This window comes from Sinohyriopsis cumingii, chromosome 6 (genome assembly GCF_028554795.1).
Source record: "Sinohyriopsis cumingii isolate HCF-2022 chromosome 6, ASM2855479v2, whole genome shotgun sequence".
NCBI classification, from domain to species: domain Eukaryota; kingdom Metazoa; phylum Mollusca; class Bivalvia; order Unionida; family Unionidae; genus Sinohyriopsis; species Sinohyriopsis cumingii.
In genome coordinates, this window is record NC_142966.1 from 138,166,007 (window position 1) to 138,238,095 (window position 72,089).

At 34.9% G+C, this 72,089-nt stretch overlaps 1 protein-coding gene across 1 annotated transcript; it reads left to right on the forward strand.

Moving 5' to 3' along the window:
* Positions 1 to 6,889: 6,889 nt before the first annotated feature.
* On the forward strand, positions 6,890 to 57,411 carry LOC149798086 (gamma-aminobutyric acid receptor subunit beta-like). Its single transcript, XM_089960837.1, has 9 exons — positions 6,890 to 6,909; positions 8,890 to 8,984; positions 41,160 to 41,227; positions 47,428 to 47,651; positions 50,989 to 51,071; positions 52,322 to 52,459; positions 53,683 to 53,835; positions 54,773 to 55,014; positions 55,917 to 57,411. Exons 1-9 carry the CDS (start codon positions 6,890 to 6,892, stop codon positions 56,325 to 56,327), a joined length of 1,434 nt encoding a protein of 477 aa, XP_089816963.1. The 3' UTR covers positions 56,328 to 57,411.
* Positions 57,412 to 72,089: the final 14,678 nt, after the last annotated feature.

A 72,089-nucleotide genomic window follows, 5' to 3' on the forward strand; every position in this document is an offset into this window, starting at 1 on the left:
CAATTGAAACTCTTTGAGGTTAATTCTGTTTCATCTTAGTCATTCCTACTTCATTTTTGTTCACTCCGTCTAAATATTTCGATTTCCTTGAGTACTATTTTGTACAATGGTAGCATACCTATCTTCAAAACATGTAAATGCACAGACAAAATGAAAAGGATAGTCAAGTTTGGACGGGTATTTTGAGGAATAAGATTGACATCAGTTCGCCTCCCAACCAACTTGGATGATTTTATCGAGATTTTGTTGTCTAGATCTCTCATTGCTCCAAAAATAAAATGCAAGACGTCATTCAAATCTTTACTTTATTTACCTAATGGGAACCATATCTCTCCACGAGCCAAGACTTTATTACATTGTACGAGATGCGGCCTTCTCAAGAGGAGAGCAAAACTGTAATTGAACGCACAATTTCTATGATGAAGATGTGATAGGCAAAGAAACCAATTTTTGCTTCGGCATGGTGGCTTGGAAAACTTACATGGTGTGTAGACGTCTCGATCTTTTTCTCCTATCTGCATAAACTCAACTATCTGCACGAATCACTTTCAGCACACGGCGTTTGGCAAACTGACCTTTTGCGACTGATTCGAATCAAATATTCAGTATCTAAAGACAGCCGGTGCATTACAAAGGATGAATGCAAATTTTACGGTGTCCATTGTATGTTTTTCAGACGTTTCGTTTTGTACACCCCTTTTCTTCCTTCCCTTCCCCCAGATAAAAGGTCACGAGGGAATACCTCCAGGAAAACAATGCGTATTAGTTATTGGCCTTGTAGCTTTTCGAGACGCACAACGAATATAACCAGAACATAATAGTTGTTTAATTACTGACTTGTCAATTATTCAGTTTAAGAAACATTTTCCCAACAATAAACACCGCAATCAAACAAATAATCAATTATCTCGAATAATTTATAATACTGGGGATGGTAACTCTGGCATTTGGTTAATAACGTTACAGATCCCTTTGAAAGTGTTAGTTTTCTAGAAATATCAGACGCCGTACTGATGAACGCAAGATTAATCCAGTAACTCGATCAGTGATTCCAAATTACTATTAGGAAGCAATACAATATGACAATATGTTTTCTATATCAAGCGGTCACACATCTGGATCGTGTTAATCCCATCAAGCTAAAGAAAATGAAGAATGAATAATGGCTTATTACATAACAAATGTTCAAACAGAAATAAAGAGATCAAATGCTTTTGCTCGCCAAACTGTATTCAACGTGAACGTGTTATCACGGAAGGCAATACATTTCGGAACACTCTCGAATACATCTGACGCCTGAACGAGCCCCCCTTCCCCTTACTAACAACATGTAACTACTGGGCCAGAAACCCCACCGTAGCTTGCTAATAATACCTGACAACTGGACCAACCATCCTGCATCTTACTAACAACATCGGACTACTGGACTACTTTTAGCATCGGGTTACTGGACCAACCACCCTCCATCTTACTAACAACATCAGACTACATAATCAACCACCCTTGACCTTTCTAACAACATCATGCTACTGGACCAACAACCCTCCATCTTACTAACATTTGACTACTGGACTGACCACCCTCCATCTTACTAACATTTGACTACTGGACTGACCACCCTCCATCTTAGTAACACTAAGGCATAGCCACACATGCGAAATAACCAAAACCATCAAAAACGCTAAAAGCACTTCAAGGTTGAATATATATGGCAACGCAAAAATGTTTTTGTTTTGCTATTCAGATAAATGACAACTTTACTCACAAGAAACATTATTTGGTGGGTTTTCCGGGCACTTTGACTAATTATTGGCTATAGCATGCCAATTAAATTGGAGCTAAATGTCTTCAACAAGGACATACCTAGATAGGTGATCAGGACTAGCCTGTACAAGACAGAAACGCAGAGAGTGTAAAATAATCATCTGTAATCCTAACTCTCTTCGAAGAGATGAAATTGTTCAGGGTATCATCATTAATAGAGATCTTGAGCTGGATTCAGTTTTGACATTTGTTTCCATTCGAGAAAAGCGTCAATGCGGATAATCTAAGTTGTCTTATGTCCTGCTATGAAAACGGGATACGCTACATAGTTTTTCCCTTAACAATGTGTCAAGGCTCGGTTCACTTCAATTGTAACTTCTCTTAACTCTCCTTTTCTATAATTAATTTTAGTACTACAACACCAAGAACTGACAAAGGACATAGGTGACTTACATTTCCGCATTACAGTGTCTAAATTCTAGAATTCTGTAAGCTACCCACATCTCTTTCTATTTTCTGACACCAAATGTGAGAGATTTATAGGGGTTTCCTACAGGTTGCAATCAGTGAAACTGATTTTTGGTTCTTTCTGTACTTCTGTGTATTGTCCTAACGGGTTTGAAAATGTGATGGATGTCAGTATATTGTTTGCCAGGTTTTTCAGTAATGTGTGTGTCCACGATCTTTAGTTATTAATCGAGAGATGAAACAACCTCTCTGTCGATTGACTAGAAGGTATGTTAGACCCATTATCAATAATTGTCTTCGGTTAACGATGCAATAGGTCGTAGGTGCTTACTCTTAATGTAATATGGAGATGCAATTGTTTTATTTGACTTCCATTTGTCATTTTGATAGCTGGACTTTGTAACTGTGAAGTGTTTAGGTCACGAACAAATCTATGATAATTCAAGCTAACATCAGAATCTCGTCCACCACAAAAGTGATAGCGTTATTATGAGATGTAGCCAATCCCCAGATCGCATTGACCTAATTTACGCATAGAAATCTTCATCTTTTATCACAGAAGGCTGTTCGTGCTCTTCACTGGCAAGGGACATTTCCTCATTTTCTGCCACCAAGGGACAATTCCTTCTTGGAAAATGATACCTTAATAACACTGATGCATTATCATAAAGTAAGAATAAGTTTTTAATTTAAATATTATAAGGAACTGGTTTTAGGTTAACTCTAAAAAAGAACGATAAGGACGATACTGATGACGACTAATATAATAACATAAAACATAACCCCAGAAACAGGTCTGTAGTTTTATGCAATCCATGTTTAGTGCCTCTTTCAACAATAATATTACTACTTAGTATGATATATTCACTTTTATACATGTACAATATTTAAGAACTATACATATACATATAATGATCCCCAGATGGGTCAATGTCGGTTACAATCGTAAAGTGCACCCATCATTGAATAAGAATTTTAAAATGGCCAACAAAGAGTACCATCACATGTTTGTACGAAACATTTCAAGTCCAATTCGTGCTTTAGAACAAAATATTGCATGGGTTTGAAAATTTTGTGCATATGCAACTTTAAAGAAATGTCAAAAAACAACAAACAATAAAACTATATTTTTGAACTAATATTATTAAAATTGTTTGCTCTAAGCTTCCTTTTGGAATAGCGCATAAAACTTTAAAATCGATATTTGAAACGTTCCATATTAAGTTAATACCTTGATTATTGACCAGTTTCTTCGTAAATTCAAATGCCATTTCGAAATGGACGGATTGATGTTAGACAGTGCTCCACTGACTTTTTTGTATCCTATTAAATAGTTATCAAGATAATGCATTATAAGGCTTCAAAGCCATCTGCCTGTGCTATGCACTCTGTATTGTTATAGTGTACATATCTTGTAATATAAATATTTATTTTGATTGTAACAAAGACTGTTTGGAATTCATTAGGAACATTCTATATTATGATGGCTTGCTTCTGATTGTAACAAAAATCAGGAACATGTGTCATCTAATTTTGCTCTGGATTGGAACTGTTCACATTACACCACGCTACTGATGATGAAAAGCTATGTTCTTTGTATTCGTTGACTTGTGTCCATTCTGCGTCAAATTGGTCACATAATTCTCATCACGTTTGAGATCAATCAGTTGTTCCGACGTCTGCCTTTTGGAATACGGAATCTATTTAGAACATCTAGGGATATCCTTTCGTGGCTCAAATGGCCCACATCAGTCAGCATACTTGTGAGAGATCCAATTATAATAACATTTACCATCAAATGTTCTATTGGCTTCCTTATCTGACAGCGAGAACAATCTGTGTCGCAGGCCATACTTATTTTCATTTTCTTTTCAGAAAGAAATCGATACCTAACCCTGTTTACAATTCTGAATATTAGTTAACTTAAAACTTGAGTGTTCTACTAATAGCGTCAGTGAGATATGACTTTTCTTGTTATATCAAGAATAAAATAAAGTTCTGTTCTTAGAAGAGAGAAGGTAGAATGAAACAAAACAGAGACATAAATAATTTGTCAAGACACAGAACAAATGATAGCAATATCTTATTTTTAGTCAACTCAAAGCGCTATTTTCGAATAGAGACTAAATGTACGACAAACACGACATGCTTCACCCTCAAGTTTGCTTATTTATTCCCGCCAAAATGTAAAGATGAATGAAAAACTAATGTGCTGCTCTTTTAATATACATGTAAGAAAACTCTTCGTTAAGGCATCTGAAAGTCAAAAATAGTGACAAAAACGCAAATAAATATTCGACAATGACTTGTTAAGATACATAGAATGCAAGTTCATATCTCCCGTGAAATATCTAAACATGGGTTTGAATGTTTACCTTTTTTAAATAGGTAATTAGTCTTTCTGACGTGTTTAGTTTCCTGGCAGTTCTTTCTATTCTGCTATTTACCTCGATCAAGTACCTGCTACGATAGACAAACGCAGTTTTCAGCGCCACACTCGAGTAGCTAATAAACAATCCCATTCACTGTATGAAAAGTTGCCTTTACAAATATTTAATTTATACATAAATACAAGTAAAGATGGAAAATGTATCAGTATCACCTTTACAATATCTTTACATAACAAAAATATGAAAGTTCATCTTTAGTCACTGTAAAGACTAAAAAATCATTTGAGTTGTCTTTACAAAAATAAAAGGCATTGAAACTTTGGCTATACAGATATTAAATCCACACTAAACTGCAAGCTTTTTGCCACATGCTTACATACTTTAAATAGTTTGTTCACTTGGCTTCATTTAACTTATGGACAGATGGTTTAGTTAGGTCTACCAAAGAGATGTGTTTAACATGACATTTCCAGTAAAGCTGCAATAACTCCAGATAAAAGTGAAAACTGATAACAATAGCAAATGATCAATAGTTTTAAAAATGTATTGCAATCATTACATCAAAATGTACAGTCAACATCAGCTCCACAATCGACTAGCCAATACACAATCCCTCTGGCGTAGCCAATACACACTCCAACTGGAGTAGCCAATACACACTCCAACTGGATTAGCCAACACACAAACTCTCTGGATTAGACAATACGCACTCCAAATGGAGTACCTAATACAAAATCCCACTGGAGTAGACAATACATAATCCAGCTGGAGTAGTCAGTACACAATCCCATCGGAGTAACCAAATACATAATCCCACTGGAGTAACCGAAACACAATCCCATTGGAGTAACCAATACGCAATCCCACTCTAGTAGCCAATATACAATCTTTTCTCCATACATGATTTACTAACCAAGACAGAGATTAATCGTGACACTAAGTACAACTTGATTGGAATCAGCGGCCTACACTTGAAGTCATTAACCTTTAGTTGGATTTGTTTTCGAACAGAAGTAAAAACAATGAAGCGGTATCTATCAAACCCAATGGTGTATTTGATAATGGGGTTTCTTTGGTAAAAATGAAGACAAAGTTTAGGATTGAATTAAATGTTCAAGAACATATTAGTGAACTTACTTCAAACAATGATATGATATATTAATTGATACTAAGTACCTCATAGGCTGTACTTTGAAAATTCAACATAAGTATTCATATTGAATGTATTGCAGCTACATTAGAGTAGTATGATTAAATGAGTTATTTTGTCAGGCGTGATGCGATACATCTTTGCATCAATTTAAACCATTGTGTAGACTTTGTTCTTTTGTCAGTTGAAAAGCTTATACAAGTGTATGTGGGTTTGTGTGGGTTCTTTTAAACTTTACTTTCTTAAGGTCCAGACTACAAGTATAACATTCTTTACTCTCTTAATCCTTTGTAAATTTTCATAATATCATTTTCATGGACTTAAAGATGAAGGAGTTTTATATATTGTTATCAAATAGTAGATATTATTCAGTTCCGGGAATTAATCATTGTGAGGACACATTTAAATAACAACTCTCTATTCATCAGTTGAGCGACAGAAATAAATAATTAAATGAATACATGAATAAATAAATGAAGACAAATGATTAACGCTTTTAAATGTTTGTTTAATTTTGTAGTCTTATACAGTATAGAACTGATATTTTTGACGAAATCACATTTTTAACATCAAGAAAGTCTTGTTAAAAATAAAAGGAAACATACTACAAGATGTGTTGTCAAATTTCCCCAAATTATTGTATGAAAGAAAATATATGCTGTCTTTCATCTTTGCAACCTTATTTTTCTTTCGGAATACTGGAGGTATTTCCCTCGTGCCATAAATGTGTTGCTATAAAAAGGCAATGCCTCACGAGGAATAAATTGATTGGAATTGCGATGTTGGTACAATCCCATAAAACTATATGAGAAAGCGGAGCTATAACTAACGATAAATTCAGCGAACACCGCTATTGATTGCCAAACTGGTATATGAGTACGAGATTGAATTGATTCCGCTCACAACAGTTCTCTGGGCTCTTTACTTGGATTGTTGTTTTGTTTGCAGCTAAGGCACGCATGCTCAGCGATGATATCGAGATTCAGTGGCAATAAATGCCAAGGGGGAAGGATTTCTTTTTCTTGTTAGTGTTCTTCTACATGTGGAAATCTGTACCTACCCAATGCCTTGATAGCCGCTCATGGCACCGGTTTACCACGTGTGGCCAATTGTTACTATGTTACTCACTCTTATGAGGTAGGTGGATACATAGTTTTTTTAATTATCTGTAACTTGTTTGAACAAATGACGTATCTGATTGAAGTTTTATCGATTGATGACTGACTGAAAACAGTTGACTCAAATCCAAACAAGGTCTCAACATCTCTTTTCCTTGTAATAATTTATAAACATCAAATCTCTTGCTCCTCACGTTTAACGTCACGTGGCCTATTTGCTAGTAATGTCCATTTCCTTTCATGTTTATATTCATCCATCCGATTGTTTTTAATAGTGTATATGTAGAAATTTCTTTATCTTGTCGAGAGTTAGATCGACGTAGTTGGTTCAAATGCAGCACTTTGATATATTTCCAACTTAATACCAATTTTTATTTTTTATTTTGCTAGACAGCAATTTCTGCATTCAGTGTTTATTGCTGTTTAATTTCATGAGACATAAATTTTGACGATTTTTTTTTCTAATCAACCAAGAGATAGATTCATGTCCATTTCTCTCACACATGATTATCATACTTAAAATTATTGCGTGGTATAATATTGCCGATTTTGCAGTTGTGCTACGGAGGAGAAATATTGTTTCTCAGATAGCTTTGGACCAAAAGTAAATGTACCTTCCGATAATGTTCATTATTTAATGACATACTTACAATATTATTCAGACATAATTCATGTGCCAGACACAACTAATTTGCCAGACATAATTATTTCATTACATGCATAATAAAGGATGCAGTCATCTTGATAACGCGTAATTCCATAGCAAAATTATTTTCCCACCACAACTCATCCTAAACATTTCATCAAACACGGGACAATTAAATTATATAGATATAAAAACTGATTCTAAGAAACATATTTAGATATATACATCTCATTTAAATACAGACTTGCCTCCCACCCGTCCACCTAAATGTGAGTACTTTGTCTTGAAGCATTTAATTGGCTGTATTGTATTATTGTATCGTATTGTTCCAATACAGCTGGACCATGTTCTTTGACCTTTTATTATAGACGATATTGATTTTTAGGGGTGTAATATACGCAAGTAAAAGTTATGAAATAGAAAGATAGGTTTACACGTTGACATCGTGAATATATAGCTTTGAATAATGAAAAGTTGTTTTGCATTCATTTGTTACCGGATAAGTTACAACCCATTCAACTACTGCAAGCACCGTTTATTACAGATCCTTCATCGGCCATAGCGTGCAATTGTATCTGATGCTTTTACAGTAAATAGTGGAACATAGTAGCAAGCACAAGAGTATTATCATCGTGGTAATCTTTGTAGTATGAGCCATTGATTCCGGCATTGTTGTTTTCTTTTGCCTTGTGATTGCCTCCTGTGCTGTTATTTCCTCCTGCATTCAGGTGACAAAAGAGAGATTCTATGAAAAACATTTCTATGAACAATAACCACGATTTTGATTACGTATTTCATATACAGATAGAAAAATAAACTGTCTGTTCAGAAAGAAAAATAAATCATATACAACAACAAAATTTGGTTAAGTATACGCAAAATTAAACAACGCGCTAACGTTCCCGATTTAAAAAGAAATTAAAGTGGGCATGTTTCAGCACTTTTCCGCTGCAGGAAAATGCATGTCCATCAATTCATGATTTTGTTTTAGCATCGATATTTGCGAGCCACAAATACACCGTGCATGTGTTGTTAATCCATAATTTTGACATTCGTTCATCACAAGATCTTGCTATTGAAATGCCGCGATTATCTAAAATGTTTGTTTTATGCGCTGTATAATAAATTAAAAAATAACAACTTGCGATTTTTCAAGTCAACTTCTTTTGTTTTCACCGTACAAATCCATAGTCACTTTATATACCTGGCCCACATAAACCCAAAACACTATCCTGTCAAAACAGGACATGTTTTCAGATGGACAAGCTATTGCAATAATATTTTTTGCTAGACATGCTTTTCTTAGATATTCTGAGATACATTTCCCTCGCTTTTTGTTATTTTTTTATGCAGAGCGGAAGAATATCCTTCAAGATTCGAAAATGCCTCGGCTGCCATCGACAGACTTCTTCAAGGTTACGATATAAGATTGAGGCCCAACTTTGCAGGTAGGTTAGACCTATATAACACATACATAACCTATTATGTAAATAGGGCCATTTTGTAACTTATATAACGCCTACGTAATGTATTATATAAATAGTAACATTATACAAACTATACAAGGACTACATACTGTAATATGTAAATAAGACCATTATATAAACTATATGACGCCGATATAACGTATTATGCTAATAGCACGCCTACGAAACGTATTAGAGGAACAGGACCATTATATAAACCGGCAAAGTATGGTACGCATGTCAACAGTGGCACGCCAGACTCATTGGAAAGGCACGTGTAACCGATTGTAGTGTTGTATTGTATGTACTAGAAACGAGAATTAGATTAACGGGACGAATTTTACTTAGTACACAGCACTTTACAAATGAGTGGACATGGCAGATGAATTCTAAACGGATGCCGAACCCTAAATTATGAAACAACTACGTAAAGCATTATGTAAATAGTACCAGGACCATTCTACATTTTTGAAATTTACGCAGGGTTATATTGCTGAGAATGATCACGAATATCGTGACAATGTCAGCGATCTTTTCAGAGCATCTCGATCATAGCAGTGATCCCTTACGTCTGCGACATGTATTTACATTGTAATTATCCATAATTGTCGATCATAGCAGTGATCCCTTATGTCTGCGACAGGTATTGACATTGTAATTATACATAATTGTCGATCATAACAGTGATCCCTTATGTCTGCGACATGTATTGACATTGTAATTATCCATAATTGTCGATCATAGCAGTGATCCCTTATGTCTGCGACAGGTATTGACATTGTAATTATACATAATTGTCGATCATAGCAGTGATCCCTTATGTCTGCGACAGGTATTGACATTGTAATTATCCATAATTGTCGATCTTAGCAGTGATCCCTTATGTCTGCGACAGGTATTGACATTGTAATTATCCATAATTGTCGAGTATTGTACTAGTGCTAGAAATAATATACCCGCAATTGTAAATATATACAATTAAGCAGAACATTCTACATATTTTTTAGAATGATGTTTCAGTTTCTTGCTTGCGCTGTTAGCATTTTATTTACATGAAAATTATTTTGAACCATTTCCAAATATTTATACAAATTATCCAAATATGACTAATTTTGGAATTGATGCTTGGTTTTCACCGTAAATGATACAAAAGATCAACTGTGATAGCAAGAATGATGAATGGTTGTGGTATCCTTAGGCAACATGAGGATATAAAGAAATGTCATGCCTTGATTTATTGAATTTTTAGGACAGGATGGTCTTTTTCTCCACAACTTTATCAAATCTCTAAACAGCTGGTGTTAAATCATTAGTTATTTCATTGTGTGGATTTATATCTTCTTTTAAACTGACAGCTCAGATAGATTTCTATTTACGAGTGCATGTGATCAATGTTTGGAGAAAGAAACACTAATCTATCCACGGAAAGTCCTTAAAATGACCTTTAACATGGATGACATAACAGAAAACCTTTGCGGAAAATGCATTATCCTAAACTCGTCTCAGAACGTTTGCTAATAAGTTTGTTGTGCTGCATAAAAGTTGGATTCTAAAAGCGACAAAATTTACATACTTTGAAAACTACTGACATCAATTGGAAAAATAATTATGTATAGCAACATCACGGGTACTATTTTCTGCTCGATGTATGCATTGTAGCGGTTATTTAACGTAAATATGTTGATTTAGAATCGATATTTTCTACGACTACTCTGAAACGTTTGCACAAGGTCTCACACTTGGCAAACAGACAGAGAATAGAGGAGTTGAGTGTTAGATTATACAAACAAATTATCTAATGATGGGATGCTTTCTTGCCTATTACACATGTACAACCTTTTACCGTTTATTGTTTCATGGTTATGTACAATACGATTGCACTTACACTGTTTCAATAAATGAATAACATAACTGTTTTGTGTCACTAAGGTCTCTGTAATTTCTGTTCGATTGTCATCTTCACTGCCATTAACTGACATGAGAACGATGCTTTTACAACGATTTAATGGTAACAAAATATGTCAAAGCCTAATGTATTTCGTAATGTAAATGCTAAGCAATATAGAATCTATGTCGCGTTTTGGACCGAGACAAGGAAAGACCAGTCAAGGTTTTCTTCCCCACGAGACTTGCCGCGGGGGGGGGAGACATATAATGTAACCCTGCGACTGGGATTTCCATGTCTCGGTCCAAAACCCAACGTATATTCCTTTTCTCACCCAGTAATTTCCTTTAAAGTAAAAAAGAAATTCTCACTTGTGCAATATAGTTCACGCGCAAATATTTACATGGGGTCCATTAATACAAATATGTTAATAAGGACTGTGTCGCGACCGTGTCATTTTGCGTGAGCCAAATAAAATAACAACATAAAACGTTGCTTAGTATTGAGGTATTATCACATTTAATATATGGATGTTATATGAAATTAACAATAAATAGCTAATATTTATTACCACAAAAATGTTTCATTTTCATCAGTTCCAATTTAGAAAATTATATTGCAAATAATGGATCGATACTTGGCCCACACCTCTGTTGTAGTGTATAGGCTATTATTATAACGAAAAGTTAAATGTAGCGTGAGTGTCCATGCTTGGGTTATTCACGGGTAATTAGTGATCTGTGTCACTATCGTATATAACTCTCCTTTTTGTTTGGATGAGTTGAAACTGTTTGTGACATACTTGTGTTGTGCTAAATATTGATTTTAAAATTATCCCCATGTATCAAAGACCATCCAAATATTGACCCATGTGCGAAACTTTCAAGTTCACGGATTCTTTGAAAACTTATTTTTCTGTCTTGGAAATATGGCAAGTGCTACAGTTAAATGTACTTATGGATTAATGTGTTGCGGAATAAACGATTCCTTCTGGCTGGTAAGTGCATTATTTGTCATTAAATAGTGTAGGTATATTTTTGATTCAACTGGGGCACAATGGATATGCTTAACAAAATAGAATAAAGCATGTTTGACATAACACATTTCTGGCTGTTACTAAGTTTTATGCAGTTGTTAAGAGAGCTGGGATGCTATGACGTGTATGTGTCTATAGTCTGTGTGATGGATCAGTGTTTTTGCTCATAGTTCATTTGACACAGAATTGAGAATTTTATCCTATCTGTAGCACAGTCAATTTTCAGGGCAGCGTCATTAAATGTATCTAACAATATATAATTTGTTTCACACGAAGTATTTAAAACTAGTTAGGTAGCTTTAGCTACATTTAATGACCCTGACCTGAAAAGGTACTGAGGTAGGCCTGCATTAAATTTGAACATGCCGTGTGTAACGAACTAGCATAATCCCTAATACCTAAAAGCTCGACATCGTGTGCATGTGTTTCTCTCGCTATCTCGAAATGTTTTTGTATGGTGTGTTCTCAAAGATGGATTGACCTTAAGTTACTATGTTTTCGTAATATCTTTGTTGTTGGTGTTGTTGTTGTTGATTTCAGAACAACTTCATCATGCACAACAGAAGACAACAAGGGTTTCTTTTTGTAAGTAGTTCTGAGCGCGTGGACACCTTGACTGAGACGACTGGTCTGAGATGACTAGACTGAGATAAGAAAAGTAAGGCTTGCAAAACAGTTAGATTTTTCTGTCCCTTGGGTGAGAAAATAATATCTCAATATTTATGTCCAGACTGTTTTAGAAGCATAATATTTATCCGAAACTAATGACTATTGTAACTGCAATATCTAGACCTGGTGATTTCTCAAAAGTAAACGAATTTTGTATTCCTGAATGATAACATTCAAAACCATCACATCAGTGCCGTTCAGCAGCAATAACCAGAAAAATGTGAAAAGTTTCCAAACGTTTCGAGCTAAACAAGCTCTTTGTCAGGAGAAGAAACAACTTGATATCTACAAAGGAAATACTATATAAAACGCCAAAATAAATTCATGCCTCCTACATACTTGGATAACAAAGCGTACGGTAAACACGACTTGCAAAATGACTTGCCTGGCTGTGTCTGGTTACCTTATTTGACAGGTTTTGTGCGGATAATAGACGGGATATAATTAATATCATAAATAGACTTATTAATTTATTCAAATCCACTGTTCAAGTGTAGGTTCCAAGACAATGATTACTTTAGAATTTAGAATTTTCAATTAATGTTGTAAATGAATGATTAATCTTAAATTACAACACATCTGTAAATTTGGATCGATGGATTCCCAGAGACTGATGTAAAACAGGAATAAATTATTTGTTTACCAAACCCCTATTAATTCACATTTTCAGATGACCAATAACGTAAATTTATGTTAATAACTCCAACGTGAAATTGAAATCTAATTGCACCCAAGACCGATCATGAATTAAAATGCTCATATTGTTTGCTAATAGAATCATGGACACAAATTTGTTATGTAAATATTTTTTTTTCTTTGCATATCAAAAGCATGGACAAAATTTAAGTACATAATATAAATAAAGTATATATAAAAAAATGATCCAATTTCCAATTTTACAGTCTACCGAGAATATAAAACACAACGATTAACGGAGAATAAAGAAAACTTACATGACACTGATTCTTTCTTCAACTATACACAAAGTTAGGTTTTTCCGCCCTTAAGATGTCACAAAAATGGCCTGTAAAAATTAATGAACTCAAGGATAACATTACGCTTTTTGACATCAATTTTAGGCACAGAGTAATCATTTTCAAATTTTGCTAATTATTACTGCTAATAATAATAATAATAATAATAATAACATACATTAAGATGTTTTCTTTGATTCCTTCTTCTTTAAGCATTTGGGTTTAAGTGTCTGGAATTGGTGGATCCAGGAGGTTTATTTTTCTTTCCCATCTTTTAAATTCTAGCCGAGAATATGAGTAATTCCAGTCAAAACATTGTCATTGAAAAAATGAACAGTAGGTGAGAAATATTCTTTCCCAAATTTCTTGCAATCTTGTTCCTAATCTAATACGATATGTGGACGTTATTATTTATGAACGTCTGTTGTGTCTCTCCTACATAAAGGTGGACACATAACCAGCTTGTGACGAAAGAGATAATATTGTTTGTTTTGCATTTAGGATTATAAATATTCAAGCTTTCTCCGATAATTGTTGGGGAAAATTTGATAGTTTTTATCATGTACTGGCACATTTAGCGTTAGTTATCTTTAAAGGTTTTTGATTTGCAGATGGGTTTTTAGTTGATGGGTATCATCAGTGTAACTAAGACAACAGTGTTTCTTAGATCGTTTGGTCTGCAATAGGCCACCACATATGGCATGTCATGAGAGGTGGGTACGAACCGCACTTTCAGAGTACATTTCTTGTTTAACCTGTGTATATTTGTCATAATCAAAGGTTCGTTCTTGGTTTTGTTTGTCCGATCCTAGCGTTTCTAATTTCTCTATCAATTTTGTTATTACAACCTTTCTTGTCCCTTATAGCAAGAAGATAGCCTTCGTCGTTTTAATTAAACAATTTTGCTCATACCACCAAGTTCACGATTGGTTTCCAATGCAAAAAACGACATATTTCCGGACACAGTTTCAAGAGTTTCAGAGAACGAATTCTAGACAGAGAGGAAATTTAAGATAAAGAAAAAGCACCATTGCGAAATAACCGTGTAAGTGTATAAGAAAATGAGGCTACCACAACAATCAAGGCATATAGAAGTGTTGCACAATACTCCCTGAATTATAGAAGTTTTTGCTTGTGTGGATTCTGAACTGCTGATACTTGTGTTTAGTTTTGGCTCTTTTATCATTGTTTGTCTGTCATGGTCAGCCGGGTAGGCTGCCACATATTGCCTTGGGAGGACACCTTTGCTCCTATTTTCGCCGCATGTATAGCCAATAATTTGTTAAATATGCCGCTAATACAAACCAACCATCCACTTACTGCGAAATTCTTTGAATACCAAATTAGAAATGCACATCACTCGTGCTTGTTTTATCCATTTTCGTATTATAATTAGTATGTTTTACAATTCCTTATACATTTGGAGTTCATTTATTGGCCAAATCGACTATTTCTACACAATATATTGGTCTTGTATTAATTATCCATGGGAACAGTGAACTATGCCATGATTGAAATATGCTTTTCTAGTAACGTACATTCTTCAAGTCGTTGATCACTTGATGTATACAACTAGCTACATATACGTCTTTGTGAGTATCAAATTTAAATGCGACGGATTTCGTCTTTCCCAGGGACACAAGACTTGTATTGCAATGTTTTAACACAATATGTTTTTTCGTGCCAATACAAAGTTTTGGTCTCATGTGTTTGCATGAATTAATAATTAATTTACCAAAGGGATTCTGCATGTGAATTCAATCCAACAAGTTAGTCTCTATTATACGCATGGCAAGTCTTTCACAATTCAAATGAATGGTATCGTCTTGTTGTAGCAATTCCTTTAACAAAAATAAATGGTAAAACAACAGTCTTGAAAGCTGTCATTGACATCCTTCCACGAAATTTAATGTAAGATCGATGACAAACGTCGTGGTTTGGAGAGTTGTTTAACGAGTTCACAGAAGAGTCTTATCCCTGGTTGTCACAGAATCTTTCTTTCCATCTATGGTACAGACTTTTAATTCTGTCTTAGAACAATCTTTAGTGACCAGTGTTTATTCATTTTATGTTATTCGGCATGCAATTGTTTTCTGCATTCATGTGTAGCTGTACAAATTGGTGCTAAATGCTGTCTTCAGGCTCCAGAGGTAAACTCCGAATCCTCTTCTTTCAAAAGGGATCCCTAAAAACAATAATATGATGCGGCTAAATGAACGTAGCGACAGCACAGAGGCTATCCGACATTTTGCATCTTTAAACCCCCATTTCATGGAGGTTCCCATCACAATTGAGGCACTATACTTCTGCTCCATGACCAAAGTGGACCAATCCTTCTCTGGCTAAAGATCTCGGAGTAAGTTTTTTTCAAATATTTAGGCAATGTGCATTTGAATGTTTGGAATCGAATGGCTACACAACAATAGCTAGACAAAGCTACAAGGAACGTGTTTTCATTTCTGATTAGTGATTCTCGATGAACGTATAGTATACAGGATGTCATTTGAATGCACGCAAGACATCCATAGATGGACATACAGACCTCACCACTTTCATTTGTGCATCGTCATAGCTGTGCTGCATCGCTAATTTAGCAGGACACATCATCAATCTGATGGCAGGGCACATCATCACTCTGTATACAGGGCACGTCATCACTCAGTTCGCATGGCCCGGTATCGCATTAAACGTCATTGGACGTGGAGTCAGTCGGTTCACGCCATAGATTCGGTGTGGAATCCCTCTTCTTGAGTGAACATCTTTACTCAAGATGATCATTCTTTGCTTTTCGGAACGTATTTATATTGAAAGACGGTACCCGTACGATTACCGTGTTGTGATCCGGAAGTCGCACTCTTTTCTCGTAATCCGTTATTACATCCAATCCAACATACAGTTTTGTGCGGTAGACTCATTTTTACAAGACATTAAGGCTTCTTTCAACACGTCTAAGATCACTACTTGACTCTTACAATAGATAAGTGTCAGTCATTTCATTCTGCATTTGGGATGAAGTTGCCCGTACTTATATCGGTACTGGTAACTGTGATGTTTAGTTCCAACAGTGACAAGAATTAAATTAGTCTCTTCGGGATGTCCGTCGGTCCAAGCTCTTAAACGTTCTTCTAGGGTGATAGTCCCCAAGGTGATCTATGCACATGTAACTGTCGCTATCAAAGTAACGGGCACACTCTTCGTAAGGTGTCAAGACGTATGACAATTTTAGACGAACATTGGCCGTCACTTAAGCAGTAATGACTGCATTGCCAACCTCTCGGGGGAACATATTCCATGACCTTTACGTTATTCACTGAGATCAATCTTTTATGATTTTATTCACATTTAATACGTTTTCCTTCATCTTCGTTGAGCTGACAGTATTGACTTGAACCTAGCAAGGATTCAGTCTTAGGCAATATCGGTAGTTGAAACAAATTTCTCCACATTATATTCAGCATGAGATAAGCAAAGATTGGCTTCCTACGTTCTGTTTACAATTTTCAAGTCGATTCCTTGTCGGAATAGGTACCGTTCTTAGAACGAATTCTGTCTTCTTGAGTGTGACACCAAGAAGGAGAGTCGCTGATTTTTTGCTACAATTTCAGAAACGATTTGACGTAGATTGAACAAATCTCTGGACTCGAATCCACGTCCTGTTTGTTTTGTTCTATGTACTCACGTGCCAAATTTCGTACACTTTTGACAATCGATATTCACGATTGATATCCTGAAATATTTTGAGATTCACGCATGCTCCTGTCAAGGCGTATATTTGACCAAACCATCGAATGTGTTCAACATAGATGTGTGCAGTCACAATTTTCAAGATGACTTGTGCGCAAAATTCGATCGAACACACATGATTATATTTGAATTGTTATTTCATGCGATTCGTCGGCTTAGTAATACAAGTATGTAGTATTGGTCCGTCTTCCAAACAAACTGTTACGTTGAATAAATATATTGATGTACCCCACGTCGACGTCTTCCATTATGCGTCGAAATTATGGATTTGTATTCAAAGGTCGGTCGTAATCATTTTCCCACATTTCTGCCACTTGGTATCCTTGACTTTCCAAACACTAACGTTTTTGTTGTACAACTCTTCCATAGCCAAATGATTTGTCACTTGTCTGTGACGATAACACGTACGACGTCACGAGGTAAACATCATGAAATTCATAGATGGTCTGGTGTTTTCTAAAGCCAAACTATCATCGGAAAAAGATCCAATCTTCTCTTCTCAATAGTTATTGGCATGTTATAGTCAAACAGTTCAAGACATCGACCCTGACACTTACGATTGGGGGGTAGTGGAATCTATCACCCACTTATCGCCTGTCTCTTGCGAACATTCTAAGTCACAAAGATAAATGGACAATAGTCTAGTTTCATTTTCTTGTTCCTGTCAATCAATATTTCCTCCTGTTAGTTGCCATGTCTAAGAATATAATATTGATTATCCAACTTAACGACTAGGTTACAAAAACGACATAGCTTCTTTCTTGGACAAACATGTAACTATTGTTACTCGTTTACACACGTTGTCCAAAGTGGGACACACTGTAAATACCAAACGACTTTTCTGTTGTAATTTCTTCATGAAATGTTACTCGTAAAACGCAGGATTCATGAACATTTGCCTTTATAAGCCGGTTTGACTTTCAGGAACAGAAGGTCTTGAGAATAAACAGCAACGATACCTCTCGCCACAACGAATATGTTGCTCCTGATTGCTAAATACTTGGTCACATTGGTCACAGCAATAACTATCTAAACAGGAGATCTCCACGAATTACACTTTGAATTTTCTGCATCTCAGAAACTCCACATAAGTTCTATTTCAAAATTCATCTAAGTTCCAACAAGATTTCTAATTCTCTCAGTAGTTTGGATCTGTCCGATTGTCTAATATTTTACCTTTATTTCCATTCCAGTGTATAGATTTTCTCTGAGTAAGCTCGAACCGCAACGATGGTTCGGGCTAAACACATCTGATCTTGGTCGTGATTATTGGTGGGAATACTTGTTTAGGTACTAGGGAATTGATTCAAAGATAAAACGTCACGTCGTAATTATGCAGGTGTATTAAATTTGATCCCAATAGGTGATCGCATATATTAAGTAATAACTGATAGTCGCAAGCGATATTGAACTTATGCTTGAAACAGCGAATTCAACTTTTCTAACATATACTCCAATAAGTCCGTAGTAAAGACAGACATTTATCTGCCGAACGTGGCAATTGAACTCTTTAAATTTGAGAGCTTAAGTGCAAATTATGGCTCAAAATTTTCTGAAGTGACTTTTTGGGTTGCTTTAAATGTGAAATAATCTTCAAGGCTACCCAACGACTTAACTCATTCGGCTCTGAGAAGGCAGATAGTGCTGGATCCGAACCACTCATGTTCTCTCCGAAATCATTAGAGTGAACTTCTGCTAACGCTTCTCTCAGAGTATGAGGCGACAAAAAACGTCGTCGATGCTCGGTTTCCAGTTTCGTCTTGGAATAATAATAATAATAATAATCATAAATAAATAAATAAATAAATAAATAAATAAATAAATAAGTAAATAAATAAATAATAAATTGTACTTTGAACAACGCCTACTCTTCAGAAGCTCTAAGTGCTTTAAAATATTAGCACATGAAACATATACAACGACAACAAAACAAACACCATGAAATTACAAATCAGACAAATGCTTACAATGATTAAGGAAGTTAACATTAAGTTTTTAAGTATGTTCTTTTAGTCGAAAAAGGTACGTTGTAAGATCACTTTTTTATGAGATCACAGTGATTTTGTGTCAGACGCCGTTTTCACAGTGTTAACAATGATACTTGGAGTGTCGAAAGAGGAGCTTAAGTCGATAGACGGGATACACACATGTGCGAGGTCAGATATGCATATTGGCTTGGAGTCATCCACTTCACATCGGAAATGCATCTCTTTACGCCTTAGTTGTTAGTCTCAGATTTAACTGAGTAGCTAGATTTGTATATTTTGAGTGTCATCAGTGTACAATTGATGAGAAACCGGGTGTCGATCCAACACTTGAGAGAAGTTGAGTACATTGACTTAAGGGAAAGGGGCCAAGAACAGGGCTGGAATGTTATTCATTTACGTACGCAATTTGTGTCATGTTGATTAAGTGGGATTTGCACCATTGTCACGTGAATAAAAAATCAAATTCATGCTGGAGACGGTGAAGTAATTTTATCATGGTATATTGTGTGTATTGTGTCAAATGCCCAAACAAGTGTCAAGTAGGGAGCGGACTGTGCCTAATATTTCAACTCTCCAACGCCGAGGGTGTTAACTTCACTTAGAAGGGCAGTTACAGTCATATGGCTAGGGCAATATGAAGACTGTACAAACGACCATTTGAAATCATTTGATATAGAAGTTGGGATAGAGCAAATTTTAGGTGAATGAGATGTTAGAAACAGAACAGTAACTCTTTAAATGATTAGGGTCAAGTGCTTTATTGCTTCATGACAATAATGTTTGAAAATTGATTTGACTAGCCTTACTCCCCATATATAATAATAACAATCTCATTCAGCAAAACAGAAAGAGTAGCAACAGATCAAATATTATTTTTATAGTATTAATAATATACTGGCTTTCACACACACATTTTTGTAAAGGGATTCGTTGATTTGGCGTACTCCAACACAGCGTTTTGATTTCTGCTATATAATACTACATCTACACTCGTTCGCAGTTTTAAATCGTATTTGTGATAGGAAAGATAGAAAACACGCTCTGACTGCTTTATGCTACAGCCTCCATAAGTTTGGAATTGCCCGTAGACTTTATTCTACCATTTATTCCTTTACTCAGCACTTCAGTGGTTATAGACATTATAAGGGTAGTAGGTAGTGATAGTGATTCTTTTTTACACCTTACCCATTGTCTGAGTTCGTGTGAGAATTGATAAGCAGATGACGTGGTGATATAATGGTTAGTACGTGTAGCCGTTGGTCAGTAAATACATTAATTCTTGTAAACGTCATATTGGTAATTAGTCAGTGCAGGTTTTGGTCAGTAATGTATAATTTCTGGTCAGGCAAACGGCCAACTGGTTAGTAATTGTTGTTTTAATATTGCATATAACAATTCTACTCCAGATACCAAAGGACCGTTTTTAAAATCATAAATAATAGTCTCAGTGTTAAATATACATTTAGTCCATAGTACCACATTAAAGGTAGTCATATGGGCAATTTAATATGGCATTCCAATAGATATCAGAGTGCTACACGTTCACATTAGAGCCGTAATAGTAATTCCAATTGATCACAGAGTGTTATTTGTTACGTGTCTAGGCTCTTACAAAACGTAACAAAAAGGGGTGAAAAAATCAACAACAAAGCATTTTAACAAATAATTTATTTCCCTAGAAACAACAAGGTAAAAGTGAGAAAAAGAACTTACGGTTTTACGAATCAAATTTAAAATAATCAAAGAATTAAAGAATATAAGTCATATTATTAAAAAGTCCTAAATGAATCTGACTTCGAGCCCCGATTAAACCCAAAATAGATGGCGATGATGTATATTGCAAACTTCTAAGTGATGTTGGGTCAACAGTTCCTTGTTGAATCACAGGAAATTTAATCCAGTTTTGACTCTCGGATAAATTTCAATGAGTGTCTTTGTCCAAGACTTCTGTATGAGCACTTATATATTTCCAGGAAAAGATTCACTTTTATTCCATTAAATAAAATTTCAACTCAGACTGGTCACAACAAAACACCTTTGTGTCAATGGTTTAGAACCCGAATGCCCAAATTCTTTCCAGAAAACAGTTATACACTAATTTAAGACGCAAAACAGATTCCCGTATGAGGGTCACATGGTCACCCTTCCAGAACTGAAATCAATGGTTGTTACTCTGGGAAAGAATAATAATAAAATAATTGTATAACAGAACCCTTACTGGTTCTGAATCGAGGTCAGGAACTAGGTCAGCATTAGATACAGTGTTTCTGTATTACAGCAATCATGTCAAACAGAAATGAACTGAATTTCTATATAAAAAATCGAATCCAGTAGACAAAGTTACCTTATAATAGCATGTCATGAAACACAAATCCTTAAAACAAACAAACAAATAATTAAATTACATATCCATAACATATTATTGATCCCATGGTGTTATACTATACAAAATACGTAAACGTATACATTTAATTTCTTATTCAATTGGAAAACGCGAGTCTAAAACATGGCAACTTTATATCAAGTAATTATGACAAATCGTATATAACTCGGCCCTTCAAAGACACGTGCTCGTGTACCATCATCCGTTGTACGCAGACCTAGTTTCTTAGAGTCAAAGTGACAGTTATTTTAATGAAAACAAAGAAAAGTAAGCCTGTCAAGTAAATGACTGTTCAAAAGGGGTCGGCAGTTGAAAATACAATATTTACCAACCATCTCGAGCATTTAAGTTCTTCAATCTGCAAGAGAGCAATACTTAGAGTGCAATCTGAGCATTCCCGTTTATCCATTTTATATTTAAGTTTTAACAGTCCGTGAATTAGTGGATTGTTCATAATATATCATTTTGATAGATCGATTGAGCGACAATAACTATGTCTCTAGTTGTTTAATTTTTATTGACGTTTCTGTAGACATGTGATATCAGATAACAAGTCCAACCTGTAGACATACCAACATGTTCTAATAGGTACCAAAATTGTATTTAATCATAGGACAAAATGTTCGAACATCTAGAAATGCAACATTTGAGAAAATAAACAACTTGTCTGTAAATCAACTCAGAAAAAAAAAGATTTGGTATAATATACGAAGATGATTTGAAGCAAATGAGACAACAAACAAGTAATTATCGAGAGAAGAGAACATTTCTCTTTAACATATGTTTCTCGAAGATCCAAAACTGTGGTGTCCCCCAAACTTAATACTTTTTGGCAGAACACATATTTGAGATAGTTAAGTGTGCGAGAAATCATATCTATTATATTTGGCCGCTATTCACTTGTTAATTGATATAGTCTCTCAAATTTGTAAACATACCATCCGAAATCACAGCGCAACACAATATTTGTACGTAATTAATAATTAACACGTGCATTAAAAAGCCGTGAAGAAATTCTTTCTGGTAAATTATCAGATTATCTAAGTTCCTTCGGATCCGTGGATGTAGAAGGAACCCGGATGTATGTTCATGTATATCGCAAGCGGTGGCTAATGGAGACAGGAGCTGCGGTTGCTCGTCGGTTTAGCGTGCCATACCGCTATTGAAAGGGTGTGAATTTGAATCACAACCATAGGAACAGCCGGGATCGCCTGCTATAGTTTGGCCTGGGAAGGGTACTGTATTCCAACTGCATCGACACTAGGAACTTACTCGTGTTGCTCTACCGTAAAGCAAGAGAAACTATAACACCAGAATCGGTAAATAAAAAATAAGTAGCACGTCACTCTTTCAAAATGTCGACTATATATAGCCATGTTAACATCCCCTTTAACTTTACAGAATAGCTGATTTCATAGTGGAGAGGGGCGTATCGCAGTGTATAGACCAATCAGCCACCCCAGAAGGAATATGGACTTTTTCGGGGTGGGGTGGGGGGTTGGGGAACTGACAAGTCTGTAAATTACAGCGGATCACTTCAACACTGTCATATGCATTGCTGTATATTGATTGAACATTTATCCTTTTGTATGGGGAAACAATTTAGCAGCACGAGTCTTATATGCAGAAACGAATCAGGCAGTCCAGATAACATTTTATGTCCCGGTCGAGTTACAAGACATTCACAGGGAACGTAAATGTTAAATATTTGGTCATGTCATACAATGCTTTTATTTTTAACGTCTCTGGTCAAAATGTGATTTGAACATTATTGTATTTAGTTATCGAGTGCATCACTCTGATTTCAACTCTGTTCATAAATAAATGAGACAAAAACTACATATGACATTCAAAGCATCCTTTTTATACACTAGAGTAAGATAATATTTCTGTGTCATTGATGGAGGGGAAAAAGATCAGATTTAGTCCTATCTCTCTGAAAACTTTAAACTTTACTGTCAATGTATCGAACATCTGTCACACTCTTAATTAGAAAACGTCAATAGCATGTCATAAGAAATGGAATTCATGCAGTGAGATTGATATGATAAAATAGGCACGCCAAATCATAACTGTCAACAGCAGTAACCCAGTCACATTAGCATTGCCATTTTCATTACCACCACCACCACCACCAGCACAACTGTCATCATAATGATAATGATGGTATGCAGCAGCTATAACATCCTTTTATTTCGTATTATTTCTCTGAAGTATATGAAGTAGTAATAGTAGCAGCAATAGTAGTCATAGTAGAATTAGCAGTGGTAGTAGTAGTAGCATTAGTAGTAGTAGTATTAGCAGTGGTAGTAGATGTAGTAGTAATATTAGTAACAGTATTATTATTATTATTAGTAGTAGTAGTAGTAGTAGCAATAGAGCGAATTTGCTCCACACCTCTTTTTCAGAGAAAGAAAATGACTGGTTTGCAGATGGTATGCATTCTGTTAAAGATGACACGAAATCCAGTTAAAACCACGTTAACTATTATCACATGCATGTTTTGTTTAACTTGGCTTAAACTCATCAAGTCTTGGGCTGTCAGTGCGCATTACTAAGAATCAGACGATGTGTATTTATAGATCGATCTTAAAAATCGATGTATACTTTAGACTTGCTAATTCTGAAATTCCTCTTGATTTTTTCTTTTACTGTTTCTTGATTGATATGTGTTCTCCAGTGATATAAACACTTCATCTTTGCGTGTACCTTCTATTTGCAATGGACATCTAAACTTAAATTAAAATTTAATTTACCAACGGAGCCATAGAGTCATGAATAAATCATCGTCCGTCAAAATACCAAATATGCATAATCAAGTTCTGGGCAAGCACAGTCGTCGTGATTTGTTTTCTCTTTCTTACAAAAAAATACTGTAAGTTCTGAGCAAACACGGTCGCCGTGCTTTGTTATCTTTCTTATCAAAATACTCTAAGTCTAATTTTATTAAGACGTTAAGGCATCAGATTTCTTTATTGCTTAATCACACACGGAAAAATGGGAACCAGCCTGGAAATGGGCGAACATCTAGGTTTCATCTATACTGATAAATATAGGTTTTCATCATGAGCACTCAAAACTTTTAGGTTCTTTAATTTTTAATTACATGGTGTTTGCATAGGTTTACTACGGGAACTGAATTACCGTGAGTCCTTAATGAACATAATTTCTTGACCTGAGATCGTAATTATAATTAGTTTATGCGATAGTATAATGATATAATGACCTCTGACCTCCCAAACTATAGTTTCTCTCAGCGCATTTTGCTTAGGGTATGATTTTTAAAGATTAAGATTTTCCTGGGTTTCTCAACTGAGCTTATTTTAAATGGACCCTGCGGATATTAGGTACTGTTAAGAAAAATTGAAATTCCCTTAACTTTAGTGTTCGATTGATGGGTGCCATTTCGGTGAAAGAGCATACAGCTTGGCTTTACTGCACGTACGCGTTTCTCGAAATATTGCTAGCTCGTGTTCATTTTCATTCCTGGATTTTAAAGGTAAATTGGAACGGGAACTTTTACTTTTTGTTTATTTTATGACTCATTCATTGCACTCTTCGAAGCTGGTATTGCCGATTATTTCAAAATTCATAATTTAATTTCCAATTTTAATAATTGCTGAAGTTAGAGTGCACTGGACAAGTTTATACTTAGTTATTTCGAGCATACTGGAGCAGCCATTTTATCAGCCATATACTTTGCATAGAGCGTAACTTTCCATAATGCATAATGCACATTCTAAAAAGATTTCTTTAAAAATATGAACATGTGCAAAAATAATAATAATAATAATAATAATATATTATATCTTGATATAATGAATGTTTAATATTTCATCACAACTCAATTTATATAATAATAAATTATGGTGTGCATAATACTTATAATCAAGTATTTTATAAATAATTAATCATAATGTATTGAGAATTAATTTAAAAATGCACTTTCCTTTTTAAAGAATTAGTAAACCTATTTTAATGATATTTTCATTAATAAAAGAATATCTAGGTCTATTACATTTAGTTGATGATCCTTTTTATATTATGTTTTTCAAATTTAGAATTAATTAGAAAATCTTTACGATTTTTAGTCCTTTTATAAGCAAGGGTGGGTTTGCGTTTATGTAGCTATTTAACGCTTGCTTTACATGATACTTTTAATAAATACCAAAATGTATTGAAAATCTTACCTGTATTGAACAAACATGGATTGTATTAAATAACAAAAGGAATGATATCTTCATTTCTATTTTTCATTTGACATTGTAAAGATTCAAGTTGTGTAAGAGAAGAAAGCAGTATTAATGATGACAATGGGGTCATTTCTATTTACAAAATGCTGACATAACTCTGTCGAAGATGATTTAAAAACAGCGTCATCCGAAATAATTATTCTGTATCTTTTTGCTTGGCTATATGATATCCCGTTTTTACTTGATTTAGGATGGCATGTAGAATATTCAACATATTGATTAATGTTCGTGTTTTTAACATGAACCATTGTAGTGATGCCATTATTTTCATTTTAGTTTGCCGAGGGAGGATTGGAGTGTTTTATATCCAATCACATCCATGTAGGGTTGGAGTGTTTTGTAACCAATCCGACCCAGAGAGGGTTGGAGTGTTTAAGGACGGACGGGTTGCTGAAGCTTGTCATCCGTTATTCTCTTTCGGACGTAAAATCGTCTTTGTCAAAACAGGAAATTAAAAATATTTTAGTCAAGTATTTGGTGGAAAAAGACATACTTGATGAAGGCGGTTTGGGATTAATTCTTAAGTATATATAGATCTGAAATGTAATTAAAGATGCGAAATTTTAAAAAGTACGGAAATTAAAAAGGAAGAATAAGGAATGGAAATGAAACTAAAAATGCAGTAAGAAGAGAGAGAGAGAGAGAGAGAGAGAGAGAGATTCAGAATAATTAAAGAGAGAGACAAAATTCAATAAGTGGAAAGAGAAATTCAATTGCCAATTCGAAAAGAAGAATAAAGAGATGAGTGGCAAATGCAAATAAAAATTCAAAAGAGAAAAAAAGAGAGATCCAATTAAAATTTTAAAAAGAAAACGAGGAAAGAGAGACGAAAATGCATTTTGAAACAATCCCTGATAATTTGAAATGGCCAAGGGAGCACTGGACTTTATTACTGCTGAAGGTACTTATTGGCAAAGATCGTCAAGTTTATACTTCACTGTCAGTAGAAGTTCTGATCATGATTAGGTGAAGGAATGTATTTTGAAGGATTATAGTTGGCACCTGATGTTTTGACAGGTTTCGATATTGCTGGAAAATAAAAAGGTGCTGCTCTTTTAAAAGGTTTGGTAAAGATTACGATACCCTTAGACAACTCATATTTGTTGAAGACTTTAAGAATTATATCAACACCTCAATCAAGAATTAGCTTGTTGATCACCAGGTCGACACTTTGGAAAATGCTGTTCGTACAGCTGACGACTTTTCCTTGACTCAAACAGATATAGTTACTAGTCTCCTTCTCAGACGTTTCTTAGCAAGAAAACATTTCAGTCTCAAGTGAATACAAATTTCAGTCTGTCACAATCTATAAGAATCAAATTTATGCTACGTTTAATCAGAAATCCCTATCTTAGGATATGCTTTATCACAGGGGTCTCAAACACGCGGTCTGCCAAGCCGTATCCTATTGCCACCCAAAATACCCTCATGCGGTTTGAGTTTGAGACGCCTGCTTTAACCGGACCGAGAAAAATGCATACTATGTTGTGTTCTGCATAAAAATAATACACTCATTAGATTCTACACATTGTAAACAAATTGACATTGTGACGTCAGGGGCAGTATATAATGGCAACAGACAGTGACATAGATAATACGATATATTCAAGCGATTTGTTTCAATCAAATAGACAACGATTTCCGTTCTGGTGTGGAATCATATAAAACATCTCTCATAGATACTGTATGTTATAAGCAACATTCCTAAGCTATGATTGGAGAAAAATAACTTTTAATAATAAAGAACACATGGATTTTAATAACGCAAGAATGACAGACAGCATGCAATGGGAGCAGTAGATTCAATGGCGTTAAAGTAAAAATACACTCCACCTCCAACCATTCCCAACAAATATTGTACATTCCTTTCCAACTATGCAACATTTCTTTAGATTAGATTTAAACGTTATTATAAATGCAGCGAGGTAAAGCATATGATTCTAGCAGATGATAAACAGTCTCAACCAATTTTTCAAACGATAGAGTAACAATTAAGTACACAGGATGGGTAACAGTTATATATAAAAGGACAGGAAATAGTGATAATCTTGTACACCAACTATAAAAGATTTACAAGATAAAGACCATAAAATAAAAACGAATCATTTATAACCATGAACTGGCTTGATTGCAAGGTAGACAACACGCGATATAGATATGCAGAGTTGATACATGTATTATAGTCGATTGAATATTTTGGAGGAGAGAAAACGAAATTTGGGCTTTATTTCGGTTTTACAACATTATTGCATATAGTTTGCCCACCTACGTATTCATAATTTAGTGTCATCAGCTTCCTGGTTGGCTTTTCATTACTTTGTACACGTCAGTGTAATACAAATGCAATATGTTGTTCTCAATCTTCAACATGTGTATCATCTGAGGATATTGTTGCTAATATAGTTTAAAAGTCTGTACGTGTATAATTATTTATTTTGCTTTTGGCTTGTAGATTTTGTTAGGAATGGAGAAACGTAAATTTGATATGCATCTAAATATGATTCCCTATTTTGTACTTACTGAAGGAACTTGTAATGTAAACCTATCTCTGGTAATCTTCATGTATTTCGAAATCTTCATATTCACCACCACCTTCGGGATGACCACTTGCTGCCTTTTGTACACCATTAAATGGGCCGAAGCAAAACACATAATTTAGTTGTTTTTGACCATAGCTTAAAATTGCAATAGCTTGAAATCAAGTAAAATTGAAGAAAACTTAGAAGCGTCAATTATTAGTACAGCAAATGGAACTCACAACTAGAAAACAATAAGAATTCGTTTGTATTCTTGTATCCATTTATTACAGTGTTCTCTGCTTTCCTTTCTCAATAACTTCTTACGGTAAACAGATTTTTCATCTTCCTACTTGATGTAGTACCACTTTATACGTGGACTGCAGCAACCAGTGCCTTCATTATACTCAGCTATGACTTTGTCATATAATGTTTTATGTGTCATTTCTTAGCATCCAGCGTTGACAAGAAAAATTACATGATTTAATTTGAAAATAATCTTAAAATAGTGTTTGTATTATCATTATAAGTTCCTTGAAAAATAAAGTAATGTTAGAGAATACAAACACAAAGAAATATTGAGTACTGACAAAATTACCAGAAAGATTGACTTCACAAAAGAAAGTCGAGAAGATTACGATTTACAACAAAGTTGCCACAGTCCTTATATCTGTCAAAGAACATCCACGTAAATAAGTTATTGTAGTAGATGAACGTCAAGGGAGAAATATAAATGTATTGTGATATTTCACTGTAATAAAATAGCAAACTTGATAAACAACATTATTTGCACTATTAACTGTGTAACTATTTAATCAATACTCTCAGTCAGTCACGTCATGCTTTAAAAAAATATATTTAAGAAGTCATCAATTTCACCAGCTAGAAGAAAATCGATGATTGATTATTTTAACTACATTTAACCGTTATACAAGCGACTACTTGTTATCATGTGGTTTAAACAAAACAAAGTAATGAAGAAAATGTGAACGTATGCTAAAGAATAAGTTCTTGCGAATCAAAAGCGAGCCAAAAGAAAGCTGTTAAATTTGAACACATGAGATTGCAACGTCTGCCGTCAGGAAACTGAGCAGTATTATTCACGACGTGGTAAACAAAGCAATAAGTGAAAACTAGATTAATTGGAAGGGTAATTGATTTCTCGCAGAGCATAAAAAGAACAAGAAGACAATGTACGCAGAGAGTCACAATAAATTACTTTTATAGAGGCGAGGAAATAATAATAGAGCTTATAGAAATGCTTAAAGTACACATAAGCATTGTATAAAAAGGGAAGTTAAGCGGACAACGTAAATTGAAAATCTCTGTTATCGTCGTTTTAGTTTTATAGTTTACGCTACACAAGCTAAAAGAATGGTCTTAGATAAAATAATTGCTATGGTGACTCAGTTTCTTACAAAGATCATAGTCTTTTAAATCAATTACAAAATACTTGTAAGGTCATCGGCAAATGTACACGCGTAGTTTCAAAGCGAAATAACTGCTGATCGCTTCAATCTCTTAACGTATCGTACTGTTTTGTATCGTTTCCAACCGTTTATCAGCAATTTCCGTACCGTACCGTTTTGTTTAGTTTAGAGATAGTTTCCAAACATCTTGCCTCTGTAGTGATATACATTCGGTAGTTGGTTAATTCAACTATTAAAAAAAGCAACTGATTAATAATAAATTATATTAAAGCGAGAATATAAGTTCCAATCATCGAAATCAACCATTCAAAATGTAAAGTCAAATAATAGTTTCCTGAACAATCATATATTACTCAAGGAATTGAGAAAGACAAATTTCAGTGCAAAATATATCTTGTTCATGTAGATGATCAGCTGTAAGCAACAAGTGTATGAAAATTACAACAATGTCTACAAATACATCCTGAAAGTGATAAATTCCTCTTTAAACATCGCATGGGTTCAGATAGTAAAAACAAATATGACGACGACAGACATGATGATTTCAGATAATTTTCAAAGAAAGACAGACTGAAAAGATTTAGTTTAAGGGAATTATTCTGCAACCGGAGAGTGGAGGATGTGATGCAAAGGATCTCATTAGGTACTTTTCGATTAACTCGGACGGAAATTCATCTCTAGCGAAAAGGTTTGACAAAGTCGAAAGGTTTTAGTGTGGAAGTATTTCACACAATGGAAACAGACAACAAGCTTGGCGTGTTACATATTACAAGTAACATCAACTGACATGACGCCATTATGGGCAGCGAGCAAAGTACCAGATGTAAGTACGGATCAATCTGTCGCATTACTTTACAACTGATACATTTGCAACTCCAAAGTTCATAATTGGTGAAACAGAATTTCCAAATGAAAAAACAATATTTGCAAAGGGATACTTTTCTAACTTCACCAAGGAAATATTCAAAATCATTCAATACATGATATGTACTTTACAAAGTGGTAAGAAGATAATACAGAGGGTATTACAAATAAGAGCAATCTCTTAAATATAGGATTACTTGGAAGACGTTGAAAAGCTTTTAAAGACCGAGGGGAATGACAGTTAAAATATATATAATTATGAAATTGAACGTATATGATGAATTATATAACGGTTGGAAGCTGACAGAAATTATTACTCAATTAAAATAAGTACTTGAACACACTATAATGATAGAAAATTTCTGAAGAGTAATATATATTGAGAATTGTTTTAAAATTACATTGGAAATGAAGAAGTTAAAGATTGCTCATTATGCAAATTCGCATTGATCACGAGGCCAGAGGAGAAAAGAAAGATGTGAACGAACAGTACCATCCTTAAACTTAAAATCACAAAGAATTATCCCAAAATCAAACTAAACCAATTGATTTGGAAGCGTTTCTACAGCATGATGTAATAGTACAAACATTGACAGTGTGGGGATTCTGAAAGTCTTTATGGCACAGACATCGATTAGTAATTAAAATGTTTCTTCTGAAATAAATGGCATAATTTCCTGCACCTCAGGAGCAAATCGTTAGCATAGCTAGCTACAGAGGAACAACCACTGGAACAACTGTTGTAAAATGTTGCAAATGACTCATGGTGAAGAAAACGACGAGATATTAAAAGCAACAGATGCACGAAATGCATAAAAGAAACGAAATTAATCTAGCTTTGCCATAAAGGAATGATAGGATACGAGTGGAAATTCAACAAAGTATTATGTATGATTTTGGAATGTATATGCGGAAGATCAATAATTGCACAGTAAATTCTTGAAATAAACAAATTAATTCTCTATCATATGAGTAGTGAAGAATCTTTACACTGCAAGTGATAGCTCTCCTTTTTAAATGTTTATCAATCAAAAATACTTTCTGGCGTTAACACGTGGTTGTCGAATGTCTGATTCGATTCTATTATTTGAATCATAATATTCTCAGGGACTTGCATTGGCTGTCTGATAACAACTGACTGTTGACTTGGATGTTGGTAAACATACAAGCTTCTTATTCAGTGGCTACGGATGACTTTGGACGAATAATTCTGAATAAATGCATGGTTCTTAGTTTGATTTGTTTGAAATTTTCCCCTTTTATTGGCTTATTTGCAGATATGTATTTCACTATTTTTGAACCAGGTTATCTCGTACATTATTTTGACATTGCTATTCAAGCACTTTTTCCATATGTCTCATATAAATATAGCTTCATGTCTTAAATCCTAATATTTTATCACCAACTTTCATTGTTCCTCATCTTTTTCAGTCCATGATACATTCCTTATACATGATAAACCCCTTATAAATATACCTCTTATACACGATACACCTCTTGTATATGATGGACCTCTTATAGTACCTATGATAAGTTCTTTAGGATTTGCTGAGTAGAATTGCTGATTTGCTTGCATGACTATGATGTTGTTGTTGTTGTTGTTGGATTTAATGCCATATTTCAGCACAAGATAGGCCAGTATTAATGGTGGAGGAAGAATCCTGGAAAATCCAGGAAACAAACCACCCACCCACAAGAATCTACTGGCAAGATTTCTCATATACCCACATAGGCTGAACCCGAGACTCGAACCCACGCAGACAGATGTGAGATGGCAGTGATCCATAACGGTGAGCGCTGTAGACCACTCTTCCCTTCGCAAGACGATGTAAGGTCATGCTAACACCACATCGAAGAGCATTCTCGATTCTCGGGAATTCAACATAGCTTTTAAATTGGTACCTTGCGCTGTTCCTGGTATATTGGTACAATGTGATTTGTCAAGTTTGTCGTATGTCATGCACTTGTTTCGGGCTCTTTGAATAGGTCATAACGCATTAGTCTTTATTAAATTCAGTTTACAATATGCAACATATAAGGGAAATATCTGTATCGAAGTTTGTTCACCTGCTGTGGACGATATCATTTTCTCACTGTAACTGCAATTTAACTAACATTTAAAGCATTATTACCTTATAACAGGCATTACTTCAATGGAATAAAATCACGTTGAAACTTAATTACATAGATACTGATATATTTGCAAATACAGGATGTAAATTGACAAATATGAAACAAAAATTAATTTCTAGCAAGTTCATTATTTTACAATGTTGAGCATATGGTACTTTTCTTTTCCTAAAAGATAAAATAAAAAATAAATGAAATAAAGGAATAAAAATACTAGAGAGTAGTAGTCGTGAAGGGCACTGAGTGTGTTCAATTTAAAACCAACTTCAGCATCTGATGTGTACTGGTCTTTATCATCTGATATGTTTAAATCAAACATTCTTTAATAAATGGTGGTTTTATTTGGTGGTATATCACTGTCATCCAATATGTCGATACGATCCATGAATTTATATGGGTTAATCTTTCCACAGACATTTTCATCTGATTGTGTCAATATGTTTCTGATCTCTGCAAATTGTTCGATCGGTTGAATTTTTGGCCAGCTGATGTACTATGGAGATTCGCTCATGGACATTTATCTGTATAAAAATATAATGGTTGATGTAGCTATTGTTTCCTTTCCATTATTTATAAAACTTTATGTCATGAAATTTCTTTATGTTATTGTATTTGACCTTATCTTATTTCAAATGACTTTAAGCTATTTAATATGACTTTAAGCTATTTCATATGGGGTTAAGCTATTTCATATGACTTTGTGTTATTTCATATGGCTTTAAGCTATTTCATATGGCTTTAAGCTATTTAATAAGGCTTTTTATTATATGCTCATTATTTTCTCCGTTAACTTTACATTATCAGAATCGTTCAATATTTTACGATATTGCACACCTTCATATTGCACCCACGCGCAGGATATGTGTGCCCAATAGTGCATTAGGAACTACTTTGTAAACAAATCATGTACATTCGCATAGTAGGCGCAATACGTTTTGGTTGATTAAATTTGTTTCTGCATGAACTAAAGCAATGTTTCGTGGACTGCAACATACCAACTGTTTTGCTACATTCCACATTAACTTTTTGATACATTGTTTCAGATTTTGTGATAGACACCAGATTTCATAAAATTGCTTGGTACCTACAAATAGCATGCAAGCTATAAAGACATAAACTGTCTCCTATAGCTGGTAATAAGAATGGCAAAAAAAATATACTTGCAGTTTTACATCCAGAATTTCTTCGAAATGTTCTTTCTTAGTTCTGCAAATCCAAATTACATGAGCCATGTCATGAGTTCTCAAGCTCAATTACACAATTCGAAATTGTACTGCAATTTCGACTATATTCCAAGTGCAATTACATCTTTCTTACTGTACTCAAAATGAAATAAACATTAAATTCAATAGCGTCGTTTTGATAATTGCAATTGAAACACTTCATATTTTCCCCACGTTATGATTTAAAACAGTCAATGACAGAGCAAACACACTTGCAGATGTAAACACGCTTCTCCCACGCTGCTTCAATCCGATGTATTTCATGTACAATTTGCACAGATGAATCCAGTCCAAAATCACGAACTTTCGTAGAATCGAAACAAAATACCAAAATCTATTCATTCCAGAACAAATGGAAAAGTTGTTGCAATGCGCATTCATTCACAATATGACTGCAAATTTCAATTTTAACTAGACACGCCATTTTCTTTCGAAAGTTATGCCGAGCACGCGACTAAGTTCAAATTTATCTGGGCGGAGTTATGTGCGCATTCATAATGTTGCTGTTGTGTAGTGATGAATCGGCGCTTGTGTATTTAGTTTGGAATATGGCATACATTTATTTATGTTGTTTCTTGTAGTTTATTTTGTTTATATAATTAAGACTTAGGTAAAATTATAAAATGAGCATATAATAAAAAGGTTACTGCATTTGTATGGGAAAACATGAACTCATTTTGTCGGATGGATATATTGCACTCCCAAGGTCGTGCAGTATTCCATCCAAAAAACTCATTCATATTTCCCCATACAAATGCAGTAACCTGTAAATGTATGTTATTTGATATGACTTTTACCTGTTTATGCAGATGAATTTTACAAGGGCTTTGATAAACCTATGAATGTCACAACTGGATAGGTTATAAATGAAAAACGGTATATATTATGTGCATCTAAAATGCAAATAACAGTTTCTGTAAACAGGATCTGTGTTCATTCCAGTCTAGTGATTAAGAGCATGAGCTTGCTTTAAGTATATTTCTCTGAAAGAAGCGGCATTACGCTTGTTGCGTCAAAATGCTTTTCATTTTCTGTAACTACCATATGATTTATCAATATTCAGTTTGCTGTACACAAGTCCCGATATCCAACCCAAACAGTTGCCGTACACTAGTCCCGATATCCATCCCAAACAGTTGCCGTACACTAGTCCCGATATCCAACCCATACAGTTGTCGTTCAATAGTCTCGATATCCATCCCAAAACAGTTGCCGTACACTAGTCCCGATATCCATCCCAAACAGTTGCCGTACACTAGTCTCGATATCCAACCCAAACAGTTGCCGTATGCTAGTTCCAATATACAAACCAAACAGTTGCAAAACCACCAATGCAATTAACAATCTGTAAATTATTGGCCTTTAACATGTATGAGTTGAACAAATACAACTCTGAGATTAGGTCCTTATCTGTTTTGCCACTGCATCTTTCGTGTAATCCTTGCTTTCGTCTCGTACAGGCGTCAGTAATGTCCAGGATTATTGTTAATGTTCATACACATTTGCTTTAACCCCTACATCTGCTTTAACCCGCACACTTTAAAAAATTACAATAAACGACATGCGGGATGATTTCGTAAAAACTTTGACAATCTGGTCCTCTTCAGTGTTATATTTATTAGTTTTCTACAGAGTTACCATCATGTTTGCTTATTTGTGATGACACTAATTATGATAGTCTTAAATGCCGAGATAAAGATTTTTCATAGACAGAGTCAAGGGCAACTCCAACCTGTCATTCCATCTAACAGAACTAACATAAAAATGTATATCATTTTCGTTTCTTTTCACTCTATCTTCTCTAATATATTTGTCTACATCTATCGTATACACATTTAGAGACATGTTAAAGTCATTAGCATTTTGTATGTACTGTACTGTTATATAATATCTGTCAAACCAGTATGTTGTATCTAGACAAACTGCAGTTAGGTTATCTATAAGGATTTTGGTTGATGGTATTTACTACAAGAATTGATAGTATAAATAAATAGAAAAAAGTTCACAGATTTGCAAGGCTGTTGTTTTTAATCCATTTAAGTTAATCTGCAAAATGCACTTCTTCTGAGAGTCTGATACGTAAGATCAATGTCAAATATTCAAACGGGATAAACAGCCACTTCGTGCAGTTGTTTATCTTTGTCATGTGTAGTTTGAAAAGTGTCTGATTAACGTTACACTAATCATCTATTTCACCTCTGTTTACCATGATAATAAACCTTGCTGTTTTGTACAATTCTGTATTAGGAGTCAGTGACGAGTGATTGAGCTGTCATACATCCTTAAGAGACAAAGAATGTCAAAATTGTAGTCAGCCATTGTAACGCTTACACCAGCTCACCAGTAGTTTGAAGACTGTGCAACTTTATTAATACCTTCTCTTGCTGCATTAAAAACGACTGCATATAGTAGTATTAGTACGTAATTACTTTTCAAAATAAAATCATTCAGTAACTAGCGCCAGAAAGAAGAATTAAAACCGTCTCAATTTAGACGAACTTTCATACAAAATGTTTCATTTTGGGCAAGTCTCTATTCTCAAGAGCTACACGTGGTTGTCATAAAATGGAAAATTCCTGACTGGCAAATAAAATTGGAACACTTCTAGTTTATTAACCAAACTATAGTTAGACCAATCAGTTGTAATACCGACATTTTATATATTTATTTTAAAATAATATAATTGTGTTAAAGTTGGTGGGAATCGGCTGAGACGATTAAATACTCATTTTGAATGTAAGTTGCCAACAATTTAACTTTTTGTGAAAAGTAATGACATGCTAACATAAATATTTTCTGGCATCTTCCCCTTGGCATCCAGTCTTTCTATCAAGCTTTAGTCTCTAAAATACCATTGACCTTGGGTTACTGTAATATTGGCTGATCAGATGAAATCATTTAACATCACATGTGGCTTAACGCTTCCGGATTCTGACTTAAAATGATGTGTGACAGCATCAAATTGACGCTTATATTAGTGAAAAGTGTCACTATACATGCAAACACCATTAGGAAATCAAGGACTACGAATGGAAAGTTTCACTATACATGCAAACACCATTAGGAAATCAAGGATTAGGAATGGAACGTTTCAATATATACATGCAAACACCATTAGGAAATCAAGGACTACGAATGGAAAGTTTCACTATACATGCAAACACCATTAGGAAATCAAGGATTAGGAATGGAACGTTTCAATATATACATGCAAACATCATTAGGAAATCAAGGACTAGGAATGAAAAGTTTCTCTATACATGCAAGCACCATTAGGAAAATCAAGGACTAAGAATGGAAAGTTTCACTATACATGCAAACACCATTAGGAAATCGAGGATTAGGAATGGAAAGTTTCACTATACATGCAAGCACCATTAGGAAATCAAGGACAAGGAATGAAAAGTTTCACTATACATGCAAGCACCATTAGGAAATCGAGGATTAGGAATGGAACGTTTCACTATACATGCAAACACCATTAGGAAATAAAGAGCTAGGTGTAAAACTACAACATAATATATTAAAAATATTTTCCGTTTTATTATCTTGCTTGTACCTGGTACCTGGGAAAAGAAAATACAAATTATTTTCCATCGAAACAGGCTGACAATAAAACGTCAGATGAGACGTGATTATTTATAATTGACATACATCAAATGTTAAGCGATGTTGAACTTGCTTGTTCAGGGTACAAAATATCACTCAGATTTAATAACAAGGTACAACTCTGCCTCAGCCACTTCCCAGGTATGAGTGGTTAAGTTAACTTGCTCCTGCCAATTTTGACCCAATCAGGACGAAACGAAGAATTGTTTTCCTAAGCCCTGAGTCTGTACTCAGTCAAAGTTTTTCTTCTGTGTGGCATCTCTTTCTAATAAGTTTCATTGTACAGTCAAGTTGTGTCTTGAAAGTACCATGATATTCAATATTCATCAAGTATGTTCAATTTTCATTGAAAAATTAAATAAATCACCGTTAAATCTGTACTCGTTTAAGTTTTGATTGGCTGATATTTAAGCATATTTTTCTTTAATTATTGTCATAATTTAAGCATGTTTGTTATAATTCTGTTCAATGGTTACTTATTCATACATCTCAGATCTGTTATTGTTGGAAACTAATAATGGAACTTTCTAGTTTTTCTTTCTAACTTGCTGTGGAATCGGTAAAGGAGGTATCAAATATTTTACTAACATATTGCATAACAAGCAATTTTAAATATATCCTACTGAACAGCCTTTCTTTGAACTTTAGAAATTAATTTTAGCCTACTTGTAATATTTGATCAGAGGATCCCCTGGGATTCTTGAAATGAGACGGCTCTTGACTTAGTTTCATTACGTCTTTGAATACTTTCAATTGCGCAATAATTCTAACTCCTATTCATAGCCTTGATCTAATGTCATGCTAACCTCATCCGAGGGCCATTCATCTTAATCCACTACCAGACTTGTATTAACATCAGCCTATGGCCATTCATCTTAATTCATTATCAGACTTGTACTAAACTCAGCCTATGGCCATTCATCTTAATTCATTATCAGACTTGTACTAAACTCAGCCTATGGCCATTCATCTTAATCCATTATCAGACTTGTACTAAACTCAGCCTAGGGTCATTCATCTAAATCCACTATCAGACTTGTACTAACCTCAGCCTATGGCCATTCATCTTAATCCATTATCAGACTTGTACTAAACTCAGCCTAGGACCATTCATCTTAATCCACTATCAGACTTGTACTAACATCAGCATAGAGCCATTTATTTTAATCCAGTATCATACCTGTACTAACCTCAGCCTAGGGCCATTCATCTTCAACCACTATCAGATTTGTACAAATGAATTAAGAGGACTATTGCCCATGGTTTCCTACGTCGAGATATCGCTGCGTCACATTACAGTTAGCTGAACTAAATTTAATATGCAAAGGTTGAAGGCAGAAGTAAGACTAGAACCAGATACTGTTGTTTTAGAAATCCATAACACATACCGTAAAGTTGGAACGTTGGAGTGTGACCTGGCTATTTTCACAGGTAAATCTGCCAAATGGTCTGATTTTAATGCCATACCCTGGCAACATATTGTGAAACTTATGGGTTCTTGCCAGATTTTTGCTAGCGTTGCCTAGGTCTTCTAGTGGGCTTTAGTATATTGCATCAGGCTGATTATCAATTTTGGTGTAGTAGTTTTCCGAGTTAGCTGCTCCTAAGCTACAAAAAGATCTGTTTGCTATCCAACCTCTGGTCACAGGTACATATCAACCGTCTCAGAGTATAGGCAGACTGGGGAAAACACGACAAAATGTGTGTTATTCTTTTGCTCTGCTGATAACGTATAAAAGAAAAGTTTTGGCTCCTCATCTGCAGTAACCGCCTGGTAGAATTCGCACAATGTTGATTTGGCTTCTTCGTTATTTATCTTAGTCACGCTGATCATCGCGCAGCCACTCACTGGGGAAATCGAAATGCTCGTTGGGCTTACGCTATTACTCGGCCTGCGCAGATTGGACACGAGTCAAAGTGACTCTGGCCATAGATCACACTTGTGTAACATTATACTGACTTCATTATATGATTATGCCTTGTTTAATAACCGTGCATTGCGTCCACAGGCTAAGCGACTCGGGTGCCCATGGCCTTTCAGGTCAGCTGGTGTCATCTTGATTACCTTTTCAGCAATCATCGAACACCAATCAGTGAGACATCCTAGTACATTTCACTGGTAAACGAGTTTTGTTCGGGCTTTAGCGATGTTAGACATCCTGCACTTGCGTTCTGCGATTAACATGTTTTATGGTGTTTTGCCTTTCACAAACACAATATTAATTAGATTGTAAAGGGTTCAGATGTATAACTAGTTCACATACGCTGATTTTATATCTTATTTTGGCTGCTCTTTCCCTTTTTCTGAGCCCCGCGTTGCATCATCGCCACGGCAAGTCTTTTGCCAGCTGCAATTCTACCTGGATATTTAACCTTGGTGACATGTATCACTTCTTGATCTGATAATGTAATCTGTTGTTTTGATGCATCAATCATTTTTTTTTGCACTTTTCATCCATCTTCGTTTGTATTTATAATGTAATGTTGTTTCTTCTCAAAATAGGCAATCATATAAGCTGCAATTGGTGCTAGGACCGCATATATACATATATTCCGGAATACCCTTCAACTCACTTCCATGATGCCAACAAAATAAATATATAGTTATCAACTACGCTCGATTGCTATATACTATATTCTTTGAGACAGCTTTATTTCAACATTGCTTGTATTTTACAGTTGTCTATTCAGAGTTGCTACAAGGACTACTAGAACTTTTAATTTTTCGGAAACATCGTAAATAGAAAGGCACATATGTTTTTAGTATGTGCGCCGTCTTGTGGAGCATTTGTTCAAGATGGATTATTTGTTTAATTAGTATCTCCATCAGGAATCCTATCCTCATTTTAACGAGATAATGAGAGGCGTTTTTATTATAAGCAGTTTTAACATGACAAATATTGTATTAGAGGCAGAATAAACGTTTTATTTGTAAATTAGATATTCAAATATGGAATAGTTAACTTTGTCTCTATCACTTGGTGCATTGGTATGTTTCGTAAACAATGGTGACTTTTTCCCCTCTTTAGAAAAGTTTTATTTTTTTAATATACATATTTGTCATTTCCCGTTAATGACAAAAAAGATTAATATTGAATGTTGTGCACTAACTGGGACAAGAAAAAAGATTAATATTGAATGGTGTGCACTGACTGGGACAAGAAGGCTGTACTAGCAAATCTGGAAATCAGGAAGTGTTGTAAAACCTGTTTTTATTTTATTGACTTTTGTACAGATACACAGATATACAGACAGACAGACCGATGGACGGATATATATATATATAGGTTAACACCTAAATTATATTGGTACAGAAATATGAAATTTAAATGTTCAATTTAGGAAATCTTGGATATAACTATTCTTTAAGCATCATTGTGGATGGTGTTTTGCCAAAAACATCAGATTCATTTTAAATGAAGACATTTGCCAGTATAATCTTCTTTTTTGCAGGTAAACCGTTGATGATAGGCATCGAGATAATTTTGGCAAGTTTTGATTCAATTTCTGAAGTCAACATGGTAAGTAAACTTCACCTATGTATGCTAAGAGCTAATCATAACTTTGAATCGTGGTCCCAAAATTATTACTTTCATTTTAAGAAGGATTGTATATTAGCATTGCAAGGTTGATGTCTTGAGATGTGCAGTTAGTTTTCATCTTAAGCTAAAGTTCCAAACTTCATAAGTGTACGTACTACTTCTCCTTCGCTGCCTCTCAGTTCAGAATCGTCTGTTTTTCAAGGAATTAATTGGGAAACATGAGTAATAATATTTCTCAGCTATTAGTTCTTTGTAAATTAATGAATCGTAGTGTTTAATTGAATGACTGAGTAAAAATGATTACATTTATGAACTAAAATACCACATATTTGGTATATAACACCAAACGTGACAAAAATACAATGTCTTTGATATGTACTGTATCATACAGAGGACTCTAAAATACAACATTTTTTGGTACGAACTGTATCACACCAAACATACTGAAATCCCACGTCTTTGATATGCATTATATCATACCAAATATGCTGAAATACCACGTCTTTGATATGCATTATATCATACCAAACATACTGAAATCCCACGTCTTTGATATGCATTATATCATACCAAATATGCTGAAATACCACGTCTTTGACATGCATTATATCATACCAAATATGCTGAAATCCCACGTCTTTGATATGCATTATATCATACCAAATATGCTGAAATACCACGTCTTTGATATGAATTATATCATACCAAATATGCTGAAATCCCACGTCTTTGATATGCATTATATCATATCAAACATACTGAAATACCACGTAGTTGTTATGAATAGTATCCCACCAGACATCCTGAAACACCATATCTATTATTTGAACTGTATCATGCCAAACGTTCTGACATTTTATGACCTAGATTACAAAAGTATCTATCTACTTAATGCTTTAAAACATATTTGTTTGGAAAAGAGATAAATTCGGAAATCGCCGATATTTTATTCATTATTGACAATTGCTGCACAAGAAGGTATACTTCTGCTGTTGTGTGATTTGGAAATCTTCGAAACCTGAAACGGATTGAAGGACGCTACTTGGAAGATAAATGACGGAATGGTATTTATATTTATTTCTGGGGCGAAAGGTCAAGTATGTGCAAATATTACATTTTCTTCCGAAACAAAACGCTACGAAAAATTAAAATTTCAACCATCCCACCCTTAAAAAACAATCAAATGTAGTCAGTGAATGTACATTTTTTAAAATTTCACATTGCTGATGACATGGTTTAATAGTTACACATCTAATGAATTTTCTAATTACAATAAATCTTTTCAGAGATAAATTCTTCTTTATTTTCGGATATTCCATTCAGCATCAGTCATTAAATAATTTTATCAAAACTTTCAAGTGGGTCAGCAACAAGAAGATGAATTATTTTCAGTGTATTGATGCTGTTTTGAATTGTTCATTATGGAGGCGATCTAATAACCCGTAGGCGCCACGTTCCATAGTACATATCTTCACTTTTCTACTCTTGTTAGAACTCACTAATTTCTCCATTGCGCCCACTACAAAAAGATCTCAATACAGTATCACTGCGTACACCAACTTGAGTACAATACAATATACTTATTCATGTCAATTCGTTGCCAAGGATAGTTTTGGGTTGACGTGCCATTGGGAGTGTTTTTCGATTAAATATATTCTTCCATTACATTTGATAGAACCGCAGAAAACACTCTTGAATCAGATTATGTCATGAATCCTGTATTATAAAAACTAATCAGGCCCTATTGGACCTGAATTTTGCTATTCGAGATTTCCCTTCTAGAGTTTTGGACGTCAGATGTTTCAATTTGGTGTGTATATTGGCATTTTACACTAGGAAAACAAGACACGTTCAACGTCGTTGAAATGGCATTGTAACTTAACAAATTAGAACCGTCGATCCTTAGATGCCATATTTGATGAAAAGCCAGGACACGAGTACTTGTTTAAGTTTATCTTGTCTCTTGACAATACGTAATATTTATAAACAACTCATTGAAGGTTAGAGTTCTAAATCATATCTCGAGTTACGTATTCTGGACAAGAGCGGGTCATTAGAAATCTATCCTTAGTATGCATATCATTAAAATAATTATAAAAAATCTCATCTTGGAGTATTTGAATTGCTCTACCCAAAGAAAGTGCATATTGGTAATATTGATAGGTATTCTGAGTACGTTAAAATTTAAGTCTCAGTTAATAACATTTCTAATTATATATTTCTCCGAATATGTGTATGCACTGTAGACTTTCCCTTCTGCGAATATTCGCTTGTATCCTGCATTATATTTTCTCGTTTGGAGAATATGGAAATATATTCGTCTTTATAATTTCTCATTTTGAGAAGGGAACATAATAAGTGTACGTAATTAATGGTGACGCACTTAAACTCGCTTATTCCACAAAATCGAATGTTTCATGGTGAATAGCCTGTGTTTCCAGATAGATAAATACACAATATAGCCCTTCAACGTATCTCGCATAAAACCCTGTCTAGAACCACATCAGCTATGCCAGGATATGCCATGGTATCAACGACTTTCAATATATTGCATTTTATTGATCAGTAATGTTCATTTCTTGATTCGGATCCAAATATTATGTTTTTCTTGACAAGGACAAGAAAGAGGTGCAACTATCTCCGATTCCTTGAGATTCTTTTAAGAACTATTTTTAAAAATTCACGATTTGTAAAGAGATATATCAATATCGTAACAATTTAATTTGCAAGATCAAACGGTACATAGACATAGCAAAAGATAACCTCAGAATGGAGTAAATATATATTTGGAAATAGATATGGAGTCAGGAGTTTAAGATGACACGTTGGATCCAAGCAAGAGTCCTACGTTGACCAGGGTGCAGCATAATTATAGAGCTACAGGGGAAGTTGATATTAGGCCATCATCTTTGAAATATGTTTTGAAAACATGTATTGTCTAAAATTTTCTTCGTTGGTTTTTTAGAATATGTGGTGAGTCTGTCTGGTGAATACGGTAGAAAAAGAAAATGTAACTTTGGCTGGAATGGTTGACAGGATTTCGCTATTTTATTTATATTCTTTTGATGTTGTGAGTCTATCTAATTAGAAATAATAACCATGCAACAGGTAGCGATTGTTTTGACTGGAAAAGGTGTTTTCTAATTGAAATGATATTCCGTTATCGTTTTGCCAGAACCGAGAGAGATTATAAAGTGGATATTTGTGTGTAAATATCTTAAGTCCTATTAAAAAGCAAATAAAAACACTTACCTTTTGGTGCATAATCCATTGAATAAAAGTTTTTAAATTCAAAAGCACATTGCAAAAGATCATCTAGAGTGTCATTTTTGAGGAGGAAGTCATACATTGGCCACAGAGGATTTGCAGGTAAGTTATATTTAAGAGGTAGTGGCTTATATACACAAGATATATCTTCCAACGCACAAACGAAAAATCTTGTGAAATCATATCTTTGTAAAATCGCGCAGGATCTAACTGTGTGGCTACTATGATCTTTATTCGCCTGTCGAGGATCGAAGTTCTCACCAAGAAACCTCTTTTGTACTGCCAGGTACCCGTGTGTGCTATAAATCTGGCAAATGTTATTTTTGGTCAGTTTCGTATAAAATGCTCCTAACCACTTTATGTGAACTTAATGACTTCGACATATGTAAGGTACTGAGTGAAATTGCGAATGTATCTGGTCCCGACTGAATTTCATTTCAGGCAGATTAATTTGTTAATATGTAAAATAGATTGTGTACCAATTGATAGCACATACTGAGATGTTTTTCGAATGGGACAAAAATATGTCTAAGATTTTGAAAACAAAGCAATGCATACGATTTCTGTAGAGATTTATTCCCTGCTAAACCCTTTTGTAATTTAAGGCGCAATTTGCCTGCGTGAAGTTAAAAATGAGCATACACTTAAGGCACAATTTGCTTGCATGAAGTTAAAAAAATGTCTAGTAAAGTTGTGAAGCGACATTATACGACTTTTCATGCCACGACGTTATTCATCAGTGTTAAAACAAATTCCATGGATGAAATTCAGTGACACTGTTAAGGAATTGAGTGATTATAAAGTACTTTGAAAAGAATTGATTCCACAAGACGAGAAGATTCCTTTGAATTTTTGCAATTTGTCATGTGCGTGTTAGTGACTGTAATTCTTGGATTTCGTTTACCGCAAGGTTCTTTGTGGCAAAATGATGAAAATTACATGCAAAGACGTAACCTCCACTGGGATTTAAACTGTTTTAATTTAACGGTACAAGTGTAAAACATCGCTTAAAATATTTTAGAAATAATAATAATAATAATAATAATAATAATAATAATAATAATAATTAATAATAATAATAATAATAATAATAAAAATAATAAATAAATAAACAATAAGAACGCATTTATTTAAAGAATGTACTTGTTTGGTCAACTGACCAATCTTCCATGAGGCCTTCTACAAGGACATTTATAATTAATTTATATTATATGTTCACAATGTTTGCAAGATGAGTGTCTTTAGACAAAAAGTGCATTAATAACACGATAATTGATCTATTTCTACAATAAAATATGCACAAGGCTTTAAAGAAGTGTACATACAGGATTCATACAAGGATTAGTAGTGAACCTCTGTAAAAACATTACAGGTGAGTAAACGATAACACTGGTAAAACGTAGCAGTACTGCATTACACAAAATCATACAAATGATTGCCTCTTTGAATGTTGACTAAATATCTTCTTACAAGCTTAGTTTGACTCCAGGAAAAGCAAACTGTTCTTATAAAACTCTGAATGTGGTTTAGGTAAATATAACTTGTTGTTTAAGATGGACCTTAGTTCATTCATATGTACATTTTTAAACATATTTAAAGTTACATTTAAGATAATCAGGAAGCAAATCATGTAAGGATTTATAGACTAGTAAACCCTTTTGAAATAGTTCTCTGCCGAAATGGAAACCTTTCTAGGGGTTTTATAAAGATACGTTGATAATATATGTAAATCAGCATCAAGAATAATTCTATCTGATCTTTTGTAACATTTCAGTAATTTTCCTGATTTTCTGTACCGCTATTATCCCAGACAGAACAACACGATTCTAGGTGTGGCATAGTACATATTTTATAGAATATCGTTCTCTGGTCTTGAGGAAGAAAAGATTGCATTCTGTGCAAGGGATAAAGAAGTAACTTAACTTTTAAATCACCTTATCAAGTTGCATTTTCCAGCACAATATTTTGTCTATCATGACGTAAAGTATTTTTTCATTTTCTGTCGTACATCCATTCCTTTTATAATTACTTTGAAATCGTTTTTCTCACTTTTGGTGTAGCTGCAATATATATTGACTTAAGATCATTCATGATTCCTTCAAACTATCAAGTGTAAACTTCTGCTAACATTTCTCTTAACGTATGAGGCTACATAGAACGTAGAATGCTATGATCGTTTCTTGACGGCAGGCTAATTGTGTTGAATTTGCATAGGATATCCATCTGTCTGTCTGTCTGTCTGTCTGTCTGTCTCTTTCTCTCTCTCTCTCTCTCTCTCTCATTTATGATCGTAAACACCTACGTAAACACCTATTTATGGATCCTACGCAACCTACGCTCTTAATATTTTAAAATATAATTGTGTACCCGTGTACAAAAATTAGCTTCTTAGAATCTTGATTAGAGATGAGCATTGCAATTTACATTCATGAGCAAAACTTTCTCATAATACAAATAGAGTAATATACCAGGAGTTACAATATATAGATACAAAACAGTGTCTGTTAAATATAGTTCTGCCTCTATCATTTCATGGGTACATGTTATCAGATTGGTACTTAGTTAATATAATAAAACTTTCTGAAATAATATAGACAACATATGATTATTTCGATCACATCTAATTGGCTTATGATTATTAGAGTCTAACATAAAATCATCGCCTGTTGTAATATAATCAAGAGAGCACATCTTATAAATGTAATGGTATAAGGTACGGCCTGCCAAAAGTATAATAACCAGAACGATTAAGAAAAACAGAATGAAAGAGAAATAACTGCACTGATAATGAAGGGAACCTACGAGACTGTAAATTTGTGATAAAGATTCACGTGATCAGTTTACAGCGAGAGCATTCTACAGGGAAGGTTCTTAGTTGTAACAAATAATATAATTATGTTTTCTTCTTGCAGGATTATACAATCACAATGTACTTGAATCAATACTGGACGGACGAAAGGTTGGCTTTCTCGGAGAGAGATAATGAGAGCATGACTCTGTCCGGGGACTTTGCTGAAAAAATCTGGGTTCCCGATACATTTTTCACCAATGACAAACACTCTTTTCTTCATGACGTCACAGAGAAGAATAAGATGATTAGGCTTTTTGGAAATGGGTCCATCATATATGGAATGAGGTATATTCATCACCAAATTATATTTATTTTAGTATCCAAAATATGTTGAATAAGGTACAGTTATCACTAAATTATACTTATTTTCAGCATCCAATTATGTATGGATTGAGGTATAGTCATCACCAAATTATACTTATTTCACTATCAATTATGTATGGAATAAGGTACAGTCATCACCATATTATACTTATTTTCAGAATCCATCATGTATGGATTGAGGTATAGTCATCACCAAATTATACTTATTTTCAGCATCCATCATATATAATAATACGGTACAGTCATCATCAAATTTTACCTATTTTCAGTATCCAGCATCTATGGTTTGAGGTATAGTCATCGCCAAATTATACTTATTTCAATATCCATCACACGTGGAATAAGGTATAGTCATCACCAAATTATACTTATTTTCAAATTAAACTTATTTGAATATCCGTCATATGTAGAATGAGACATAAGTCATCTCCAAATTATACTAATTTTCAACATCCGTCAAGTTTGGAATGAGGTATAGTCATCACCACATTATACTTACGTTACTATTCTTGGACAATTCACTATACATATATGATAGGTTGCTTACCGTTACAGCCAACAAAATTTCTCATACCACAGAATAAATACGCGACAATTTATCTCAAAGTTTATATGCGTTGTGCGTTTGTGAATGCCAGTCTAAAGTATGACTACCAGTCTAAAGTTGTACCTGACTTTAAACCAGGACCTCTTTTCATTCGCAATATTCGGTAGACTTTACACTTAGCGGGAGCTGGTCATGTGTTCTGATCATGTGACCTATCGAACATAATTTCATTCCTCGGCAAACTGAAGCATATTTTATCGCATGATTCGTAGAGTTAATTATTTTCGTCCCTTAGACTTCGCTGTATAAGATGCTTACATTATAGGACTTAACATTCTTCCGTGAGATAAATTAAAAGGGAAACATAGTAAAATTCTTAGTCTTTTACTGTCACTAGACACACTGGAAACAATTATGCAAACCTGTCAGAAAAGAAAGCCATTATAAATTACTAGAACGCTGTCAAATGTACAGTTATCCGGAATAGATCCAAAAGATTTTTAACGATATGTATATATACATGGTATGTACAGAAGAGGCCGGTAAAAATTCGAATAACTGGATTTGCGTTGAGCGTGCAGCCGATATGATTAGCTTTAGATTTATATGGGGAGAAAGTATAATAAAACCACTCACTGTCTTATAACTTGAAGCTATAAATATTACACGTCTGCGTCCTATTATTTGATTTCTATTTTCTAGGTAAACAGTAAATGATATTGACTCTCCCATATTATACTTTGCCAAGATTTATCGTTATCAATTTTTAACCAAATGATGAAGCAGGAAGTGAAAGAAAAAGAAGATTTTGCACTGACATTACATCAATGGGAAACAGTGATAACAAAAACGATAGGAATTTAGTGGATTCTGAGTGTCACGGACATCTTGAAGTAAAACGGAGAACGTTTACGGGACTTTTAACCCAAATGGCTTTAGCTAGTCTATCAATCGGTGGCAGCCTACATGGGATGTCAATCATTCTGACAGAAACCATTACATTTATGCGTGCAATTATTAGGTCTTACTATTACGGAACGTCTATCCCTTGAAGGTATCTAATATGTCAGAGACGTAATTTGCGTTTTCTTGAATATTGATCATAAATACGTTGCGATCTTTTCGAATAATTTTCACCAAATGACAAGCAGGGAAAAGGGAAATTAATTGTGGGTCTCTATGGAACTGCTTTCATATTATTACAACACAGCACTGATTTTTGGAGTGCCACAAGATCAAACTATGTGTACACCAATATCATGAAAGAATTCATTACAAACGTGCCAGGAAAAGTAAGCACAATTTAATTATAATTGCTTATCCAATAATTTCCTTCCTCTGATGACCACATACGGTCTTCAATGTGACATTGCCAATACTCTTCAAGTAAAACTGAGCCCATGAAGTATCGACTGTAAAATTATTTAAATTATGTTTGCACGCATTTCGGTGTCAGTGAGGACAAACTCATAGCATTAGCATTGCCTTTAATTCATCTATCGACACGAAGGTAAAGTATTAACGCAAGTACATTGTAAAACGAGCGTAGAAGGGTGAACTTCGTAAAAGATTTTCTTTGACTTTTTAGTCTCTTTGATATACACTGACTCGTGATATATACAGTGATTCATAACGTGTACAGTGACTCGTAATTTGTACAATGTCTCTTGTGTACAGTGACGTGTTATGTGTACAGATTCATGATGTGTACAGTTACTTATAATCAAAACGAACGAAACAGATTTCAATTATTGAAAACGGAATTCAACGTTTGAACTAATTGTCATTTGCTGGAGAAAAATGAAAAAGTACACAAATGTTTTAGATAAAACAATCGGTCTTTTTCAAGAGGTTTTTGAGAGCGTCCATTTTCAAGTTTGATAGAAATGGGTTGCCTAGCATTAGATTGTCAATCACATAGCTTTAGCGTACACACTAAATGGATTAACAGACTATCCATGATCCCTGTATAGAAAAAGAAGACCATACATATCTTGGAAAACAGTTCTGTTTTTTAAACAGCTAAGAATTTTTAGCTCAGCCCCATCACATTTGGGGATAACGAACATAACAAAACCATGTAGTATAATATTTGAAAATGATAACTTGTGAAATTCTGGATAATTTAATTTTTACGTTTTATTGTAGGGGTGATAATGGAATACATCATAAATTCAAATTATTTTGAATCCTGCAGTGTATTATTTTTATTCCTAAGCCTTAGGTAGAAATACAAAAGGAGTACATAATAGAAAGGAGTATATAATAGAAAGTAGTATATAATAGAAAGGTTAATGCATTTATATGGGAAAAATGAACTCAAAGGTCGTGCAGTATTACTCCGAAAAGCTCGATCATATTTCCCATACAGATTCATTCTCCATACCGTCAGTATTAGTTGTACTCTGATCTCTCCGTAGCTTCAGAAACTCTACTTTTTGGAGTCCAGTAAGGACATTTTGGCCTTCTTTAGAGTCAAGTTACAACATTTCTGCTGAAAGAAATCTTAAATGTATGATGCTACAACCAACTATTCAGAATTACATTTTGTTCGGACTATGTGAAGTAATTAACTATGTTCAAACAATATTTACTGAAATCGCTGGAAAGAAAAATAATAATCGTTATTGGGCCCTTCACCCAAATATTCTTGAAATGTACGGTGAGATGTTGCGCATTGCTTGTATAGCCACTTTTATTTACAAATTTTGAAGCGATTGAATGTATTATTTTTTCGTCATTTTATCTTAGATTTACTACTACACTTGCGTGTATGATGGATCTTCATCATTATCCACTTGACGTACAGAATTGCACTGTCGAGATAGAGAGCTGTGAGTATCCGATAGAAAGATGCCTTTTCTTAGACACTTAATTTTATAGCAAAATATGACAACAACTACGTTTCCTTATTCTATATTAAATATTTTATCTTCAATATAAAATACACCAGAAGAAAAAACAATCAGCCTTATTAAATTTTTCATGAATTAATACACTTTATTTTCAATTTACTGTCAGACGCTAAAATACTATTCTGATACAAATACATTTTGAATGTAATAACCTACTACTTTCACTCTTTTCTAAATTCTAGTTTTCTTGCAGTCCTGGTTGACTAACTTGACATATTTCCACATTAGTTTTTATCATTATTATTATTATTATTATTATTATTATTATTATTATTAGTAGTAGTAGTAGTAGTAGTATTAGCAATAGTAGTAGTAGTAGTAGTAGAAGTAGTAGTAGTATTAGCAATAGTAGTAGTATTAGCAATAGTAGTAGTAGTAGTAGAAGTAGTAGTAGTATTAGCAATAGTAGTAGTAGTAGTAGTAGTAGGGTTAGTAGTGCTAGTGGTAATACTAGTATTAGTTGTAGTAGTAGTAGTAGTAGTATACATTATTTCGTTTCATATAAAAGCATTTAAATATATGTAAAATATGTTTCGTCATTAGCACATTACTAAATATGCAAAAAGCACGTTAGTTACTTTTCAAAGAATCATTAAGCGTTCATTCATCTGCGAATAACACAATAAAAGCGAAGAAAAAGGGAAAAGAGAATGTTACAGAATTAAATTAGGGTATGAATCATTGTTTGCAAAAAAGAATAAGCTCTATAAGCAAGAAGTATTGAGCACAATAAACAAGAAAGAGTAACGTTGTTGTTGTCATTGTTGTTGTTATTGTTGTTGTTGTTGTAGAGCTTACCGCCATTCTTCAGCATACGATAGGCTATACATGGCGGCCAGTATAAATAGTGGAGGAAGAACCCGGGAAAACCCAGGAAAGAACCACCGACCCACGAGAAACAAATGGCAAGCTTTCTCACATACCCACATAAGCCGAATACGAGACTGGAACCCACACAAACAGAGGAAAGATGGCAGTGATCCGTAACGGTGAGTGCTTTAGACAATTCCGTCACTCGAAAGAAAGAGTAATCACAAAAAGTAATACAGAGTAAGCACTATAATCAAGATCGAGTAAGCATTATAATCAATATCAAGTAAGCACAACATGACTTCATTTTCAGACAATTGTCAGTTCTCTTTAATATGGTTACAAATTCTTTTATTTAGACGGTTATGCTTTGGCTGATGTGTACATGTACTGGCGAAGTGGTGATAAATCTGTGTACGGGGTGAATATGGTTGAGCTACCCCAGTTTTCTATCATCAAGTATAAAGCAATAGAGAAGATCGAGTCATTAGTGACAGGTGGGTTGTCATACACCTTATATTTAGGGAGACTGCCAGCTTTTATCCATCTATTCACTCTAGTACGGGCATGTGTGTGTGTGTGTGTGTGTGTGTGTGTGTGTGTGTGTGTGTGTGTGTGTTTGACGGCACAGAAACACGTTATGGTTATTTATGTAAATTGATTTGCCAAAAGATACACAATGATAGCCGATTTGTGCTGATCCGATAGCAGGTTTCGAACCCGCATCCATTCGGTTGCAATTCCGGTTAAGAGTCCTAAAATTAGTCTGTATCTGATGGTGAATGAAGCAATTTGAAATTATTTAATTTATTTCTTTCCGCTATCTATATTTTAGACACTAGTATTTGTAATTTTAACGTTTCATTTGTGTGAATTACGTGATGTGTCTCTTAATATTTCTAACAGCATCATGATTTGGACTACGATCAGATAAAACAACGATGTAAAGTGATGTGATGTTTTAGCTTCCCGAGATAAATTTGTCAAATCTTTTATTTCTTGAGGAAAGGAACAAAGTGCAAGTCTTCCACAGCTTTCAAATACAGTTATTTCCTATACATTGTCATAACGTTACCATGTAGATTTACTTATATATGCTGAAATAATTGTAATTATTGTAGTTTGTTTGTCAATATTTTTTTATTATTATTATACTTTGAGATGCTAGTGGTATTAGGTTATCAGAAATAAAATAGCAAAACGTTTTTTTAGGGTCGCAGATCGCACATTTAGCTGCACCGTGGCTGAAGCTCATCGATTGCAGACCAATATTGCTGCTTTTGAAGTACTACAATCTTTTGTGTGTATGTCTATATGTATGTGCGTGTGTAGGGGGTGTTTGTATGTGTAATATTACGCTGACATTTACGATCGTCATGACATTGCATCATACAAGTCGTACGCCATTCTTCTAAGTAACATATAGCAACCATATAGCTACATCATTTTAATAAAGTAAATTCCTTAATGTACTGAAATAAACATAATCTAGAACGGGAGTTTATATGAGATGGTATGCATGAAACACATACTATAATACAACATAACGCTGAACAAGTTTGAGATGATGTTATGAAGAGCAACCATGAATATCTTGTGCATCACAATTAAATTTCATGCACTATAATAAAGCTTGACCCATTACAAAATTAAATTGGTGGAGACGTTGTGGGTATTTATTTTACATTTTTCCCTTACGAACTTTTTCATTTCTTTAAAGGAAAATATCAACGACTGTCGCTGAGCTTTAAGTTGCAGAGGAATATTGGCTATTTTATTTTCCAAACCTACTTACCATCCATCCTGATTGTCATGCTCTCCTGGGTGTCTTTTTGGATCAACCATGAAGCCACGTCTGCTCGGGTGGCATTGGGTATTTATTTATTTATTTATTTCTTAAATTGTTTATTTATTTGGCTTCTCCTCTTCTAATAAATACAATATGATTATTAATGAAATATCTTTATTTGTTTCTGTTTCGATGTTTTTACCTTCTTTTTCTAATAATGTTGATGCTGCTGATACTACTACTACTACTACTACTAATAATAATAATAATAATAATTATTATTATTATTATTATTATTATTATTATTATTATTATTATTATTATTCAAACGCAACAGTGATTGGATTGAAAAAGTTTGTTTCCGTTTTGAAATTCTATTGCATAAAATTCTTTCTAATATTAATATTTCTCTATGCCTATCAAAAGTCCAAAATTATTACACATACTCAAGTCTTTAACATTACCTCATTACTCCTTTTAATAATTATTTATTATCGAATCATATTAGTTTTTGTTTCGTTTGCTGAATGGTGTAATATACTATCAGTAAAATTTAAATATAATCTGCAATGTGCGGTCCCACATCGCCAGGAGAAACTATTGTTATGTACTTTGATATAGCTTACCAACATTGTGTATGTACCACATAGATGTTCAGCGTTGGTTTTCTGTGGAAAAAAATATTTTACGGAATAATATTCATTTTTGATACCTCCCTTAATGACATTTTCAGAATGATGCTAAATCGTATGTACTCTTCACAGTTTGCTAATTCTTAAGTTTAAGACAATGTGTAAATATTGATTCTTTAGGCATCTCTACTTTTTGTCGAATTTTGCTAACACTTTGTTCCTATTATAATTGCTGCGTATATTATTTTCTTTTTAACCGACGGCGTTACACGCGGTAGTTATAATTCATCAGTGGGTAAAGATGGATAATTTGACAAACTATCTCTGCCCTTCGCTCTAAAAATTAAACGTTTTCTCTAAAATGGTTTGATTTGTAATTTGTTCTTCAGGGATTACAACTGTTTTGACCATGACTACGATAAGCAATGGTGTGCGCTCTTCCTTGCCCAGAATTTCATACGTCAAGGCCATCGACATCTATTTGGTGATGTGTTTTGTATTTGTTTTCGCTGCCTTATTGGAATACGCTGCTGTGAATTATACTTACTGGGGTGCTAGAGCAAAAAGGAAAGCAAAGAAAAACAAAGTAAATTCTAACAATGTGCATAAGAATAACGATGACGAAACAAAAGTAAGTGACCAATTTTTTGAGTTATTTTTTTGTCAACAGTATGTAGGATTTCTACGTCGATTGCTGTCCAAATGTTCAAGTTTAACGACTAAAAATGTGGCGAAGGAACTACTGACATAATGAAAGTTTATACGTAGATTACAAACATATTGTAGGGAAGAATTTATGGCTGTAGACATTAAACTGTTTCCTAAAATATGTCTACGTGATGCAGAACTATTTTAAAATCATAATGGTACCATCCTAAATTTTACATGTGCTTAGGGATACAAAATAATGTCAAAGGGCTCACGTTGTCTTTTTTTTTCGTGTCATGACACTTTTGGAATACAACTTGCCGATTCCACTCCACGCAATTTATTTTCTGCATGTAATCCTCACTTGTCTCGTTGTTCCCTGTCTTCCACAAAACCAGGTAAAAAGGAACGAGGTAACTCTCAATGTGCATAGATTTCTAGTATTAAGCGCCAAATTATTTTCAGTGCAAATAAAATAACAAAGGAATTTTCTGTCCTAAACCCGTTCATACAGCATCAGGATGGGTGAAGGCACTGAAATAATAGTAGTTTTTATGTCACATATACCTATAACATTTCTCTGAAAAATTTCTGTTTCTTTCAATAAAGAGTTTAAGGCGTTAGATGAAGTAAGTTTCAAGTGGTTATTTCGATTGTAATTGTGAGACAAATCAATCGAGTATTTTAAAACTGAAGATATAAAGATCTATATATCTACATTCAACATAGACTGATTCCATTTGCACCTTAACTTTAACCTTTCTGCACTAACTCAGATCTTACGTGCCGACTTCAAGCTATTTTTAAAAAAAAGTATATTCGCCGTCTACAAATAGTGGCAGACCCACCCTCAACAAATGTTTTTTTTTTTCCATTTTGTTTCAGAAGGATAGTGACGACAACCTCGACACCAGTGAGATTAGGTTGTCTCCCTTGCCAGCGATTCGGAATACGGGTCGCTCAACATACAACCAGTATTGCAGCCTCGAAATGGAAGAGGCTGCCAACTCTCAGCCTATCATTCGGATGGCTCCCGTGTTGCCCAGAACTTGTGTATCTCGGGGATATGTCCCAAATAATGTGCTTAGAAGAAGAAACTGTAAACCTGCTCAAAAAAGGAAAGTAATATCTCAATTAAAAGAAAAAGCAAAATCTCTAAAGCCAAAATTACCAATTCTTCGTGATGTAAATATTATAGATAAATATTCTCGGTTAGTGTTTCCGTTATTGTTTATTATTTTCAACATTACTTACTGGGGATTTTATCTTGTGACGCAATATCAGCATCATACGTAATCTGGTAACGCAGTAACTTCACGGAAGTTAAGAGCGGATTGTTATGCAAAATCAGTGGCGTATCCTGACTACAAGTGTAAGATTCTTTGTTGTGGCAGCTGAAGGTAGAAACTTTCAAACCCTAGAAGAGGAAATCTATGTTCAGTTCACGGTACCTTCAGCCGAAAAGGAAAATGAATGCTGTATATTGGGTGGCAAGAGCGGACAAGTGAAGTGACATAGTTGAACAGAAAAATGGAAAGGGCTATAATCGGGTGGGCGAAGGTTGATATTTCCAATAGTTGTATTGTTGGACTTTATCTACAGAATACCATCGAAGTACTTTTCGTGAAGTAAGTTGAATACTACTGCGACTGCAGGTATCAGCAACTATTGTTCCAAGGAAATTAGATGAACTCCTCAATTCTTAATATGTTGGTATTACCCTCTACGATGGGATTTTACAGAAGTTATTTAAATCCTCAAACTTCTCGAATTCAGTACCTCATTAAAATAGACGATTGTGAAGTGGTAATAAATATCTTAAGGTGCACCATATGAAACTTGAAGTGTTCAAAGCCAATAAAGGCGTTTATCCCTCCAACAACACACAGTCTCCCCGATAATCTTATTTATTCATGCAGTCGTAACGAACCAGTGTTGTTCCCAACATTTCGAGTCATCATGCTGAAATTGTAGCGTCCAACTCATTCCCTTTCACCAGTTTCCATTTCAACGTGGCGTTTAGTGTTCACTGGTGTCAGCGGTAATTTGACAGTATATCGAGCGATGACATAATCATTAGGTAAAAATCGATTTTAGCAACAATCTCGAATTATCGTTGAAAACTCAAAACATATTACGACCGTTTTCATGCTGATTAAAAACAACACATCTTTTGCATCATAAGATCTATATAATGAATGTACAAAATCTTAATGAGTTCTACGAAATTTCAGAACTAAGAGCAATCGTCGCCTATTTTGCCTTCTAGAGTGTTGTAAATAAAATAAATTCTGTATTAGAAAATTCATCAAATACCAGGGCCATGTTTCAATAGTAATGCTTTAAGGTTTTCAACTGATCTAATAAACTAAAGTTAATAGATCTCTTTGCACCAATTTCGTATTATTCAAAATTATTTTTTATTTTTTTGTTACGTTTTATTACAGGTCACATTCAATATATTTTTCTTCGTCATTGGTTTCCCGACACAATTTTAAAAATCTAATTCAATAAAATTCTCAGCTATACATTGCTTCAGGCGCTCTCAACTGTTTTGCCCTTATAAATAACCTGTAACTGCAAACCGCAGATAAGTAGTATTGGCAGGAAATATGGGCCCGATTTGTGCTTTTTATATAGTTTAATATATAGTTGGGTCTTCAGGGAGGTGATTTCCTGACCACACAAGGATCGAATTCGCTTATCATAAAGTTATGAAACCGACAGTTAGGTGTTTACTAAGTTTATTTCTGAACCACGTGTAAATCCAACTTGATTTAATTTATAGAAATATATCTTTAATAGTGTATGTTAGAAAGTCAGTTTCCATAAGTGCTAAGCGATCGGATTCTACACATTCAAAAATTTTGAGCTGCTAATAAACAAGAGTTGTTGCTTGATATAAGTCGTTGCTTAACATAAGTATTGACTCTCAGGTACTATTTTGTTGACAGTTACAAACATAACTATGCAAGGAATGTTTATGGTAACAAGTCACTGCTGAGTCAACAATTCCAAAGTTAGTTTATATGACGGACCAATCATCACATAAGAACTTTGTTTAATAACAACTCAGTCTGTAAACAGATCAAACTCACTGTTTTAAAAATATGAGAAATCACTTAATAATGCATCGACTTTATGCAGTCAATACATTTAAACAAGATCTAATGAAATTCATTGTAAACAATTTAAACGTATTTGCTCGCATACGGTTGTTCTCATTTTATATGATTTTATAAAATACATTTTAAAAATCATGATTTTGCTCATTTTCAACAATATGTTTTCGTACTTTTATAATTTTCTTCAACAATCAAGTTAGAGTAATACTTTAAAAAGTCATGTATTAAATCATTACCGATATCATTTATATATTTTCAACAAAGAAAACAACAGCTCTCTCATCTTGCATGCAAAATAATTACTAAAGCACGCAATATATTTCAACGTGTAGAAACCGATCCTCAATTGGTTAAATAAAAGTCGCTTTCTAACAGACATTGCTGTAAATATGTTTCAATAAATGAAGTGAAATTGGATTTTCATGTGGATCAGAAACCCACTTTTCTTTAACAACACTCCGTTGGATTTTCACTACTTTGTAATCAATCTATTATTGGTTTCTTTCTAACTTTTTGCAAGGAATCCTACCCATTTATTGGCTTGAATCCCCTAGCTATGTGACTCAGTTGCTCCTCTTTAGTCAAGCATCTTTCAAATCCAGTGAGACTTTTTCCAGTTAACTTTCGTGCGAATGACAACGAAATAAACAAATTTCGTAAAATCAGCATGGGTTAATAAAGGACAAAATATGTGATGATGACTTTGTACAATACAGGGAGTCCTTATTTTAGTCACAGAAATCACGAAAATAAATGCCCAAATGCAATATCTAGTCTAAGGGTGCTATCGTCTGATAACTTGCCCCAACCGATTACATAGAGCTTACATAGTTACATAATGTAACGTTGCTTTTGTGAAATCAGAATAAAATATTTAATTTAGACCACAGTCTGTTTTAGCTGCAAATAAAATGGGGAGAATATGAGTATTTGCACTCAATTGTGAAAACAAAACATTTTGATGACTTTCTCGTTCAGTTTCGTGTGTGAAATTTCAGTTTTGTAATTAATGTCGTTTCAATACCTGCTATTTTAATCTTTTATCTTTGACTTCCTTATCTTAAGAATTGTACTGCATATCAACTTCATTTCATACGTTTGAGATACAAGAACTAATCCCTTAAAGTGTGTGAACACTGTATATGTTAATCTACATTTCAAACAATCACTAAAATGTAAACGTTCAAAGTATATCTTGAAATTATAGTATCATACAAGATGTAGTTTACAAAACAGACGCACATCCTCTTTCACGACTTGTAAAGTGCCAGATGCATTTCTAACGCCAAAATTATGAGTACGGCTAGTATTTTTGAGCAGTCCTTTGACTTTTTCCATAGGTACCCATTTTCAGTTCTAGCTTCAGAATTTAGTTGTGTTCTAAATCTAACAAAACAAAGAAAGGCGTGCAGAGAATTTTGTATTTAAAAAGAACCAAAACAAAGCATATTTGTATTTTATGTCGGCAATCAGTAATGTGATGAAAATATGTTCCAAGTTTATTTTATCAAATTGATTAAATAAATGTAAACACTATTCTTATAGGCATGTGGGTCCTTCAGCAGCGAAGCAATTATAAAAACTTTAAAAAACAGTCCACTTTGAGCATTGAATTAAAACTTTTAATGTATTATTGTTTGGAAATAATTTAAAAAATATTTTGTCAAATAAAATACATTTTGTTCGTAAATAATACAGATAGAATGAAGATCTATGAAGTTTGCTACAAACCAAGGTAAGCTAAGGGTATTTTCTACAGTAAAATAGGCTTGCATCTAAGCGCCAGGTACCAAATGTTTTTGTACTAGGCAGTTAATCCAGGTTGTGACAAATGTTTTGCAAATTCTGATGATATCTTAATCAAAGTATCTCGATATATTTATGAAATCATTTTCATCATGTTGTCCCGAAAGACAGATTCCCACAAATGAATAAATATTATATATATATATATATATATATATATATATATATATATATATATATATATATATATATATATATATATATATATATATATATATATATATAATCAAGAACTGGAAAATGGAAAAGACAGTGACAACAATTCACTTCAAAAGATGGTGAATTTGCGTGTTAAGAGAAAGTACTTATCGAATGGTATTATCATGAAGACAAACTTCCAGCATATTTAATCTTTGTTTAAAACTATATATATATATATATATATATATATATATATATATATATATATATATATATATATATATATATATATATATATATATATATATATAATTTCACGTGTTGTTTTCAGTTGAAAAATACCTTTATAGCAGGTTTTGTATACGTCTATCAAGCCATTAGTTTTTCGAGCACTTGAATGGATGATTGTTATTTGCGCCTGTCTTGAGAATATACTTAAATTTTATTATTTTTATGTGTGTATTCGATCAAAATGGCACACACACACACACAAATTTAAGATGAAGCTGGACTAATCAGTGTAATAGATTTAAAGTGTACCACATTAACTTGCAGATGTTCATATTTAAAAATATATTGTTTGTAAATACTTTTCTAAGAAGTTTTACCGAATATGTACAACAAAGCACTTACAGGCTTGTACCGCAATGACTCTTCTCATCAGTGTACATATTTATTTGGCATTTACTTGAAGGTATAGTTTGCTACGTTATGTGGATTATGCAAAAAGACAAGGAACTTTCACTTCAGATGAACGTTGGACCTTAAAGAAATTCTTAATAAATCTGTGCTCTCTGTTTCATTTAAGTCTGTTTTTGACAGTTGTTTTCTTTATTTTATAACGAATTAGCAACAGGTAAATGAATTATCTTGATAAAAATGGCAATAGCTAGTGCTGACAAGAACGATTTAAGTCATGCTGTTGATAAGTACATTACTCTAGAATTGCTATCTCTTTTCTGCTAGTAAGTCCTGTAGTGGAGTGTGTTAAATGAATTCCTTCATCTATGCATATACCCCGGCGTCAATCTACAGATGGTACAATTCAAAATGTATAGAATACATCTATATAAGCAAGCACACACTTTAAAGTTTGATCTAATAATTAAAAATAAATTATATGAAAAAGAAAAAAGATTAAATGGAAAAAATCAAGAACCCTTTAAAACAAAATTTCAGAAAGCGTAATCTCCAATGTGTGTCTGTAATAAATTAATCTAAGCTGGAGACTAACACTTGGATTTTTTTTGACATTCATCATGTTTCCAACGCGCTCTTTTCAGTTATTATAAGACAACCCAAAATGTTTGCCAGTAAAGGCATTCAGTACATGGAAGAATAGCATTTTTTTATTAAAAAAAGTAACTTCTTGGTTCTTTCTTTCTTTTATTGACGATTTGAACTGAAGCACAATTAAAACAAATCTGAAGAAATGCTAGCTATGACAAAGCACTATTGTGAGCCAGGAGATGAATTATCTTTTGCAAAGATACTCAATGACTCTGAAACTGAGTTCAGTATATTTTTTATCAATGATTGATTGCATCAGTCCCAAGAGATGTCTTTTCTGTCCAGGATTGTGTTCCTTATACCTTGCAACATATTCAAGTTTACAGAATCCATAATCTTAAGGCTATCTTAGACGTTTAAAAAACATTTTGTTTGATAGGTTTTCCTCACCAACGTTGAGTCAACCAGACTATCCATACGCGATTTACATTAGGGACGTAAAAGAGTCTTAATTATTTACGAATTACAATCAACTTTTAATTGGACTCACCGGACTAAGCGATATACAGGGAATAAACCGTGTGTATCTAGCCTTTGTGCTTACATGACCTGCCACCCCCTTTATAAAACACAAACATAAACGACATAAAAGCAACTTTGCATTCTTAAACCACCTGAGAGATTTGTCTCAACGAATTTTTATTTTTATACAGATGTGTACATAAAAAAGAAAAAGACACGATAAAACATTTGTGGATAGCAACATTTATTTTACGTTATCGCAATGTCGAAATTCTGTATATATATATATATATATATATATATATATATATATATATATATATATATGACTCATATTACATGATTTAGTCTCATTTTGTAAATTTTTCTCATGACTAAATTGTAGTGATTATCTATATTGGTACTTGTCGAAATAAAAACTGCATAGGATCTATAAAAGATGCTTATCAGGAAAGCTCCGGTGGCCTTGTGGTTAGAACGAACGCTTCATATGCGGGAGGTCGCTGGCTCAGTCGTCATCCTAGTCATGCCAACAACATATAGAAATGATAGTAGCAGCTGCCTCGTTTGGCGCTCAGCATTAACAGGTTAGTGTTAGGACTGGTTGGCCTGGTATCAGGATAATGTGACTGAGTGGGAAAAGAAGCTACGTGTCTGCGGCATGATGCCCCAGTGCTAGACATCACTATAAACGGTCAGACTGCATACATCATAGCGGTATAACAGAAAAATGTATAAAACTACGTTAAAAATCAATGCGTCTTAATAATTACTGATAATATAATTATTAGTAAATATGTTTACGAGATTCAACCGTGTTCCAATTGCTTAGCAGAATTACGTTAGCTCGTGCTGGATGAATTAGGTCGCATTAATATGTGTTGAGAAATATTAAGCTGGGTAATACTGTCTGTCACGTGTGGATTTTGAGACAAATAGAGAATGATGTAGATCAGTATCCTCACATTTTGAGAAAAACATGCCAAGAGTTTAAAATGGCTAAGAGACCAATGAATGTTTTTATTTAAGAGTGTACTTATTAGCAATGTTCGTGAAGTTTATACTTCACTGTCAGTAGAATCAAGTGCTGAGTATGAGTTGGTCAGGAAATGTATCCTGAAGGGTTATGTGTTGGTACATGAGACATATCTAAAGAGGTTTCGGAATAGCAAAACATATAGCCAAACCCATGTTGAATTTGCTAGGGATAAAAATAAACTATTAGTGTCCATCAAAATAGATTGTTAAAAAATGATGACAAACTGAGACGATTAATGTTAGTTATAATATTCAAAAACTATAGTGACATAAAAATCTAGCATCATCAAAACTCTTCTCGTACAGCTGATGACAATTCTCGATTAACAAAGTTTCATTTGTCAGTACGTTTTCTTCTCAACAGATGGTTAGTAAGAAACCACGTCAGTATCAAGCGAGTACGTACAAATTTCAGTCTGGCACAAGTAATATCAATCAAACTTCTGATAAGACTGATCAGAAATTCTTATTTCTTTGTACGTGAGTAGTGAAGTGGGACACCTTAGCTTCAATGGGACTTTAATGTTAAAAAGGGGTATATCAATGGGAATTTAACCTGGGAAAATTCAACATGGAGTGGATGGGGAATTGAATATAGCGACAAGAGATTGTGACACCCTAGCCTCAGTGCCGACTTAACGTTAAAAATAGGAATATCAAAATTGACTGTCTGGCTCCTGCTGTTGTTGCCAATGCTGCTGTTTCTGATGTCTGTATGTGACCGTCCATTCTTCTTGCTCCTTCTTGATTTATACTTTAAACACCTCTTGGTTCAATTCTTGGGCTACTTTTAACATCCTGACATTCTCTATCTCCTTAGATCTGGGTATCACGTTTTGCTTGACACGATGTAAATTCACGTGGGCTTCATTCAGATTAGATAGTTTTGAAGTCATCTTCATATGTGGACTAGACAATAATGGATGGTCAGACTGTATATATCTATCTTTTGGATTAAAGTCGTATATCACCCTTTAGGGTATTCACGACTGGTTAATTGCCAATTTGGGAATATTATATTTTTTCGAGGGGGAGGGAATAGTGCCACCTCCCCCAACGCATTAATGCACTCTTCAAATGCTGCGTGTTTAGCCGACAGGTCGTGTGACAATAAGTCCATTTAGACCTGTATGTAAGGTTACCTCGAGTGGGATTGGACCCAACACACACTCAAGTTAAGTAAACAGATGTCTGTGTTAGAAGGTATAACAGTATAATACGTCTCACAGGATTGGGCACTGATCTTATGACATCATCCCGGTTCCGTGTTTACACGCTCATCGGGGCACCTATTATAGACGAGTGGGAATCGGCCCACACACTCGTCTTTAAATGTCCGAGCAGGCAGGGAGGAAAAAGACTCGAAACGTACCTGAAATGCCAAAATTAATATTGTCAAATTCAACCCAGTGACTTATATAATGGGTATTCCCTCTGACCAATTCTGTGTTAACCACAATCGCAATTAGTATCGAATTTAAGTATGTAATTTTCCTATCTTGATAAATTCCAAATGCACAAATTGTGCATTAATTCTTTAAATTAAAAGAAAATTTAGGTCTAAGTGACCAAATAAAAACATTGTAATATCAAGTTTGGTATTGTGGCTTGGATTTAGAACGGTGGTCAAAGGATCATATCAGGTATCAAAGTATTATCAAATCGAGATTTCATGCCAAATTTAAATCTCTTGATAAGAGGCAATGATTGCATAGCCCTGAAAACAGCCGAGGTTAATCCTCCTCCGGAAATGGTAGGTCCTTCATGTGTTTTGATGGTGAGAACACCCATCTAACTTCTTCTACCGCCATTATTTTCGGGCAGATGATATCCCCGATGGACAAATGTTCGAGTTCAGGTGTTATCTTGAATTTTGGTGTTACCAAGCTGTGTACCGTTATCAGTTCATTGGCTATCAATATCACGAATGGCATAGGTGTCAGATGGAATTCATCATTTAGTTTATGGAGGCTGACTGCTGCTTTCACGAAAAGATTATCTGATGGTGTAACGAACGGTTCCGTACGTTCTGTCTTTTCGTATTTATCTATGACCCGTTCTAGATGTTCAATAGTTTAGTGCGCTAATTTGGTCAGCCATCATGTAGCTTATTTCAATTTGTTCTGCCTGTCAAATATGAAGTTGACCACCTCTGCATTTTGTTTGGCTGTAGCTCGGTTTTTTCGTCTTTGTTGTTGTTGGTGGTGGTGAAGGTGGTGCTGCTGCTGAAGCTGTTGCGTTTGTCTTTGTTTGGTCTGTTCTGGAAAATCTAGCGTAGTAGGCAGTTTTCTTTGAGTTTTCTTTTTCTTTTGCTGCCCTCTTGTTGTAATTAAAGTTTCAGTGGCTCCAGTGGCTATAACAGCGTCAGTAGTTGTTTTGCGTGTGGCACCACATTTACGACTGTTGTTGTTGTTGTTATTGGGTTCGTATGTGGTTGTATCATTGGTACCCTCAGGTCTGCATTAGGTTTTTCATGTAGGTTTTGTCTTGCCAAGGCGATGATTTGGTTCACCTCAGTCGATGTTGATGATGGTGTTGTTGTTTGAATAGGTGAGTTTAAATTTGGAAATATTGATTGCAATGTCCTTGATTCTTTGTGAATGTCTTTTGGTTTTTCGTTCTTGCTGTCTATGGCAATTCCTTTTACCTCCATTGCCTCTGCCCCTTGGTTGCTTCTTTTGTTTTATTATTAACTTCATTGTCCCTTTGGAGAGCCTCTGCTTGTTGAGTATTATTCACAGGGTCAGTTGTTGTTGTTGTTGTTACTGGCAAGTTGAGGCGGGCCTCCATAATTGTTTTCCCATTGGTATATTGCATTTCTGCTGCTGCAGCTCTAGTGGGGGTAATAATGGTGCCGACTTTACTAAAATATTTGTTATGCGAGTCCCTCTCTCTCTTAAATTGTTGTGTATTTGGTGCTCTTGTGTACGTTGGTCGTCTCTGTCAGACACGTCTCCAGTTATTGTTGCTGGAACTTTCGTCCCAAATTAATAGGAGTGTCGTCCTTCTTGACTGGACTTGAAGGCTCCATCCTCATGCGATATTCAGTCCTAGACCTCGTATCGCATTCAAAGCTTGTTCTGGGAGAAGTATTTCCATATCTAAAGTCGCTTGCTAATCATTGTGCTGCTAGCTGCTCTCTTGGTCGATACTGAATGAAATGAGTGGGTCAGACTGAATACAGCAACGATTTATATGGTTCAAGCACGGACGCGATAGAAAACACCCCTACGATGATTAGGGTTGGAATGCTATATCTTATGTCATGCTGAGGGATAGAGAGAGAGAGAGAAAAGTCAAAGAGCATAGATAGTGAGAAATGTTTTATAAAACAAGCAACCAACTTTTTTTCATAACACTTTTATTCAATCAACACATAACATAACAATTCATACAATATCAAACAAACTATTTTTGACATGGTTGACAACGTTGTGAAGTTAAATTAGACCTCCACTGATGGAAGTCATTGGACCCTTGATGTACACAACGTTTCCTATCTAAAGACAAGAGACATCCATAATGGTCCACAAAACCATCGATCGACTTTGTCAGCGTTTCTAAAAGAGTCACAATCAAGTCTTCCATAACTTCAAATAGTCAAGAATGATTTCTCTCAAACTGTTGATTTCTAGAGTGTTGTCGACATCGGCATAGAAGATGACGTTCACTGTTTTGGTTAGAACTTCTGCGAACTGAAGTTACACATGAAGTTGACCGGATTGTACAGGGTAGACATGACCCTTGTCGCTGCATTGGTCCGGAGTGAAATCAAAGGCTTACAAAGCGTATCCTCCTGAAAAATCGTCGTACGAAATGCCGTGGCTGTTTTTGGTCTCTAACTTCCCGTGGCTTCTTACAGGGACAAGTACGATCTCAAGTAATTCTTCTGGGCAAAGTTACTGACTTCGATCTTGGACACTCTATAGTGCTTAAACTCGAAAGGATTGGGAGCGACAGCTTCGTTGAGAGCTTCGTTGCTAACGATGCCAACGATTATACGTTTGGGCAACTTTCCTTGGAACAGATGATCTTCGATCTTTGATCGGAGTTCAGCGGCAATGGTGAAAGCTTTCACTTCCACGCGTCATATCGGATACTTGGCGGTCGTTCTGCTCAAAGTGTGGCTGATGTCGTTTCCACGTGTCGCACGTAGAAAATGGATTCCTTGATGATGGTTTTGTACCCGTTGGCATGAGCCATCAAATGGAAAACGGTACTGCTGAGATTCAGTTTTAGGCTGATAACACCCTGTTTCGAAAATGCTTTTCTTGCAACTACATGTCCAAATGCAAACGATCCATCAGTTCTAAATTACGTCCTTGCAGGATTTTCTTTCGATGGTCGTTAAAACCCACATTGTGAGAATCGTCATAAGCCGTCGCGACTGTGTCGTTAAACTTGTCCACGCCTGCTGCGTCAGGCTTCCATAACACTCAAGCATCCAGATGTGTGGTATTGGCCTCTCTTCCGTACGTCAAGATATTTTGCAGGTACGCTCGGTAATGGTAAGTATCCATGCTGTTGATGACGAGTTTGTTATTCAAGTACAAATCCACTTCGCTGAACAAGGAATGCACGGTGTCGTCCGTTTTGATCATTTTAACCTTCAAGTACAAGTAACTGCTATTCAGATGGATGTAATCTTTGGGCTCTACTTTGATTTCGAATTCGATGTGGGCTGATGTCATCAAAGAGGAGATGGGATGAAATTCTACCCATTGAGATTCTTACATCGTCATCATAGTGGGTGGCATGGCACACATATCCAGTTCGCAAGACACTCTGTTCATCATTTTTTTTCTGTTTATGATTTGATAATCATAAACGTCTAATTCTCGAATTCTTGGTCTTTCTAGCTCTGGGGGTGTAAAGTCCTCTGGAAAGCTGTCTTCGTTGTTTCTTTTTGCCTTGTCCTTACTATTGCGTCAGGGAAACAGGAATGTCCGACTCCGCAGCGTCCAGGGTATTGATAGGAATTTCCCGTCGGCCCACAATGTCTTTGGCCGTTTGAAGCAAGACATTTTTGCTTGTTCTCATGGAAGTTTCTTTGGGGTTTTGTTTGTCGGTGATGACATTTAGAACTTCTTTGTCTTGCGTCAAAGTGGTATATTTCATGGCGTGCAATCCTTGTAATACCATGGGCCACCGAACAAAACGCCAATTTCAACATATTTCCTAAACAATGTTCTCGTTATACAGGATACACGACTTACGAGTTGTTAGAGAATCCTTTTCGAAAATGGTGTTTCATCGTAACTTTCCCTTTAGTAAATAGAACATTTTGTCTCAGATCTCCTTTTCTACCAATATGACAGTGATAAAATACGACTTACTGACAAGCAAATAGTGATGATGTACTAAATTCGGGATGAACGTAATAGGTGTTTCCGCTTTCCTGGTCTTTGGTCGTGAAAGAATCCGCTTTGAAAGGAATGACTCACAGTAACGATATGGAGGGGTGTCACACCACGTTGTACTCCAACATATCGGAGTACCCAAAGATCAAATTTAATCTTTCGTTCAGTTCTACCTGGGATCTAAAAATCCTCGCAGAAGTCAAGTTGTTGGCGATAGGTGGTATGTTGTTACCCATGATGATCTTGAGGTTTGCACCCTAAATGTCAAACAATTCAGGACAAAATATAAAGGACAACATTTTACCATCCGAAAATTTCATTATCAGGCGAAGCGCCACTTTATGGTACTCGAGAGTGACACTTCGTTTGGTTTTGTCCATGGCCTTGCCAAAAAGCACATTGAGTCTGGCAGCAATCGTGTCCAACAGATGTTCTCAACTAAAACAATAGCCTGCAGAATTTTCGACATATTGATGCACCATGGAGTATCAGAGGACACTTGTGGTTTCATAGACGCATCTGCAGTTTCGTTTTCGTTCAAATACATTTGCACTCAGTCGTTCAGAACTTCGACCTCAAAAGTGTTTTGATTTTCAGTAATGTTTTTGGTTTGTGTAGGGTCAATGATTTCTGCCAAAGCCACTTCCCAATGGGCTTCGTGATCTAATTGGATGGCCCGAGGCAATTTGGCCGTGAAACAGCACAAAGTATTGGTGGTAAACACATCCACAGAACTGTCACTGGGTAAAGTTAAGTAAAATTCATTGTTCATAATTCCAGAGTGCTGCTCTCCGAGGGGTCACTCAAATTCAGAGGAGTGTCTAAACAGGGGTTATTGTGGTTGTTGCTGTTTGGGTGGTTACTGTTGGGAGAGTGACTGTCGTTGGCCTCAATACTTCCGTTCTTTCCGTTGGAGTATTTCAAGGAAGGACTGGGGAGAATGTAATCGATGCATTTGCTCAGTAAAATGGTCCACAGTTGTTTGCATCCTCGTTGCAAACTCAAATTGGCAATGACAGCACCAATTACACAATACACCACAAAGATTTGGCAGAAAAAGACCATTTACGTTTGAGGCACACGTTCTCGATACCACACCCACAAGGGTTGATTTTGTAGATCTTGCACAGAAGAACTGGGTGAAGGAGTATTCACTGCTTTACTGGCTGAGACTGTGTTGAAGGGCATGATGGTCACTTTTTTATAGTCGATGACTTACGAAGCGTCGATCTAAGAACCAAAACTGAGAGGATATCTTTTTTCACGTACTTTGACTTCTTTGACAAGTCGTTTTCCCACTTTGCGGGTTTTTCGATCGAGAATGCTTTCAATGTCGTACATTTCGTCTTCTTTTTTTGTCACGAGCTGTAACTTGGGTTAGTAAAACGTTCCTTTTAGCACTTCCCCGTTCATGTCTTTCAATTTATAGACGACATAATGAGGACCACGCACTGGTCCAGTGACACTTAATAATTGGGTGGTCCAGTAGGGTAAGTATTTTTTGTCGAAAGTGCGTTTGGTTTTGCCAATGCGCTCGAGAAGTCGAATAACTTGAGGCTACTGGAGACGCGATCACCGTCGCTATACGTCGTGGCTTGGGGATGTATGGTTGTTTCCTGGTCGAAATGTCTCTCTTGCGCGTTGAAGCTGACCTGGTCTTGACACCACTGCTCTTTTTCCTCTGGGCCCCTTTGGATCAGCGAGTGGCATTTTATTTGGGAAGACTTTGATGGTATTTGGATCCCATTTTAAGAGGGAGCGAATGATGACACCTCCTAGAGGACCGCTACATCCAGGTTTCAAAATGATTTGCTTTTAGGTTTAAGTGTCGATGCGAGGATCTGCCAATTGCTTCAAGGCTACTATGTTTCTGTCAAAATATTGCTTAATGTGGGATGTGAACAATACCTTGCAGTATAATTGACGTGCTGTCACTGTAAACTATTGGAAGACTTCTCTGAGACTGGCTTCTAAGACACGATAACGTATCTGTTGATTTTTTCGCGACTGATGCCGTACAAGGAACGACACAATTTAACTGGAAGATGAGACTGAAGGACGTCATGTTGACGATGTGTGAGACAAACCAAGTGTCCGAGGTCTCAACAGATTTTGTAAGTCAACAGGTACGTGTACACGACAGGCCCTCTGTCTCGGCACCAGTGTTGAAACAGATGGGTACGAAATAGCAAATAATTGAGGGTCGTGGGTTTTAAATCCATAAGTAAATAGGCGTAATAAGTTTGAGTGGCATCTTCGTTTAATTTAGTCTTTATCTTGTCCAGACACGATGCCGTCTTCTTCGCCATGAATGCCTTCCACAAACACGATGAAATCGCCTTGCCTTTTTCGCAGGAGGCTGTACAGTGATTGTCACTCTTTGTAACACCACACGATACAAAGAGTGGTTTACGGTCAATCAAATGATGTTTATGTTCTATCAAACGTGTGACAAATTCGGTCGAACAATTAAAATGTTAAAGAGATTGCGAAGATACAAGGACTCCTAACTGGCACCATCTAAGTTTTCGTCGATGACTTTGAAAGTGCAGGAAGAGGGTGCAGAGACAGCATGTCACTTTTGAAACAAACACTGACAATACATGACTTTTTATACTTTTTCAGGACACGTTTATTTGAAAATCTTTACAATTTTCAAAATGCAATACGAAAGACAAGAAATATATAAAATTCAACGGGTTAAGTACATTCATAAAATATACATCAAAACGATCAAAGTGGAATATAAACAAGTCACTGTACAACATGTTTGGTAACAAAAGTTTTGGTGTCCAAGGAATAGTTTCTTATGTTCTCTACACCAATTGGTACGGTCACACAGGAACCCTACCGGAATGGTCTTATGGGGATACCAATGTTTATGACAGTCTGTTAGCATTTCTAGCCGTAATTAGTAGGACCACCACTAGCGAAACTAAGAATCTTGTCGTCGGTGTGCTCGTCAGTCCAAGCTCCTAAACGGTCTACCTCGATGTCAGGGTGACGTTGATCCAGACGATTGTTGTAGATGCAACTGACCGTATCAAAATACACCACACGATCTCCTAACTGGTGTATGGCTTCGTACAATTTTAATCGAGCATGGGTTGTCACGTAGGCTGCAATGATGACCTTTTCAAATGTGTCGGCCTGTACAGTTCTTCTTCGTAATTGATCAAGTCTTCACGAAGGACGTCCACGTGTTTCGTGGTTTTAGTTTTGTCGTGAATCATCGGGAAGTAGCGGGAATGATCGGACAAATATTCTGTCTTGGGTGAACACGGTCGTTGTGCCAGCTTAATCCACAAATAATTTAACATCACTTTAGCAAACGATAGCCTTCCTTCGTTTTTCTCGATATTTTCTAAAGGGATGACCACCTGCTACAAGTATTTCTGTTTGAATTCCTTTTGATCTTCGGGAGTTTAGTACCAGGAAGGATAGCAGCTGTCTTCTTGTTTCAGTTTCAAAAAGACATCCACGTAGTCTGCGAAAATGCCTCTCTCTGTCTCGTCACCCTTGTGGTATTATTCTATCTTGAGAAAGTGGTAATTTCTTACACTTCTAAGATCTGATATCCCAGTTCCAGAGCTTTAAACAATCCACGCTGACCCACCATCTTGTCAAGGCGCGTTCTTCCTGGGTGTGGTTGCAAATTTCGAGACAGGTACGGTACAAGGGAAACATCAGTTTTCTTGGCAATGGTGAGATAATACGGGATGGTGCAAGTTCGTGGGAGGCAAGACTTTGCATTTTATCAATCCTTGGTATTGTCGAATGTTTACAACGTCAATGTATTGCATCAGTAATTGCGAGTGCCCTACGTGAAATGACGA

Excerpts from the sequence above, each read along its gene's own strand:
- LOC149798086 (XM_089960837.1), top strand. The coding sequence starts at position 6,890 with ATGTTACTCACTCTTATGAG. Across the intron at positions 51,072-52,321 it reads CACTGTCGAGATAGAGAGCT|ACGGTTATGCTTTGGCTGAT; the intron begins GTGAGTATCCGA and ends TCTTTTATTTAG. Across the intron at positions 53,836-54,772 it reads GTCTGCTCGGGTGGCATTGG|GGATTACAACTGTTTTGACC; the intron begins GTATTTATTTAT and ends TTTGTTCTTCAG.